At 43.1% G+C, this 60,948-nt stretch overlaps 1 protein-coding gene and 2 long non-coding RNA genes across 17 annotated transcripts in view; 1 reads left to right on the top strand and 2 right to left on the bottom strand.

The window, feature by feature from the left end:
- HNRNPF (heterogeneous nuclear ribonucleoprotein F) overlaps positions 1-15,273 on the bottom strand; it is an 18,589-nt gene extending 3,316 nt beyond the window's left edge. For 2 of the 15 annotated variants that reach the window (XM_061404996.1, XM_061405001.1), the window contains exons 1-3: positions 15,192-15,273; positions 13,145-13,201; positions 1,497-1,556 (exon numbers count right to left, since the gene is read on the bottom strand). The gene's annotated coding sequence lies outside the window, so the exon portion shown is untranslated. Of the gene's footprint in view, positions 1-1,496; positions 1,557-1,734; positions 1,845-1,873; positions 3,180-3,346; positions 3,485-3,526; positions 3,824-3,907; positions 4,472-13,144; positions 13,202-14,140; positions 14,241-14,800; positions 14,869-15,191 lie in introns of those variants that run through there. The other 13 variants (XM_061405007.1, XM_061404999.1, XM_061405010.1 and 10 more) reach the window with 13 other exon arrangements.
- Positions 15,274-33,196: 17,923 nt separating this feature from the next.
- LOC133240361 (uncharacterized) lies at positions 33,197-41,414 on the bottom strand. Its single transcript, XR_009734203.1, has 2 exons — positions 41,062-41,414; positions 33,197-40,725 (listed from the first exon to the last, which is right to left on the bottom strand). It is a non-coding gene; the product is annotated as an uncharacterized LOC133240361 (long non-coding RNA).
- A 77-nt stretch (positions 41,415-41,491) lies between these two features.
- Positions 41,492-60,654, top strand: LOC133240360 (uncharacterized). Its single transcript, XR_009734202.1, has 4 exons — positions 41,492-41,696; positions 47,903-48,022; positions 48,659-48,830; positions 58,023-60,654. It is a non-coding gene; the product is annotated as an uncharacterized LOC133240360 (long non-coding RNA).
- Positions 60,655-60,948: the final 294 nt, after the last annotated feature.

Here is a 60,948-nt window from a genome sequence, read left to right on the forward strand (position 1 = left end):
TTAGGTACTCTGCCTCTTTAAGTCCTTCCCCAAGGTTTAACAATACATAATCACTGGCCCCCTTTTTTCAGGCAACCTTACCTGATCCTTGTATGTCCAGGGCCAATTCTGGGTTCAGGACACACAGGTTCCTAGACTTAGACTCCCCGAGGGCAAGACTGGCCTAGACAAACTCCATTCCACAGGTTACACTGCTTTTTTCTGAAACTCTTCTACAGTACCCTGGGTGCGGCATAAATGGCCTTACCTGTCATCCAAAGGCTCTAGAATGAAACTGAAGCAATCTTTGAACAACGTATAAGCCCTTAAATCTAATGAGCTCATCATTTCTTTGGGGGGGGTGATCCCATTCTCCACCCTAATCCTATTCCTAATCCATGCCTAAATTCTATTCAGCAACTCTTGATTCCAACAAGTATAGAGGTTTCTCATATCTTACTTTGGTCCTTAGACCTGCTTGTCGTTATGATTTGAATATCAAATCATCATCATCATCTTTGTGCATCGCCTTCATCCCTTTCTACTTCCAATACCAACAAGCCCTTTCCAAGACATTCACATCTACAACTTTTCCAATCCTTGCTACCAGCCCAACCTGTAGCTGTTTTAAGAGCAATTTTATGTCACTTGTGTTTCAACACCTCAGTGGCTCCCCACTGTCTGGAACACAAATCATAGGGCCAAGGGGGTGCTCAGGCCTTGAAACTTTGACCTGAAACACACTTGCATTAGAAAGCAAACAAACCTTTATTCCCGTATTTCTCTGTGCCGAAATGTGGCAGGCTCTCTGTTCCACTGGAATTGACACACGTAGTAATTATTTGTCTGAAGATAGCCCACCCAATCTGTCTAGCTAAATCCCACTAATCCTTACGGTCTCAGCTTAAATTTACCAACTTTTCCACAAGACTTTCTCCCCCCCCACAAATTGAATCTATAGTTCTATGATCCCAGAGCATTCTAGGGAAACAATCCATAATTTGTTTAAAACTCTTTGCAACTGCATTGAAAGGCTACTGGCAACAGACTTATCTGTTCTGTAGGTCACTGTAGTCCCACCCCCAGCACAGCAGGCCCAAGATTAGCAAGAGATTAACTGACAGCCACGTGGGGCCAACACCACCTTCTGGTTAGGTTAAAAAAGACAAGCAGAAGGGGTGGGGGGGGGGGGGGGGGAACAGGAAGCATAAAAAAACAAATATGTCATGTAAGAATTAAAGTGCCCAAAACAGAAATTATAAAGCGAAAAAAGCACTTTCCCAAAACACATATGTACTTCTAAAACACAGAGCAATATCCTTTCTGTTGACCTCAGAATCCTCTACATTTGGATTCTTCGCAGACTTTCAGTACATTAACTAAAACTTATGAAAATAAGCTGGCTTTCTGCTCAACGTTAGATTTACAGCTAGTGAAAAAAAGTTTTCACTCAGGAAGTTATCTGTATCAAGAAATCAATTATAAACTGAGAAATTAATTTTCTTAAAATAGCTCACCTTAAAGAACACCGGGGGATGCCCACAGTCAAAGACACTCCAGGTAGGTAACGAATCGTCCTAAAAAAGAGCGACAAGGAAATTTTACCTTAATGTCCCAGCACTCCCGGAGCGAGAAGAGGCAGCAATCCCCTGACTGGGACCGGCTCTGAGCTCCTCTCCGGAGCCGTGGCAAGCACCGGGTTGCCTTAAAGAAAGTACACGCCCGTCCCACCCCAACAGCTTTGGAAAGGTTTACCTTTTTCATAGGGTAATACAGAGAATAACAGCCTGGAACCATCCCACTTGCCCTGAAAGATTTACTCAGAAGGCGCGTTCTGTACAGAAACCCCTAACCGTGGTTAAGAAAATTTAAATACCTACAGTGGGAGGCGCACCTTTTGGGCGGGGCTGGGTCGAGGAGCGGTTCCCGGAAGCAGAAGGCAGGCCGAGCAGGGGGGAGAGGAGTTGCACCGCTGATCGGCACTGGAGACCAGGCCGTATTCACAGAGACGTGCTCCAGGCAAAAGTAGTTTGCTATAAACTGTCCTAACAGTATTTACAATTTGCAAACATCCCTGGAGGTCTGGGTGGAGATATTAAAAAGATTTTCCTTCCCTGTTTTTAATAATTTCATTTCTTGAGACTTGTATTTATATAACATTGCTCTTTTAACTGAGAATGAGGGGAGGTAGTGTTGAAATGTTTTAAAATAGGAAAAACATCAATCTACCATCAACCACAGCCACAGAATAAAGCTGTAGCAGAAAACTTTGGTATGTCCAGCGAATTCGTTTGAGAACTAAAGAACATTCTTAGTTTTAGAACCACAGAATTGAGAAAAGTCAGTTTCTCTGAGCCTGTTGCCATAGACACAGTACCTGTCTTGCCTTATTAGCACCCTCTCTTACATGAGATACTACTTTGGGGAGGAAAATCTACATAAAGTACTACAATTTAAGAAGTTAACAGTTTCAAATTCTCTAGACGAGGGTTTTCAAGAAGCTTCAACTGTCCCTCTCCTCTACCCTCAGAAAAGAGTAGAATCTAAAGGGTAGAGAGCCCAGTCATCTTAGTGGTCCGAATTCTTTGCCTGGGTTTATCACCCTGCTACATGCTCATTCCAGCGTGGTCCGCAGACCAAAAGCCCCTGCTCGGACACGCAAACCCAGGGGCGGTCAGACATGAGGAAACCGATTCCCACGTGGCTGAACTATGGCGCACACATGTTTAAGCGTTAAGGATATACACTGGTCTCCCACCCGGCTCCCCGACAGCCCGTCGACACCACTGGGGCCAAGTGTTACAAAACACTCCTCTTGGGTCCGGCACCTGTAGACTCATTTTGCACAACTCCACCCCCCTGCCCGCAAGTGGTCTATGACGTAAGTGAGCACACGGACCACCCAAGGATCTTGTTAAAAGGCAGATTCTAAAACAATAGATCTGGGCCGGGGCCGAGATTCAACAAATCTAACTGCTCCCAGGAGGTATTCCAGAACGAGTTCGACCTCACTCTACTATACTGGTTAGGCAAGATTTAGTTGAGATCCAGGTAGACCCATCGAGATAAAAAGGGCGCACCTCCAGCGCCCGACTGATTAGGTTTATCTACGAAGTACACAGGGCGGCTCAAACTGCGCCCCCACCGTTTCTATTCAGGGACTGGAACTCAGCAGCTCCCTGGCTTCACCCTGCTTTATTCGCGTCCCAATTTTCGCCCTTACTTGTAAATGAATTTTAACCTACAGCTGGCAGCACGCACAGACTGGTAGGTTGTCTTAATTAATCAGAAAGTTCTACCTCTTAAATCACAGTCCACGGGAGACGCCGCCTCAGGATTACGCAGTTGACTCTGCCCTAAAACTTACCGCTGAAGAGAGCAGGACCGATTTCTATTTTCAACCAGCAAGCGCAGTTTACAGCCAAAGGACCCCCAACTCCACCCGAAGCTTAAAAACGCAGAAGATTCCGCGGAAAGGCCAGGTGCACCTCCTTTTGTTATCAACCTGAAATTGAAACTCAACTGGCTGGGGGCAAACGCTTCGTACCAGGCTTCAAAGTGCGCTCTCAAGCTCGCGGCCGCGGGCCGCCAGGGGCGCGTCTGAGCGATTTCGGCGGGAAGCGCGGTATCAGTCTCGGACGCTAGGCTCCTGGCGGGGGCACTGGGACGTGAAGGGGTTCGCTCGGCCTCCAACCGCCGATCCGACAGCCTTCGGTCGGCAAAGCCCTACAGGAAGGCCCGACGACAGGGGGCCCCATCCACGGGCCTGGGCGGGGTCAGCGGGAGCTTCCGGGGCGGGGCGAACTACGGGTGGGGGAGGGAGAGGCTTCCCGGGCCGCGCGAGCTGGGGGGAGGGGAAGGTCACGAGACGTAGGCTCCCGGGGCCCGAGGTGGGGCGGGGGGGGCTCCCAGGACAGCGGGGACTCACTAGGGTGGCAGAGTTTTCAGGCCGCGGATAGAGGCGAAAGTGTTCGCAGCGAAGTGGGCAAGAGTTCTCAGGCCCGGGTTTCCCGGAGCCGCGGGGGAGGGAAGGCGGAGCTCCCGAATCCCAGGGGCTCCGTGGAGCCGTGAGGAAGAGTTCCCGGTACCCGAGGGGGGCGGGCGGCTCCCGGGGCTGGGGGCGGAGCTCTCGGGTCGGGTCGGGTCGGGGGGACTTCCTGGGGACGCAGGGTAGGTGGGGGAGGGGGAGTTCCTGGGGCAGCGAGAGGGGGCAGAAAGAGTTCCTGGGGGTAGGGGGCGGCTGCGCGGGAGGCGGTAGGGGAGTTCCAGGGACCCACGGGGGCTGGGGGAAGTGCGGGCGGGGGTCGTCCGCTCGCGGCGGCTCACCACGACGGGTCCGGGGCCTGGAGTGCGGAAGGCCGGCGCACGGGGCTGCGTCCCGGAGGCAGAGGCCGCGTGACTGGGAGGGCGGCGAGCCGGACGTGGGTCACGGGGTGTAAAGGAGGAAGTGCCACTGGCGGGCCCGCCAAGATGTCACCAATGGAAACGCGCCCTGCAGGTGCGGCCCGCGCGGTCGGCCAAGGCAGGAAGTGGGAGGAGGGAAGGAAAGCAACGAGGAAGACCGTTCTGAGTGAGCTCTCAGGAGAGGTGCCAGGGTAGAGGAAAGTCCAGAGTACAGGCGGAGAGGAGGGGAGGAGTTAGCCGTCACCACTCTTAAGGAAGGAGAAACCGTAAAATAAAAAAAAACCAACAACAAACAAACTCTTTAAGGCAGGAAAGAATTCCGAATGAAAACTAATGTACAAAAGGCAGAATCCTCTTTGTATATACAGTACCTTGTTTTGTAGGTTTGAGCAGTCATACAACTTTTTTCAGTTTAAAAGGATTAATTTTAAAACTCGCAATTCTTTAACTTTACAACCTAGCAAGCAATTACATTTTATGAACACCTGAATATTAATTCAAATGAACTGGAAAACAATTATAAGGCAATTGCAGTAATGTTAGCAGTGACTTGAATTTATATGAAGAAACTATAAAATTTTAGTTGTAGCTTTGTTGCTGTGTTTAAGTCGTTAGAGATTCGTATGATTATCTAGAATCTGTTTCTAAATAATCTTGAGTGGTGGGAGTCAGTACATGGGCCATGATTCAGTAATTATTGAAGCTGAGGGATGGGTACATGGAGTTTTATACTGTTGTCTTTACTTTTGTGTATGTTTAATACTTTTAGTAATAAAGTTTTTATCTTGAAAAGTCTGTAAGAATCTACTTAATTACAGAATTTATAGGGAAAAGGAACCATACTAAGTGAGAATGTAATAATGCAGTCTGCAAAGACCCTGGGAAACTAGACAAGCACAATAGCCGGTCCTTCAACAAAATAGCTTCAAGGGAGCACTTAATGAATAAAATTAACAAGAATTATCAGGGATTCACGATATATGGGAAATATATGGATCTTGATTCAAACAAATTGGTAAACATTTATAGGACAATTTAGGAAATACCTGAACATCGACTAGAAATTTGATATTAAAGTATTATATTTACTTAAGTAACGGAATTAGTTATCCTAAAACGAAAGGCATTAGCTTTTAGAGATACATTTTTAAATATTTGTGGGTGAAATGGTGTGATGGATGGGATGGGATCTGCCTCAAAAAATGGGGGATGTAAAGAAAAACTGTCCACAACTGGTAGCTATTGAAGCTGGGTGATAGGATTTAAAATGCAGCTATCCCACGGAAATGACAAAGACACTAAAAACTCATACATTCAAGAAAGAATATTCTGAAGAAAAATTAAGCCATGAAATTGGCTTGTTTTGGGAAAGAGTTATCTACAGAAATGAGTACCCTGACTGCTTCCTGAGCATTTATTTCACTTTTCTCACTTCCTAAAAACCTTGTCAAAACATATTCTTGGTAATCTACACGACTGACATCCGTTTCCTCACTTTTTTCAATGTATTTGTTTCAGTTTAGTAACGTTATATATGCTTTCTTGGCTTAACTGGTTGATGACACTGGCTAGCTTAGTGTTAATAATTGATCAGTCACGATAGGGTTCCTGCCCAGTGAAGGAACAACATGTACAGAATACACAGGGGAAAGTATTGGGACAGAAAACACCCAAAAACACCTGCAGCCAGGACTGAGATCAATGAGGGAAGCAGAGCAAGATTCCCCCAAGGCCCTGAAGGCCTGATAACGTATTTTAGACTTTATTTATTCTAAGACCAATGGAAACGAGTTTTGCTTTCCAACAGAACAGTCTAGCTGCTCTCTGGAAGATGAATGATGGGAACAGATGCATGGAAACTAGATGGGAAGAAATAAGTCAAATTCTGGAAGAACTGATGATACTCTGCAACAAAAACATTGTGGTGGAAACTCAAGCGTGTCAAAGGATTTGAGTGATATGCAGCAGGATAAAATTTACTCAATCTCAAGTCATTCATTAACCCAGAAATATTGTGCACTAACAAAATGAAGGTACTGTGCTAAGTCCACAGAACAGTGGACTAGGAATCAATAAAGAATAAACATGTGATGACAAATTCTGAAATAACCCCAAATTAGAAAATGGGGGCTAACTCATATAGGGATTCTGAGGAAGTGACATTTAAACAGATCAGAAGCATGCATGAACAGGGGTGGAAATGTTAAAACGTTTTTACCCTGGTATACAGGTAAGACTTTAAAATGTAGTCATTTGTTAGGATATGCTTTGTAAAAATATTTTTAATTTGTAGTGAATCCTTTTAATCACTATATTTAGTTCTTACTAAATTCAAAAATAAGAAGAAAAATGTTTAAGATACAAACTAATATGAAATAATAAGGTCCTACTGTACAGCACAAGGAAGTACACTCAATATTCTGTAATAAATTATAATGGGAAGGAATATGAAAAGGTATATATAGACAGCTGAATCACTTTTCTATACACCAGAAACACAATATTGTAAATTAACTTCAATTAAAAAAGAGAAAAGCTATAGATGAAGGATTAAAATACATTGACACTTTAAATGTTTGCCATTATATTTTCATATGTCAAAGAAGATATGTCATAATCTGAAAGCAACAGGAAGGCTGTTTTCCATTATCTTTAGACTATTAGGCTCTTTACCTTACTGTAGGCTAAGCCTGGGGGAATAATACACTGTTTTCCCCAGTGTTCATTTCTCAAAAGCTGTGTTAACTAAAAAGCAAAAACTGTAATATACTGTTAGGTAAATAATATCTATAAAGTTTGTGTTGAAATAATCATATCTATAATGTCTGTTTTGAAATGAACACACGGAACAATTTTTTAGCCAACATAAAACAAGAAGTCGTTCCATGATATTGACTGCATTTTGTTGGTGACTCAAGAATTAATGTCTAAAGTTAGAACAGAAAAAATATCAGGTGTGGCAGTTCATAAAATAGAAACACTAGATCTCTAGTGCTAAAATCTGTTCTCAACAGAGGGAAGTATCTGTCACCTGTATTAACAAATGCCCAGTCCATTCAGGAGGCCTGGAACTTCCTCGTGGGACCAGGGGGAGAGCTGACACCTTGTCAGATCACCTGCAGCTGCCATAAGAATGGAGGCAGTTATAGCTCCTGGTGCTCAATGTTCACTGCTCAGGACCACAAGCACACTATGCCAGGGGAGTGGAGAACAGAGCCAAGAGCAGCAAAGGAACAGGACTATGTACTTGAGAGGGGCTCTAGCAACAGTAATACAAGCCGGACAACAGCACACAACAGTTTTCTAGGAAAAAGAAATACTGCACTAAACTTTAGTATATATTTTAACAGACCTGATTACAGAATGAAACATTTTCCAGTGCTAAAAACTGAGTTTTGATTTATAGTTAATAATGAAAGAAAGGTTAGTGGCTTGGAAAACCAAGTAGAAGAAATAAGCTCAAAACAAAGGAGGAAAAAAACAAAAAACAAGGGGGAAGAGATGAAATTCAGAGGACTCATATAATAAGAGACAGGACAGGAGAAACAAGTGAATGGTAGGCATTCGAGAATAAAAAGACAAAACGGAGGCAGGAGAACAGATAAAGAATAGAAGGAAACCTTCCTGGCTTAAGATAAACACTGTTGTGTAGTTCCCCACAGATACTTTAAAAACACAAAAATCAAGCATATGTTGGTAAACTAAATTTAAAGTACAAAGGAAAACTGCTTTGAAAAAAAGAACAGGTTAGGTACAAAGGATAAAAATAGAGTAGCAAAAAAAAAAAAAAAAAAAGAGTAGCCCGTAGAGCTTGAAATGTGCCAAGAACAAATTGAGATGTGCCCCCAAGTGATAAAATTTAGTACATATACAAAGAATTGCAGGGAATTCCCCGGTGGTCCAGTGGTTAGGATCCCACTTGCTTGCTCACTTGCTGAGGGTTCAATCACTAGTTGGAAAATTAAGATCTCAGAAGTCTTGCAGTGCAGCCAAAAAAGAAAAAAATAATAATTAAAATACTTATTACATATTTCTGCAATGTGGGAGACCCGGGTTTGATCCCTGAGTTGAGAAGATTCCCCTGGAGAAGCAAACGGCAATCCACTCCAGTATTCTTGCCTGGAAAATCCCATGGACAGGGGAGCCTGGCAGGCTACAGTCCATGGGGTCACAATGAGTCAGACACGACTGAACAACTTCACTTTCAATTTTTTCATTATGTACTAAAGTAATATTTTGGATGTTTTGAACTAATCACAATATATTAAAATAAACTATTAAAAAATTTCTCAATTCATTCTACAAGACCAGTATTAATTATGTCTGTTATGGGCTGAACATCATGCCCCCAAAATTCTTATGTTAAAGATACCCCCAGTACCTCAGAATGTGACCAGACTTGGATATATTTATAGAGATAGCTAAATTAAAAATGACATAATTAATGTCGTCTGTATTCCAAAATGAAGGGGCAATTTGGACACAGAAAGCAGAGGGAAGACACCCACCTAAAAACCAGAGAGGTCTGGAACATATCCTTCATATATTCCTCAAGCTTCTCAAGAGGGAACCAAACCTGCTGATATCATAATGCAGGACTTCTAGCCTTCAGTATTATGGCACAATAAATTTCTGTTTAAGCCACCAAGTCTGCAGGACTTTCTTATGGCAGCCCTAGCAAATTAATACACTTGTAGATGGCAAAACCAGACAGATATCACAAGATAACCCCTAAGAGCATAAATGCAAAATTCCAACAAAATACTAATAAAATGAATCTAGCAACCTATAAAAAGGGTTATACACCATAATGAACTGGAATTTACTCTAGGAATGTTTCAACATAATATGTACCGGGCCATTTGCTGCCACACAGATAGACCTAGAGACTATCATACTAAGTGAAACCAAAGACAAATATGATACTGCTTATAGGTAGACGCTAAAAACAAAACACACTTACTTACAAAGCAGAAAGAAGGCTCACAGACAGAAAATAAACTTATAGCAAAAGGAGGGGGTGTAAATCAGGAGGTTGGAATTAACATACACATAACATGAAATAGATAAACAAGGACCTAACTACATAGCAGAGGGAACTATACTCAGTATTTTGTAATCACCTTGAAGGAAAAAGAATATACACATGAATAACTGAATCACTGTGCTTACACCTGAAATTAATATATTAGAAATCAACTATACTTTAACCAAACAAAAATATACTGGAATTAGTGGTGATGGCTTTTTACAACTTTGCGAATTAAAAAAACACCCTCTGAATCGTACTCTTTAAAAAGGTGAACTGTATGGTATGTGAATTATATAAAAATGGAAAAAAAAAAGCATTTATATCATAATTCTATTGGACAGCACTATTCTAACCAAATATTTGTAGTAAAGCAGAAAAGACCTCAATTAGGGTGAAGATGAAGACTGGAGATGTGAATTGTGGATCATTCCTGCATGCAGATAAACTTAAAAGGAGAGAATGTGGTAGGAATTTCTAATATTTATATAGTCAGGACTTTTGAAAAGGCATACTGTAAGAGAAACATAATAGTTTAGAATTTTTTCATTCTTGTCATTTTTCTCTTAAATGAATATCGATTTTTGTGTTATTTCAGAAATCTTTCTCTTGGCCCAAGGCCATACGGACAGTTTTTAAACTTAAAGGCTCTGTTGTTTTCATCTACATTTTTAAACATTTTAATCTACAATAAACTTGGAATTGATTTTTTCAAGAGTTTTAGAATTAGTTTATCCAGTTTCACAGGCTAATTTCACTCCAGAACTCACATGAAAAATTCCTACATAAACATAAGACAACCAAATCCAACAATACACAAGGCTACTTAATATGTCATGATCAAGTTGGATTTATTCCAAGAATCCCACTGTAATTCATCATTTCCAAGTTAATCACTGATGATGTCACATTAGCATCTTAATGAAGGTAAAATAGGAGTTAGCTAAGAATTTTCCTATTTCTAAGAAATGCTAAGAAATATCCTAAATTACAAAATTCCTCCACACTGGAAGTAGAGAACATGCCTGATCATGACTCACATATAGGGTTACAAATATACACACATCAAAAAAAAAAAAACAAAAACAAAAACCCAACCTAAACATCTTATGCATGGCTAAAAATAGCATAAGCTATGCAAAAATATCACTGATAAAATGGGAAAGACATCTGCAATTTATTCCCAAGAGTGTTAATATCTTTAAACGTATACAGAGCTTCTAAAAAGAGAAACACAAGTCTAACAGTCCAAAAAAATTTTTAAAGGCTAGATATATTGACAATTGATAGAAAAAGAAATGCCCTTAAACATGAAAAGATGCTCATCACCATGTAAGATAAATTAGAATCGTAAATGAAGCATTGCAGCACTATTTCTAATAGGAAAAGACTAACAACCCAATTGCCCATCACTAGGCAATGGCATCCCACTCCAGTACTCTTGCCTGAAAATTCCATGGACGGAGGAGCCTGGTAGGCTGCAGTCCATGGGGTCTCGAAAAGTCAGACACGACTGAGCGACTTCACTTTCACTTTTCACTTTCATGCATTGGAGAAGGAAATGGCAATCCACTCCAGTGTTCTTGCCTGGAGGATCCCAGGGACGGGGGAGCCTGGTGGGCTGCCGTCTATGGGGTTGCACAGAGTCTGACACGACTGAATCGACTTAGCAGCAGCAGAGGTCCAGTTGAATGAACTTTGATGGATCCACTTAAGAAAGTATTATATCTTAAACTCAATAAGCCAAAGACCATGAAGTTGAGTCAAGAAACTCAGGAACCAATCTTAAGGGCACTCCCATTAGCCAAAAATTGAATAATGTGAGCATCAAAGAGAATAAAAGCTACAATGGATTAAAACACATCCTCTATGATAAAATCCATGACTTCATAATGATACCAGAAAAATTACTGATTTTGGCACATACTAAAGATTCAGTTCATTACACTAGTATTGATAAATATAAACAAGAAATCAAAACCTTAACCTTTTATAAAAGTACATCTTAGAGTAATCAAATAATAAAGAAAATTTCTTCCTTATAGGAGTACCCCTGCTAATAAATGAGGAATACTGAATTAAAATATCACAGATATGGAAATAATTAACAATGCATCTAGAGAACAATCAATAGCTGCTAACATCACAAGGGACACCAACCAGTATGTGCCCCTGGCAGGAGTACAAAACACCTCCAATGCAATATTTTTAAAAATTTCAAGGGAATCAGAACAGCGTATAGAGGTTAACTAACATTTTAAAAGGAAATGCAGAGGACAGAGACTCAAACAACTAACTCCATGGGAATGTAGTCAGAAAAACCCAGAGTGTGGGAAAAGAATTCTACATGAGACACAAAACCTGACTTCTACATAAGAAGAAACTTTAAGAATAGAAAACCTTTAGATCCTCACTAATAAGGGAGCCTCTTTGTCACAATTGAACTGTGGCTGGTGCAAATTGAGATGTGCTATAAAATAAGCACGCACTGGATTCTGAAAGTTTAGTTCAGGAAAAAAGCATGAAAATTTATTACACGATGAAGTGATATTTTGGATCTATTTAAGGTACATATATATCACATTAAACTAAATTACTAAAGTGAACTGTATGTTTCTTTTCATCAGAAAATGTTAAATTATGTGACTTGCATTGTATTTCTATTGGACAGTGCTGTTCTAGCTTAAAATATAACTTAAGAGGGAACTTCCTTAGTGGTCCAGTGGCTAAGACGTGGTGCTACCAATGCAGGGGGACCAGGTTCCATCACTGGTAAGAAAACTAGATCCTGCATGCAGCACCCCAGCACAGCCAAACAATTAAAAAAAAAAAAATAAACTTAAAGGATAGTTATCTAACAAATATATAATGAACTTGTTTGGATTCCAAATCAAACCAACCAGCTATATAAAAATATTACACAATCAGGTACATGTGAACACTGAGTATTAGATGATATCAAAGAATTATTATTTTTTTAGGTGTGGTAATGGTATTGCGGTTATATTTTAAAAGTCTTCAGAAATACAAAGTTATGAATAAAAATCTTACTATGCCCGGGATTTGTTGTAAAATAAGCCAGGCTGGTCTTGGATGAGCCTGGCTCTCCTCTGCCCCGTTTTCTGTCCTCCTCAAGAACCTTTGTGGCAGCTAATTAGGGGCAGGGGCCCTGGTAGAAGACTGAAGCCGTCAGGCAGACCTGCGTCCCAGTCCCACCTATATCCCTTAAAACACATCTCTATGATGACAACACAGTAATACTTTCCTGCAAACTGGTCATGAGCATGCGATTAGAAAATGTGGAAAAACACCTAGCTCTGTGTGTGGATCCAGTTAAGGGTCACTTAATGTGTTTCTACAAAGAATCTGAGAACCAGAACTCAGATTGGAGAGGGCAGGTTGGTGGTAAAGTCAGCTCTGTGGAAGGTGGCCCCCTCCCGTTTCTGTAGTCTCTCCAGGCACCGACTCCAAAGGGCACGCACCCCTTGTCTCCACACTCTCCCTCAGTTTCGGTCACAACAAGGACTAACTCTCCTCAAATCAACTCACATTTTTCAGATATTTTATGTTTAAAGGGAGCTCTGTAACAACAGTACTCAAGTGAAAACCAGTCACTTGCCAGTTAAAGAGAAAAGCAACAAAAAGCAAATAATACAAAAAGAACGTTACTAAAATAAACGATTAAAAAACAGAGACACCGTAAAACGGAAATAAAAAACCGAATCAACTTACAGAGAATGCACACAGGAAGATGAGATCCTCAAGGCAAAGGATGAATCTGCTTAACACCTGTAATAAAACGATCTCTCTCAATATTCATTAAGTGCAGGAATTAAAATGAAAAAAGAAAAATTGCCTAAAAATTAGCACTGAAAACATCACTTTTCACTGATAGGCCCTAACAGGTTTTTATCTGACCGGAGAACCCCAAATTATTTTCATTTTTACTAGAAATTCAGAAACAGTCAACTTTTAAAAACGTGACTGAAATACTGACAATTATAGTAAAATCAATAGTTTCGAAGATGTTTCTAAAAGATTTGCCGCCTTCAACCCTAAGAGTTCCACAAGGGTCGGACCACCCGAGCCCCCCCGGCCTCCCAGCCGGCGGTTTCCGGAAGCCGCCGCGGCCGCACCGCCCCCCTCAGAGTATGGCCGCTCGCGGGCCGCTCTCCCTCCGAACACCCTCCGCAGTGGCAGACAGGCCCTCTCCCCTCAACCTCGAAAACAGTTGTGAAGCATGGTGGTTCGTCTTAGGACATCCAGGGTTAGAAAACTGCCGAGGGCATCCCAAAGGACGCGGGACTCGCTGGTGCCCGGCGAAGTGGGGGTGGGGCGGCTCTCTAGGGCCTGGGGTTATTTGTTGGGAACCTCTGAGAGCCCCTTTAGAGTACATATTCAAGGGGAGAGGCCCACGGCCCCTCCAACCATTCAGGTAAAAGACCGGGGTCCAAGGCCGGTCGGGTCCCCGCGACTCGCAGAGCCCCGCCCCGGGTCGCCCAGCGCCGCCTTCCGTGAGCCACGCGGGAACAGGGAGGTGGAGGCGCAGCGCGAGCTGCGTCCAGAAGTTTCTCGGGCGCAGGCAAGAACGGGCACAAAGTACATTCAAAAGAAAAGTAGTACAGAACAAAAAAAAGAAACGGCCAAATTAAGATAGCTCAGCAGAAGTGTGGTCACCAAGCCAAGACAACGAGAACCAGAGTTTCAACCAAAATACAGGCAGGATACCTCAAGAGCAGGAGACGAATGCAGACGGGGCTTAGGGCACACACGCCGCACGGACAGGAAGAAAAGGCGGCAACGCTCCAAAGTCGAGGCTCGGCGAGCGGGAACGTGGGAGGGGGGAGGAGTCAGGTCCCAACCCGTCTAGTTCAACTCGCGGACGCGTTCAGCCACGTGCAAGTACCGCTTTCATTTTAAAATGACCCTCCTCGAGCGGTTGCCTGGTCTTCCCACCCTACTCCTGCCAGGGGCGCTAGGGCTCTGCTCCCTCTGGAGTCCGCACGAGGCTCTCTACTTCCCCAAGTCCAAACCTCAGCCCCGCGGTCTAGTGCCGGGAATATAAGGCCCCTGACCTCAAATCCACCTCCCCCAAGACCAAATCTCAGTCCCGCGGTCCCCACCCTCAGTGGGCCGGGTCCCCTTTCAGTACCCTGTCGGTCCCCGAATACACGGCCCATTTCCTCCGACTCCAAACCTCAGCCCCGCGGTTCACAACTCCCCCCGTAGGCCCAGACCCCAATCGGTCCCGGGTGTGAGGGCCTTCACCCCAGATCCCGCCTCCGCTGACCCCCAAATCTCAGTTCCTCGGCCCTCAATGCCAAGTGGCCCAGTCCCCAGCCGGTCCCTGGTGTGCGAGCCTCGGACGCTGCCTGTCCCACCCCTCACCTCGGGCTCCGAGTCTCCACGCCCCCGCTTTTCTTCACATCCGGCACCTTGGTCGTCCCTCTAAGTACCTAGAGGAGGGTGGAACGCTAGGGACTTGGCAGTTGTGGCTGAGGCAGTTGAGGCTTGTTTACCATCACCATGGAAACCCCTGGCAGCGCGCCCCGGGAGGGGGCCCCGAGGGGCGGGTTCAGGCACGCGGCAGGCCCGAGTCCACAACCCCCGCCCGTTGTGCGCACTCGGCGCTTCCGGAAGCCCTAAAGCTCTCGGAGTGCCCTACCCCTCCTCGGCCCCACGCCCAAGCTCCCAGGAACAAGAGCCCCAGGAACTCACGCCCCCGCCCCGCTCCCGGCTCCCGGTGTAACCGCTGGCCGGCTTCCCCTCAGAATCCCACCTGCTTCTCCCAACAAGACGCGGCGCTGTCTCACTTCCCAGACAGAGCCGGAAAGACGCAAAGACCGCGGAGGGGCGGGGTCTCCAAGGCGGGCGTCCGGGGGCGGAGCCGCGGGGGCGCCATTGTGACGCTCCCGGAGCGGAGCCAGGGATTGGCTAGCTAGTAGTAGGGCGGGGCAGGGGCGTACGGAGCCGGGGCGCTGCTGGGAGGGGAGCTACGAGCAGGGGGCGAGCTCTCTAGGATGGTTAGTGGGGCCCTTTTGAGCCGCAATAGATACTGACTGGGAGAGTCCCCCAAATATTGAGCCCAAAGGACCCCTGGATTGAAGGCCAGGGCAACAGAAGAAAACAGAGTTATTTCTTGCTGAGAATGAAGAAAGAGGGAACCGAGAACACCGGAAACCTATAAAGGCGGCTCCGAGGGCAGGGTTTAGAGAGGGATTAGCAAGTTGACCTGGGGTTGCTCAACTGATTCTCTCTTAGGCTGAGAAGCCCCAAGATTGCTAAAGGTGGCCCTCAGGACCCCGAGGAAAATTAGTTTTCAGTCAGAGCCCCTGAGCAGACTGGCAAGACGGTAACTGAAATGGCTACCCTGCCTGAGGCAGTGGAGCAGATTCTTTAATGTGTTCTGGGGTTAATCATTACTATTTTATTTTTGGAGCTTCCATAAAGAGGAAGATATGAAGGCACTCATCACTGCTTAAGTAGAAGATTATTTTAAAAACCACCACTTAATAAGGGGGTGCTTGGAATAGGGTCAGATTATGAGTGAAAGTGAAATGTTAGTTGTTCAGTCGTGTCCAACTCTGCGACCCTGTGGACCATAGCCCGCCAGGATCTTCTGTCCCTGGAATTCTCCAGGCAAGAATACTGTAGTGGGTTGTCATTATGAGTAGTTACTATAGAAAAGGAAGGAGCACAATTTGTCACCAGAAGTTGATTCTAAGGGGAAAAGAAAAGTAAAAACAAGAGGACTTGAAAATTAAGAGAAAACTGATGAGGCACAATTACAGAAAACAGGTTCTTCAAAAATCAAATAAGTTATTTGTAAGAAATCCAATGACTCCATCACAGGTCAGGCTATAGAAAAGTCCGACTCCGGAGAGAAAATGCAAATACCTAATCTGAGGCAAATATTCAAATTACACACACACACACATACACACACAAAAGCTTCAGAATTTAGAGACTGAAATCAGGTCCAATAAGACATGTTCCTACAAAGCACTAAGCAGGCCTCTGAGCCGTGGGGGCTTTTTGATCCCCTCATCAAGTTTGACAGTTCTCCAGCATTCATCCATGATGCAGTAATCTTTGAGGCCTTCTGTAAATTAAAGACTGGGGCCTTGGCCTGATGCTGAGCCTCCCCTGCTCCTTGGGAGTCATCGCAGGTGTCCACTACGATATCTTTTGCAGGTGAGCACCAGCACAGTCATGTGTGGATTTTCTTCCACAGAAAGCTCAGACTGGTGCCACAGATCCCAGACCTTTTCAACAGATGTACATCTCATCTCACTAACTGGAAGATGATTGCCCATAGCTAGTCTAACATGGACTGCCTCCTCAGCTGTAGGGCCTTAGAGGTCTCCACCTTTTCTTTTCACGTTTGTGTCCACGAAAGTGTCTCACCCAGGCTCTGAAGTCAAAAGACATCTTTTTTGATTCTTGAGAGTGTCTGCACAAGTGCACCTCTACCATCTGATTTATAAACAGTTGAATTCACCACAAATGAAAATCACCCCAAGATGTATCCTCTTACAGATTGACCTGCCTGTTTACTTCCTGATGTTTATGTAAGTGGATTATTATCACAAATTTAATACTTTTTAATAAGTTTTATTTTGAGTGTTTAAAATAAGCTCATGTCTGGAAACCACTAGCAAATAGTATAGAGTTTTGTCTAGAATGTTCCAGTTGGTACCCCTTGAAAGAACACTTTACCCATTAAGCTTTGACACCTTCTCGCCCCTTCTTTCCCAGGAGAGCATTTGTATAGGCAGGATCAGGGAGATTCGGAGAAGGTTCTTACTCACAATCACATTACCTGTCAAATGGCAGTGGTGATAACAACAGTGGACCTGTATTGCATCTTTGGGCTTCCCACCTGTCAATGGAGTTAGATGCCTGAGACAAGGGTTTGATCCCTGGATCAGGAAGATCACCTGGAGGAGGGCATGGCAACCCACTCCATCACTCTTGCCTGGAGAATCCCATGAACAGAGAAGCCTGGCTGGTGGGCTACAGTCCATAGGATCACAAACAGTCGGACATGACTGAAGAGTCTTTGCAAGCATGTATTGCACCCTTACTGTGCTTTCCACTATTTTGAGTACTTAATCTCATTTAAGCATCATAGCAACTCACCAGGATGTTACTATAACTGCTTAGTAGAAGGAAACTGAGGTATAGAATTGTTAGGTGACTTTCCTAAAATTACTCGGCTTGTAGATAGCAGGTCTGGGCATTGCACTAACGCACTCTGGTTTCAGAGTGCAGCGCTAAGACACTCTGGTTTCAGAGTCTCCACTCTTTTAAGTACTGCACTCTCAAGCCCAGTGAGAGATAGGTCTTTCTGGGTTAGTTCCCAAGTGCCTTCTCTGCCTCCCTTTCCCATGTGAAGGAAGGAAAGAATGAAATAAAGTATTGAACTGCCCAGCTACAGTATAGGTCCAGTCCAAATGGGATGTTTCTCATTGAGGCCAGCTGCTGTAGTAGTCAGAGAAGAAGGATAAGATAACCCAGGTGGGACACCAGCAGGCTCAGCGGTCACAGCCTTGTCTGGTTAATTTTTTTGACCAACATAGAAAAAAATGCATCTTTGAAGCAGCAGTACCACCACAGAAGACTGGATCCCTAGGTTATTTGCAGTTCTTTGGGGATAGTTTACAGTTATCTCAAACAGTACTTTGTGTGAAATAGTAAAATTGGGGTTATGGCACCCCATGAGCTTGATGGTTACTTGCTAGAATTGATTTTTTTTGTCTCATCAGAGACTGCAGTGGGGCTGTGTGGTCCTGGGCAGTGCTGTGTGGCTGCCCTTTGTTTCCACAGCAGGCCTGGCCATCAACAAAGCCTGACTTAAGCTGGGCCTAGTTCTGTCACCATTCTGTGTTGTTCCCCTTTAGCCTCATCATGGTCTTTTCCCCACCCTAAAATATGTACAGTTAGACTCTTTCACTTCTGTGGGGCCTCAGAAGTCAGAAAACTTCATCTTCGTCAAGATGTGCTATTATCTGCCAATTAGATCTCAATATAACTAGAAAAAAAATTTGCTGGATACAGGGCAGCTTGCAGCTTTTCTCTTTCTCTCTCAGTAACCTCCACTTTTTAGAAATTATGGAATATTTAAAACATACAGAAAATTATAGGTATTGTAAAAATGTAAGAGATTTTGACATACTACTTCCTTTCATTGTTTTTTGCACCAAAAATTACAGATAAACCAGTGTCTGAGATGCTTTTCAAAAAGTAATTACTCTAAAAAGCAATTCAGATCAGATCAGATCAGATCAGTCGCTCAGTCGTGTCCGACTCTTTGCGACCCCATGAATCACAGCACGCCAGGCCTCCCTGTTCATCACCAACTCCCCGGAGTTCACTCAGACTCATGTCCATCGAGTCAGTGATGCCATCCAGACATCTCATCCTCTGTCGTCCCCTTCTCCTCCTGCCCCCAATCCCTCCCAGCATCAGAGTCTTTTCCAATGAGTCAGCTCTTCGCGTGAGGTGGCCAAAGTACTGGAGTTTCAGCCTTAGCATCATTCCCTCCAAAGAAATCCCAGGGCTGATCTCCTTCAGAATGGACTGGTTGGATCTCCTTGCAGTCCAAGGGACTCTCAAGAGTCTTCTCCAACACCACAGTTCAAAAGCATCAATTCTTCGGTGCTCAGCCTTCTTCACAGTCCAACTCTCACATCCATACATGACCACTGGAAAAACCATAGCCTTGACTAGACGGACCTTTGTTGGCAAAGTAATGTCTCTGCTTTTGAATATGCTATCTAGGTTGGTCTTAACTTTCCTTCCAAGGAGTAAGCGTCTTTTAATTTTATGGCTGAAGTCACCATCTGTAGTGATTTTGGAGCCCAGAAAAATAAAGTCTGACACTGTTTCCACTGTTTGCCCATCTATTTCCCATAAAGTGGTGGGACCAGATGTCATGATCTTCGTTTTCTGAATGTTGAGCCTTAAGCCAACTTTTTCACTCTCCACTTTCACTTTCATCAAGAGGCTTTTGAGTTCCTCTTCACTTTCTGCCATAAGGGTGGTGTCATCTGCATATCTGAGGTTATTGATATTTCTCCCGGCAATCTTGACTCCAGCTTGTGTTTCTTCCAGTCCAGCATTTCTCATGATGTACTCTGCATATAAGTTAAATAAACAGGGTGACAATATACAGCCTTGACGAACTCCTTTTCCTATTTGGAACCACTAGAATACAATTTTTGGATGATGATATATTTCAAAATTTGAGAAAAAAATTGAAGATAATATGTACATAAAGTCAGTGGGGAATATTAAAGCTTTGAAAGCAGAAAGGTAACAAAATATGTATTCCATTTGCATAACAAAATTTTTTTAAGACTATTGCTTCCTATAATATAGTTTATGTGGGTGTGCATGCTCAGACCTGTTTGACTCTGCGACTCTCTGGACTGTAGCCAGCCAGGCTCCTCTGTCCATTGGATTCTCCAGGCAAGAATACTGGAGTGAATTGCCATTTCCTTCTCCAGGGGATTTTCCCAACCCAGGGATCAAATCCGAGTCTCCTTTTGTCTCCTTCATTGGCAGGCACATTCTTTACCACTGAGCCACCTGGGAAGCCCAGTTTGGGTGGGTAGGTGTGTGCTATCTTGATCCAGTTTTGAGGTCCTAACTAGAAGCTGGTCAGTTTCTCTTCTTTAGATGATTAAGTCCATATCACCAAACACCACTCTTATCAGGCCCTCACACTCTGGAACCAACATATGCTCAGCCTAATTGCCCTGGGGCCAGATATCAAACAACGAGCAACAGTCCCTGTGCCGAAGAACCTGCTGAAATTATTCAAATTAGCCAACCCCACACCCGTTTGCTCTCTTTCACTCCAGCAAAACCACAATAAAAGTGCTTGCCCACACTTCCCTTTGCTCTTCAGTGTGACTGACCTAGTGCTTCCCCTAAGAAGCCCTGGGTGGCATGCTGTGTTCTCCCCCAAGAGGTGTGAGTACAAAACACTGTAAAATTTTTTCCGGTTTTTCTCTGTTGATCTGCATCAGACTTGGTGATACCCAAGCCGAGATAATATGGTTAAAACAATTCCTTCCCACTGCAGCTTCTAGTTCAAAACTATCATGACTGGATAGGTGGAAAAGAGTCTGGCAGTAAGTTCCGTGCATCCATACTAGCTCCATCTTGGGTGCAGACTCCTGTCTCTGGTTCTTCATAGCAGTTTGTGCTCCCCATGGGCCAGTGAGCTAGGAGGCCAGGGTTGGCCAGCGATTTTTGAGCCTCAATTCATATGGCAAAGAAGTGACAAGACAGAAGTGTGGGCCCAGGCCATGTGGGTTGCAGTTCTCCTTTTGAGAGCTCACTACATGCTAAGAATTTTCTTTCTCTTAAAAAAAAAAATAATTATTTACTTGGCTGCCCTTGATCTTAGCTGTGGCATGTGGAATCTAGTTCTCTGACCAGGGATGGAATCTGGGCCCCCTACATTGGGAGTGCAAAACCTTAGCAACTGGACCACCAGGAATGTCCCTAAGCATTTTCATTATCCATGATTTTGTCAGAAGTTCTCTATCTATCACTTGGGATTTATTAAGCAACAATGTGTCCTAACATTTTCATTTTGACCACTTCATTTATAAAAAATAAGTCCCCAGTTTTATCCTGGAAAATTGGAATAAATTTGAGATCTTTATCCTCATAATAGGAGTGCTTAACAATGTTGACTTTGAAAGCTTCTGAACTACAACAGATGAAAAAGGGGGATTAGAGTTTATAAGTTAAGAATCAGTTGGAGTGGTTTAGTGTGTAAATGGTAATGAGAGACAGGGGTGGGGGGGTGAGTGGACACAGAAGGAAAGGATAGGACTTATTCCTCTTAAGTGTAAGGAGAAACCAAAACTTTTCTGCATCACAGACAGCCTCATATCAGGAGTCATTAAAGCTACCTAAACTCTTGCTCTTGTCAGAGCATCCCAAGAGGCAGGCCACGTGGGGTGCTATAAAGAAACCAGGGGGGTGGCTTCATGCTGTAGCAACCTTCTAAGCAAAACATTGCTCAGAATTCCCTTCCCTGAGTCTTTCTGAATGACTAAGGGACTATAAGATTCTTCTGTGAGATCTGGGGGTAGAACCTGCCATAGCTTATCTTCCTTAGTGGGTGGCAGTGGCTGGCCTTGCAGCTGCTCCATTTCCCCTGCATCCTCTTTTTTTTTCTCTCTCTTAATATTTATTTGACTGTGCCAGGTCTTAGTTGTGGACACAGGACCTTCAATCTTCATTGCAGCATGTGGGAATTCTTTTTTTTTTTTAGTTGTGGCTTGCAAGCTCTTAGTTGCAGCAGATAGGATTCAAACCCTGGGATTGAACCCAGGCCTGCTGCGTTGGAAGTGAGGAGTCTTAGCCACTAGACCACCCCCCTACCAGATCTTCCTTAACTTCACTGACTCCTGGGCCAGGTATGAGTTTAGCATGGCAGTAAAGGGTCTTCTACTGAACACCCACAATTCCAAGGCAGGAAACATAAAGAGAACTGAAGTGAATTTCAACTCCAGCTTGGATACGTGACTTCCAGCTTGTTCCTGCTATCCCCCTCTTTACATCCATCTTCCCTTCCTGACAGAGACTGCTTAACCAGCTCCCACAGTGGCATAACTGTCAAATCCCTGTAACAAATTATATATGCACATTTCCTGATGGTTCTGTTCTTCTCTTTGAACCATGACAGATAAAGGAATTTTTAGTTGTACTTGGAGAAGGCAATGGCACCCCACTCCAGTACTCTTGCCTGGAGAGTCCCATGGACAGAGGAGCCTGGTAGGCTGCAGTCCATGGGGTCGCTAAGAGTCGGACATGACTGAGCAACTTCACTTTCACTTTTCACTTTCATGCATTGGAGGAGGAAATGGCAACCCACTCCAGTGTTCTTGCCTGGAGAATCCCAGGGACGGGGGTGCCTGGTGGGCTGCCGTCTATGGGGTCGCACAGAGTTGGACACAACTGAAGCGACTTAGCAGCAGCAGCAGCAGCAGCATACAATATATTGGTACTTAGTGACATGGCTGAGTTCTTAATGTTCCTTCTTATCATACGTGGGAAATATAAATCACCTGATCTGACAGGCAGTTAACTATGCTGTCTTCCTGACAGATACCTTGGATTCTTTTTTTTTTTTTTTAAAGGAGTCCAGTATATACTTTCCTTAAATGATATATTCTGGTGTTGTGATTAAAATATATTTATATACATTAAGAAGTTCTATGAGACTTCCTTGGTGGTCCAGTGGTTAAGAATCCACTTTCCAAGGCATGCTTGTCCCCTGGTTGGGAAACTAAGATCCCACATTCCCCAGTGCACCTAAGCAGCTAGAGAAGCCCTTGTGCCACAATGAAGAACCAGCGCAGCAAAAAAAAAAAATGTTCCAGAAGGATGTAGCTAAAAGTGTTAACAATGGTTTCCTCCACTCTCCCTCTCTTCTGAATATTGGGACAGCTGCCTATTTCTATTATTCTACCCCTTCATCCTTTCTCTAAGGTTTCTCCAAGCTTATGGTGCCTCACTATAGCAAATTCACTTGCAGGCATCTGGCTGCACTCCTGAAACAAGTTATCTCTCTTTGCTCTTACAGGTCTCAACTGTCTAATTTCATTGGCTAAAAACAGAATCTGAGGAGCAATCTCATCAAAGGAAATGTTACATTTTTTTTCTGAAAAACCATTTCATAGGAGAGGGTGTGTGTGGGGAAATGCTAATAAAGACTATAAGTTTACATCTACCTTGTAATCTTTAATGCGTATGACTTACAAATATATCTATACTGACATATATACACTGTGAAAATATTTTAAGGAAACATCTGTAGTTGGGAAGCCACAGAGAGAGAGCTCTCACACACATTACTCATCTCAGTGTGTATAATACAGCAAGAAAAAGGAAGACTTCCTCTCAGCCTTGCAATAGCAAGCTGTAGGTACCTAGCAACAGTAAGCTGCCCTCACCTGTAGCCAGTGCTACCACACTGCCTGCAACCAATGAGAAGCCACCACCACTTTGAACTCTCATTTTCCTCCAATGAACTTTTATTTAAAATAACCCCAACTTCTCCCAGTTCCCTCCTTTCTTCTATAAAAAACACTCTCCTCTTTTGTTCTCCAGACTTGCCTTTGGTTCCCCATAGTTTGATTGTCCTGAATTGTAATTCCTTTGCTATTTCTGACTTAACTTGATTTTGCTGGCTACACTGCTTACCTTTTTCTTTGAAAAAAATTGACATACCATGGTGTCAGAAGTGGGATCTGAAGGTAATGAAACACCCCCAGACCTGTATGTGGTACTCACTTAAGCCCCTTGTGCCCTTCAATTTAATAGGTTATTATCTCCCTTTTGGTTCAGTAAGTCTCCTCTGAGATTCAAGTTCCCTTCTTTTGGTTGAGCTTTCTAACTTTACTTGGGATCTGTTTTCTTAAAGATATCTTCCTTTTGGTGAGCACTCATTGGTTTCCAAGCCTCTGATTTTGATGTATGATGTAATCCCCTAAATTCTCTCAGGAGGGTACTCCTGGGGCCCCTGGCCTGTTTTATGTTAAAAAAAAAAAAAACTACGGTCCCTCCTTCTGCACAATCTTAACTTAATAGATCAAAGATAATTTAGAACTCCAGTGGCCATTAACAGAAATTTCTGACCTCCCCAAACAGGTTTTTCTCAGAACCAAATTAAAAGACTGCAGCTCTAAAATTAAAAAGAGTGGGACTTCTTTGGTGGTCCAGTGCTTAAGACTCTGCACTTTCAATGCAGGGAGCATGGGTTCAATCCCTGGGTAGGGACTTTCTGCATGCTGAGTGCTGTGGCTAAAAAAACTAATTGATTAAATTAAAATTAAACAGATTGATGGATGGGATAACTATTTTAATTGGTACCTGGAGACTTCCAAATGTATCCAAGATTCTAAAATTGCCTCTTTACAAAATACCATTTCTAAATTAACCAAGGAGAAAAAAAAAAAAACACAGAAGACCATAAAAAGCTTCTGGGACTTCTTTTCCCTCTTCCCCACTCTGTCTCTGCAGCCAGCTTCCTCTTTCTCTTCTGCACTGTCCCCATCTCCTCTATTCTCTCAACTTCCTGATTCTCATCCTTTCACTGAATTTTCCTTTTTCTCTGAACCTCTCCATTTCTGCTTCTTTCCTGAATGTATTAAAACCTGTCCGTCTAAGGTTTGTGACATTGTACAGGAGACAGGAAGCAAGACCATCCCCAAGAAAAAGAAATGAAAAAAAGCAAAATGGCTGTCTGAGGAGGGCTTACAAATAGCTGAGAAAAGAAGACAAGCAAAAACCAAAGGAGAAAAAGAAAGATATACCCATTTGAATGCATAGTTCCAAAGAATAGCAAGGAGAGATATAAAAGCCTTCCTCAGTGATCAATGCAAAGAAAATAGAGAAAAACAATAGAATGGGAAAGATTAGAGATCTCTTCAAGAAAATTAGAGATAACAAGGGAACATTTCATGGAAAGATGGGCACAGTATAGGACAGAAATGGTATGGACCTAACAGAAGCAGAAGATATTAAGAAGAGGTGGCAAAAATACACAGAAGAACTGTACAAAAAAGATCTTCATGACCCAGATAATCATGATTGTATGATCTCTCACCTAGAGGCAGACATCCTGAAATGTGAAGTCAAGTGGGCCTTAGGAAACATCACTATGAACAAAACTAGTGGAGGTGATGGAATTCCAGTGGAGCTATTTCAAATCCTGAAAGATGATGCTGTGAAAGTGCTGCACTCAATATGCCAGCAAATTTGGAAAACTCAGCAGTGGCCACAGGACTGGAAAAGGTCAGTTTTCATTCCAATCCCAAAGAAAGGCAATGCCAAAGAATGCTCAAACTACCGCACAATTGCACTCATCTCACACGCTAGTAAAGTAATGCTCAAAATTCTCCAAGCCAAGCTTCAACAATACGTGAACTGTGAAATTCCAGATGTTCAAGCTGGTTTTAGAAAAGGCAGAGGAACCAGAAATCAAATTGCCAACATCCGCTGGATCATTGAAAAAGCGAGAGTTCCAGAAAAACATTTATTTCTGCGTTACTGACTATGCCAAAACCTTTGACATTGTGGATCACAGTGTGGATCACAATAAACTGTGGAAAATTCTTCAAGAGATGGGAATACAAGACCACCTGACCTGCCTTTTGAGAAATCTGTATGCAGGTCAGGAAGCAACAGTTAGAACTGGACATGGAACAACAGACTGGTTCTAAATAGGAAAATGAGTACATCAGGGCTGTATATTGTCACCCTGCTTATTTAACTTATATGCAGAGTACATCATGAGAAACGCTGGGCTGGATGAAGCACAAGCTTGAATCAAGATTGCCGGGAGAAATATCAATAACCTCAGATATGCAGATGACACCACCCTTATGGCAGAAAGCAAAGAACTAAAGAGCCTCTTGATGAAAGTGAAAGTGGAGAGTAAAAAAGTTGTCTTAAAGCTCAACATTCAGAAAACAAAGATCATGGCATCTGGTCCCATCACTTCATGGCAAATAGATGGAGAAACAGTGGCAGACTTTATTTTTGAGGGGCTCCAAAATCTCTGCAGATGGTGACTGCAGCCATGAAATTAAAAGACGCTTACTGCTTGGAAGAAAAGTTATGACCAACCTAGCTGCTGCTGCTGCTGCTAAGTCGCTTCAGTCATGTCCGACTTTGTGCGACCCCATAGATGGCAGCCCACCAGACTCCCCCATCCCTGGGATTCTCCAGGCAAGAACACTGGAGTGGGTTGCCATTTCCTCCTCCAATGCATGAAAGTGAAAAGTGAAAGTGAAGTTGGTCAGTCGTGTCCGACTCTTAGCGACCCCATGGACTGCAGCCTACCAGGCTCCTCCGTCCATGGGATTTTTCAGGCAAGAATACTGGAGTGGGTTGCCATTGCCTTCTCTGACAGCATATTAAAAAGCAGAGACATTACTTTGTCAACGAAGGTCCTTCTAGTCAAGGCTATGGTTTCTCCAGTAGTCATGTATGGATGTGAGAGTTGGACTATAAAGAAAGCTGAGCGCTGAAGAATTGATGCTTTTGAACTGTGGTGTTGGAGAAGACTCTTGAGAGTCCCCTGGACAGCAAGGAGATCCAACCAGTCCATCCTAAAGGAGATCAGTCCTGGGTGTTCATTGGAAGGACTGATGTTGAAGCTGAAACTGCAATACTTGGGCTACCTGATGCGAAGAACTGACTCATTTGAAAAGACCCTGATTCTGGGAAAGATTGAAGGCAGGAGGAGAGGGGATGACAGAGGATGAGATGGTTAGATGGCATCACTGACTCAATGGACATGAGTTTGGGTAAATTCCGGGAGTTGGTGATGGCAGAGAGGCCTGGCGTGATGCAATCCATGGGGTCACAAAGATTTGGACATGACTGATCGACTGAACTGAATCTTGTTAATTTAAGATTTGTGTTGTGGAAGTGGGTCTGGTAAAAGTATATAAGGCCTTGATAAGACTAGCAAGTGGGCCATTCTCCGTCCCACTTCTGATGTCTATGTCAGAAGCTTTCTCAGTCCGTTTTCACTGTAATAAAATTTCTGCCACACAAAAGCTCTGATCAAGTCAGGTGTCTGGTCCTAAATCATCTTCTTCAGAGATCACAAATCCAAAATGGTTCACCATAAGCAATCAATACAAGTCTTTGGAATTACATCCTGGGGATGAAGAAACCCTTGCTGTCTTATTATACACTCAGAGTAATGGAATCACCAAGTAACCCATTTGGCAAACCTAAGGGTTTCTAAAGTCAGTTGATTGGAATAGGATTCATGCCTGTATCCAGAAAACTGATTAGCTCATGCAAGTAGACAGCTCCAAATTGTCTTTACTTGTTTTCTTTTTTTTAGTATGGCATGAGACTTGCGGAATCTTTCTTCCCTGACCAGGGATTGAACCTGGGCCCTTGAAATGAAAGTGCTGAGTCTTAACACTGGACCACTAGGGAATTCCCCCAAATTGTCCTTAAGGAGAATTTTGGTCTTCCTTTGAATGCTGAATCCACTCAAGTTGCCTTTGATCTATGTACATTAACAGGCTGAACTGAGATCTCTCTTCTAGTTAAAAGAATATAATGGAAAATTATGTCCATCTCAACCGTACCCTCGATGATGCAACTAAAATGAAGACCACTAAAATTCCTAATTTTCAACTCCAAAAAAGGAAGCCTTTAAACAAACCTTCCTAGTCTCCATCAAAATTTCTAAAAACTGGAACATTGAAAGGAAAATTCTATAAGCTTAAGTACTCCAAGCACCTTTAGTCCTCTAACTAGCCTTACTAATGTCCTCCTAATGTCCAGGACTCTGAGGAATTACAGAGAATTTCCCCAATCCTTTCTCTTCATCAACTTGAAGAAACTACTCATTAGACTGGAAACAAATCTGTTTTTGTCCTTTTTGTAAGAGCTACACTCTTGGCGCTCAGCCCCACTACCATTAAAAAGCTCTTGCATCAGACTACTAAAATGATTCAAGTGGTGGGATCTCTAGTAAACCTCAACAGATTATCACTAAACCTGTCCCCTTTTGCTTAGGCTCTCTAAGAGATACTTACCCTTTTCTCCTTACTTCCTCCACTTCTACTTATTTATTGAGCCAAAATACATTAGAAAAATAACCACTGGAATTTCTTTCTCCCAAATGGGGGAAATAATTCTGGAACCTGACAGTAGCAACCAAAATCACCAATTAGGTAAATCAAATGGCCCTTCAGCATCTTCTAATTTCTCCATCTCTAATGGCACAAGCGCTAATTCTGAGAACACTGATCATTTGTCTCCATTGGATTAGCTACCACTCTTCCCTGTGGCTCAGATGGTAAAGAATCTGCCTGCAATGCAGGAGACCCGGGGTCAGTCCCTGAGTCAGGAAGATCCCCCAGAGAAGGGAATAGCAACCCACTCCAGTAATCTTGCCTGGAGAGTCCCATGGGCAGAGAAGCCTGACAGGCTACAGTCCAGGGAGTCGCAAAGAGTCAGACATGAATAAGCGACGGACACTTTCACTTTCTCCTTACGGGCAAAATCCTCAACTGATCTCTGAAGTACCCATGTGCACCCCTTATTAAGATCCAAGTATGACTCTCAAAACTTCCCTCAGGATTAATCAATACCCTACAAATAATGCCTTCAAGGCATTAAGCCAATAACAAAGGCCCAGGGCCTCATTATCCTCTGCAGCAGTTAGTGCAACACTCCTATTTTACCTGTGAAGAAACCAAATGGTTGTGGATGGAGACTTGTCCAGGACCTTCAAGCCATAAACAATATTGTCACCCTGTTACCCCAGCCCCTACACTTCATTAGCCTCCATCCCAACTGAAAGCAAGTTTTTTGATGTGAATTAATGTATGTATGTGTGTTTTAGAAGTTCCCAGAATATAAAGCAAGACAATATAGTATCTTTTTGTCTTTACTGGGGAAGGTCAGCAATATTCCTTTATAGTAATGCCCCAGTGAAAGCTCTTCTTTTGTTGTTCAGTTGCTCAGTCATGTCTGACCCCACGGATTGCAGCATGCCAGGCTACTCTGTCCTCTACTATCTCTCAGATTCATGTCCATTAAGTTGGTGATGCTATCTAACTATCTCATCCTCTGCCACCCACTTCTCCTTTTGTTTTCAGTCTTTCCCAGCATCAGGGTCTTTCCCAGTGTGTCAGCTCTTCGTATCAGGTGGCCAAAGTTTTGGAGCTTTAGCTTCAGCATCAGTCCTTCCAATGAGTATTCAGGGTTCACTTTCTTTAGGATTGGTTGGTTTGGTCTCCTTGCAGTCCAAGAGACTCTCAAGAATCTTCTCCAGCATCACAATTCAAACTGTCGATTCTTCAGTGCTCAGCCTTTCTTATGGACCAGCTCTCACATCTGTATATGACTACTAGAAAAACCATAGCTTTGACTATACAGACCTTTGTCCGCAAAGTGATGTATTTTAATACGCTGTGGCTCAGAGGTTAAAGTGTCTGCCTCCAATGCGGGAGACCTGGGTTTGATCCCTGGGTCGGGAAGATCCCCTGGAGAAGGAAATGGTAACCCACTCTAGTATTCTTGCCTGGAGAAGCCCATGGATGGAGAAGCCTGGTAGGCTACAGTCCACGGGTAACAGCTGGACACGACTGAGCGACTTCACTATACTATACTATAGATTTGTCATAGCTTTTCTTCCAAGGAGCAAGCATCTTTTAATTGAATGACTGCAGTCACCTCCACCCTTCTTATTTCTCACAAACTTTATTTATGGCCTCTCGTCTTGTGGCACTTTAGCTCCCTGACCAGGGATTGAACCCATACCCACTGCAGTGGAAGCACAGGGTTCTAATTACTGGGAAACTAGGAAATTCCCCTCATAATCTGATTTAGAAGACATCCAGTTCTCTGGAAGCTCCACCTTGAAAAAATTATTTATTTGATTGCACTGAGTCTTAGTTGTGGCATGTGGGATTTAGTTCCCCGATCAAGGATCAAACCCAGGCCCCCTACATGGGGAGTACAGTCTTAGCCAGTAGACCACCAGGGAAGTCCCTGGAGGCTCCACTTTAATAGAATGTGTGGATGACTTACTTCTCTGCTCTGCTTCCTAGGCCTCCTCACAAGAAGAGAGTCTCCATTTACTCAAACTCCTAGCCAAAAAGGAGCATAAAGTCTTTAAGGAAAAATTGCACTTTGTTCAAACTCAAGTTTGTTTAGCACATCTGTTCTCAGAACAAGGACTGCACCTAGATCAGACAGACTTCACGGCATCTTGAACTTCCCAAAGCCCCAAACCAAATGCAAGCTGCCAAGTTTTCTTGGATTGGCAGGCTATTTTCTCAACCAGATCCCTTAAACTTCCCCAATGGCCCAACCCTTACATTCTTGTTAAAAACTAATAAATCTCTTATCACCTTGGAATATTCAGGTGACATGACTTTTACAATCTTAAAGGAAAGTTTTATAACCACTCCTGCCCTTGAACACCCCAATTATCAATTCCTTTTCTTTTTGTACATGAAAAAGAAGGGAATTCCCTTGGGGTACTCACCCAAGAGTATGTGGATCACGACTGACCCATAGGGTTTTATAGTCAACGAGAACCTGGAGCCTGGGATACAGATATCTTAACCCCTACCTCAAAGCTGTACCTGAAACTGCCCTTCTTGTAAAAATCACTGAAGAATAGTCATGGGATCTTCTTTAACCATTTTGTGCCACATGCTGATGAGGTTCTTAACCCTTATCATACTCAACATCTTGCAGTAAGCCACCTCACTTTCTATGAAATTCTCCTTAACGAACTGCCCCACAAATCACTCTTGCCCAGTGTAATAACTTTAAGCCTGCTACTCTTCTCTCGCAGTTGAAATGTGCCCCTCATGCACCCACCCGCCCACATTGCCATGACTGCTTATAGGAAATGCCCTTAGATAATTGAACTTATACGGTTCACTGATGGTTTTTCTGTGAAAGATGAACATGGTAACTATTGTGCTGGACATGCAATGTCCATTCTTCTTTAAGAAAGTGAAGTGAAAAAAAAAAAAAAAGAAGAAACTGAAGTGACAGTTTTGCCTTGGGCTACTTTGGCCCAATAAGCCAAATATATGTACTCATGTGGGCCTATAGCCTAGTCAAGGGCAAAATGGACAACATTTACAGTGACAGTAGCTTTGTCTTTGGCATGGCTCACAATTTTGGAATGTGATGGAAACAACATGGCTTCCTTACTTCCAGGAGAGATCAAATTAAAAACAGCCTTTTTGTTCAAGAATTATTAAATGCCATATTCTTACTTGCTACTTTGCTATTAAAGTTCTGGGTTATGCTAAGCTCGACTCTTTAGAAGCTAAAAGAAGTTACCTTGTTGACATTTCTACAAAAAAATGCTACCCTTTTGGGACTTCCCTGGCACTCCAGTGGTTAAGACTTTGCACTCCCAATGCAGGGAGCAAAGGTTTGATCCCTGTTCGCAGAACTAAAATCCCACATGCCACACAACACAGGCCCATTCCCCCCTTCCCCCTCCCCCCCACAAACAAAATGCTGCCCTCAAAGGATCATGGTCTAGAGGAACTTGGATACTTCTGATTGTTGGATCGGTCATTAGAAAACCTAATCTGTCTATGACAGCCATGACCCTTTAGCCATCTCTATTGTGACAGCTCAGAGAAGGCAGTGGCACCCCACTCCAGTACTCTTGCCTGGAAAATCCCATGGATGGAGGAGCCTAATGGCCTGCAGTCCATGGGGTCAGGTCGCTGAGGGTCAGACAATCTTGCTCAGTAAAGTCCAGGCCCCTCAGCTGGGGTGGGGTTGGGGATTTCCCATGGATGGCTGATGCATCTTATAGCCGAATGTTTGTCCTGAAGCCCATTCCCAACAGCCCCCCTCCCTTTGAGGACCTCCTGATAATTGATAATTGATCTCCTGCCTCATCCATGCACCACATAAGACACCTCAACATTATATCAAAGAACATTACAATTTCCACACCTTTCCTGAAGACCTTAGAAGTCCCTGTGACCCAGATCCCCATGACTTCCTGTAACCCAGAATGATCCCCAGTGGTTTGACCTCTGCTAAAGCCTGGAGAATCCCATGGACAGAGGAGCCTGGAGGGCTGCAGTCCATGGGGTCACTAAGAGTCAGACACGACTGAGCGACTTCACTCTCACTTTTCACTTTCATGCATTGGAGAAGGAAATGGCAACCCACTCCAGTGTTCTTGCCTGGAGAATCCCAGGGACGGGGGTGCCTGGTGGGCTGCCGTCTATGGGGTCACACAGAGTCGGACACGACTGAAGCGACCTAGCAGCAGCAGCAGTACTGTTACAGCTAGTTGTAGCTGCACCCCTTTGGATATTTATCGAGTCAAACTTCTGCAACCAGATTTTCCTGTACCTTGCTTTGACCTCTCCTGTGTTGTAACTCTTAATCCAGCTAATCATACCTATTCTGCCTATATATTAATAGTTCTTACCAGTAGATTAGGTCTGCTTGTCATGGCAAAAGAACTCCCTTCTGTATGGCCTTTGAGAACAAAGTCCATAGAACAGGATGGTTTCTTCCTAATTGTTCACCAGACACCACTGACCCTTGGCTTGAAAGGGCCAATAGAATAATCCCAATTAATGGCACTAATAATACTCAAACCCAGCAGGAATCTTATGTATACCACCTGTTCTTATATCTGTAATGAATGGGCCTCTTGATGAGTTTATGAATGTTTGTACAGCTGGTGGATTGAAGGCCAGTGCTTACTAGGATTTCTAACTGTCCCCATGGACGTTCACAATAAATCTGAATTCTCCCATTGGTCTTGTCATTTGTCTTCTCCATTAAATCACATTGCCACCTTAAATGGGAATTCCCAGGAGGTAATATACATGACTAGATTTGCTTCCATTGGAAGGGCACTTATTCATGGCAGACTTGCCAATCCTACCATTATGACAATAGCAGCCCAAGAACAACTACTTGACTCACTGGCCAAAGTAATTTTGGATAATTGAGTAGCTCTTGGTTACCTAGCATTTGTATGAATGCAAATGCCACCTACTGTGCATGGATAAATTCCTCTACAGAAGTAGAGACTCCACTGGTATACCTTAGATATATTTTGGGTTGGTTCTCAACAACCACAATAAAATAAATATTATGGTAAAACAAGTTTCATAAATTTTGATTTCCCAGTGCATGTAAAAGTTATGTTTATACCATGCTGTAGTATATTAGCTACACACTGACTGAAAAACCAATGTACATACCTTGATTGAAAAACATTTTATTGTAAAAGAATGCCAACCATCATCTGAGCCTTTGGCAAGTCATAATCCTTTTGCTGGTGGAGAGTTTGAAATATTGTGAGAATTACCAGAATGTGACATAGAGACACAAAGGGAGCAAATGTTGTTAGAAAAATAGTGCCAGCAGACTTGCTCAATTCAGAGTTGCCATAAACCTTCATTTTATAAAAGTGAAAACAAAAAGTACCCCCCAAACCTCAATATCAACAAAGCATAATAAAGTGAAGTGCAATAAAATGAGGTATGCCTATACATAAAATTAGGGAACAAGCATATTGGCTACAACAAATTTCACTGATGAGCCATAGTCCTTTGATCTGCTTTCGGCTTAAACTTTCAACTTTTAGTGGTCTTTTATTGAGATAGTAACATTTAATAATTTGTACAATATTCTAAAAATTATTTTTATCAGTTTCTGATGCTGTGAAAGTGCTGCACTCAATATGCCAGCAAATTTGGAAAACTCAGCAGTGGCCACAGGACTGGAAAAGGTCAGTTTTCATTCCAATCTCAAAGAAAGGCAATGCTAAAGAATGCTCAAACTACTGCACAATTACACTCATCTCACACGCTAGTAAAGTAATGCTCAAAATTCTCCAAGCCAGGCTTCAGCAATATGTGAACCGTGAACTTCCTGATGTTCAAGCTGGTTTTAGAAAAGGCAGAGGAACAAGAGATCAAATTGCCAACATCCACTGGATCATGGAAAAAGCAAGAGAGTTCCAGAAAAACATCTATTTCTGCTTTATTGACTATGCCAAAGCCTTGGACTGTGTGGATCACAATAAACTGCGGAAAATTCTGAGATGGGAATACCAGACCACCTGACCTGCCTCTTGAGAAATCTGTATGCAGGTCAAGAAGCAAGTTAGAACTGGACATGGAACAAAAGACTGGTTCCAAATAGGAAAAGGAGTTCATCAAGGCTGTATATTGTCACCCTGTTTATTTAACTTATATGCAGAGTACATCATGAGAAACGCTGGACTGGAAGAAACACAACCTGGAGTCAAGATTGCCGGGGAAATATAAATAACCTCAGATATGCAGATGACACCACCCTTATGGCAGAAAGTGAAGAGGAACTCAAAAGCCTCTTGAAAGTGAAAGTGGAGAGTGAAAAAGTTGGCTTAAAGCTCAACATTCAGAAAACGAAGATCATGGCATCCGGTCCCATCACTTCATAGGAAATAGATGGGAAAACAGTGGAAAGTGTCAGACTTTATTTTTTGGGCTCCAAAATCACTGCAGATGCTGACTGCAGCCATGAAATTAAAAGACGCTTACTCCTTGGAAGGAAAGTTATGACCAACCTAGATAGCATATTCAAAAGCAGAGACATTACTTTGCCAACAAAGGTCCGTCTAGTCAAGGCTATGGTTTTTCCAGTGGTCATGTATGGATGTGAGAGTTGGACTGTGAAGAAGGCTGAGCACCGAAGAATTGATGCTTTTGAACTGTGGTGTTGGAGAAGACTCTTGAGAGTCCCTTGGACTGCAAGGAGATCCAACCAGTCCATTTTGAAGGAGATCAGCCCTGGGATTTCTTTGGAAGGAATGATGCTAAAGCTGAAACTCCAGTACTTTGGCCACCTCATGTGAAGACTTGACTCATTGGAAAAGACTCTGATGCTGGGAGGGATTGGGGGCAGGAGGAGAAGGGGACAACCAAGGATGAGATGGCTGGATGGCATCACTGACTCACTGGACGTGAGTCTGAGTGAACTCCGGGAGTTGGTGATGGACAGGGAGGCCTGGTTGTATACTGCAGAGATGATTAGAAGACAGATCACAGCTGGAAAAGCCAAAGAGAAGGTCTCATTAACTTTAACTTATCTTAGGGTTCTTGTTCTAACAAATTTTCAGTTTTCATCTAAGAATGTTCGTCTGTTTTTCCTCAATAGAGACCTTTTTTCTTGGTTGAGCTTTCTTTCTTTTGATTTTAACTACATCCCTTTATGACCCCATCACTTTTTCTGGAAATGCTGGAAGAGAATCACAATTATCATTATGACCATTGATGCACAGGCAAAGCCAGTGGCCAGAGCCAGGAAGTGGAGGTCAGAGAGGTGAACAGTGTACCCAACAGTGAGCCAGAGCTCCCCTGTTCCCTGCTGCCAAATCAACATCAGGTGGGTCCTTCACCTGGCAGGTGTATGTCCCATTATCGTCAATCTGCAGTTTCCAAAGGATGGAGACATCACTGATCAGGGCTCCCATCCCATACCACCCAGTCCTTGAAACTCCCACTCATGGGTTTGAAGGGATCCACATAGTAGTAGAAAATAAATAGATCCATCTCAAGACCATAAATTCCAGGTCACTGTTAGAGCATAACCCATAGGGAAGAAGTTAGAGAAAGTATACAGATGATAAAGAGAATTAAATTGTTTGTGCTTGCCTTTAGAGAGCATACCACAAAGCTCAGGGATTTTTATTCTTAAGAATAAAAGTTTAAAAAATTATAAATAAAAATTCTTGGAAATTCCTTGCCAGTCCAGTGGTTAGGACTCTGAACTTTCACTACCGAGGGCCTGTGTTCAGTCCCTCATTGAGGAACTAAGATCCCACAAGCCTCATGGCAAGACCAAGATACAAAGAATAAAAATTCTCAGGAATCACATGTAACTAAAAAGACTATGAGAACTGAAACTTTGAATAAATAACATCATAATAAAATACAAAGATAACTACAAAAACAATACAACTCCCATCACTTGTCTAAAATATATTATCAAGCACCTGTGAGCAATCCTAAATTGTACCAAAAATTGTAAATAAAAGCCAATCACACTTAATCCCAAGAGGGAGAGTTAAGAGCAAACCTTGATGCTGCCCATCCCTCTTTCACCCTGAGATTTTGAATATTTGTGCTTTTCACAAATGAGACAACTTCATAAAAGCTGCTTTTAAATTTTAGACGCTGGCTTAGACTAAGTCCAGTGTGAAAGAATCCACTGTGGGATAAAAGTTCACAGGGTGACCAACGGAGTTAGAAGAAGTCTCTGGTGACTTCCTTCTGAGAGATATCACATCCACAGAGTTACAGTGAATGACTAGCACCCCAGAAAGCTGCATTTCCTTCTGCATACAAGGGAAACTTCCTCAAGGAAACAAGCTTTTCTTCTGAGGTAAGTAGTACTTCCCTGGTGGCTCAAATGGTAAAGAATCTGCCTGAAATGTGGGAGACTCGGGTTCGATCCCTGGGTTGGGAAGATATCCTGGAGAAGGAAATGGCAACCCACTCCAGTATTCTTGCCTGGAGAATCCCATGGACAAAGGAACCTGGAGGGCTACAGTCCATGGGGTTGCAGAGTCAGATACGACTAAGCATTTAACACTAATCACTTTAATTAGTCTGAGTACCATACCTAGGGGCTTCCCTGATATCTCAATTGGTAAAGAATCTGCCTGCAATGAGGGAGACCCAGGTTCAGTCCCTGGGTTGGGAAGATCCCCTGGAGAAGGGAAAGGCTACCCACTCCAGGATTCTGGCCTGGAGAATTCCACGGACGTACAGTCCGTAGGGTCACAGAGAGTCGGATGCAACTGTGCAACTTTCACTTTCACCACACGTAAGGTTTCCCTGGTGGCTCAGATGGCAAAGAATCTGCCTGCCTTGCAGGAGACCTGGGTTTAATCCCTGGGTTAGGAAGATCTCCTGGAGGCAGGGATGGCCACCCACCCCAGTATTCTTGCCTGGGAAATCCCATGGACAGAGAAGCCTGGAGGGCTATGGTCCATAGCTTCACAAAGAGCAGGACACAACTGAAACAACTTAGCACCCTTGCACAGCACACACACCACACCTAAGACTTACGTAACAGTTTATAATCCTCCAGTCCATCCTAAAGGAGATCAGTCCTGGGTGTTCATTGGAAGGACTGATGTTGAAGCTGAAACTGCAATACTTTCGCCACCTGATGCAAAGAACTGACTCCTTTGAAAAGACCCTGATGCTGGGAAAGATTGAGGGCAGGAGGAGAAAGGGATGACAGAGGATGAGGTGGTTGGATGGCATCACCGACTCAATGGACATGCGTTTGGGTGGACTCTGGGAGTTTGTGATGGACAGGGAGGCCTGGTGTGCTGTGGTTCATGGGGTCGCAAAGAGTTGGACACGACTGAGCGACTGAACTGAATCCTCCAGGCTGAGTGAAGAAAGGCAATGACATAGAGCAGAGACTGAGCTGCTAAGCAGGGGGCCAGAAAGGGTCGTGTTTGGGGAGAATACCTTTTTTAGGGCAGAGATTTAGGGGAGTCATTGACTGGTCCAAATCCTAGGACCCAAGAGTACGAGAGGTCTGCGCTAGCCTGTACGGATCAGGTGTGTAGACATGGTTGGGAAAAAGCTCTTGTTACTTTATTTTATATCTTAGCAGCGCTTTCAGAGTGGCACCTGAAGATAGGGATTTCTAGTCCTCTTTATCCTTTGTCTCAAGCTGCTCTGTGTGATAAGGGGGCCATTTAGCCACACAGGCTTGTTGAGCACTTGAAATGTGGTGAATATGACTGAGAACCTTAACTTTGTCAGGTACACAACATAAAGTACATAAAGTTGTGTACCTAACCATTTCTAAGTTAGGTAGTGTTAAGTACATTCAGTTTTGTGCAACCAATCTTCACAGCTCATTTTTATCTTGAAAACTTGAAACTATGTATTAACAACTCCCCATTTTCTGCCTCCTCCCAATCTCTGGAAATATCACCATTCTAATTTCTGGCTCTGTGAACCTACTTTTGATACTTAATGTAAGTGGAATCATACAATATTTGTCTTTTTGTGACTGGCTTATTTCACACTGCTTAATGTCAATGGCACCCCACTCCAGTACTCTTGCCTGGAAAAATCCCATGGACAGAGGAGACTGGAAGGCTGCAGTCCATGGGGTCGCTGAGGGTCGGACACGACTGAATGACTTCACTTTCACTTTTCACTTTCATGCATTGGAGAAGGAAATGGCAACCCGCTCCAGTGTTCTTGCCTGGAGAATCCCAGGGACGGGGGAGCCTGGTGGGCTGCCGTCTATGAGGTAGCACAGAGTCAGACACGACTGAAGCGACTTAGCAGCAGCAGCAGATAGCATATTAAAAATCAGAGACATTACTTTACCAACAAAGTCCATCTAGTCAAGGCTATGGTTTTTCCAGTAGTCATATATGGATGTGAGAGTTGGACTATAAAGAGAGCTGAGTGCCAAAGAATTGATGCTTTTGAACTGTGGTGTTGGAGAAGACTCTTGAGAGTCCCTTGGACAGGAAGGAGATCCAAGCAGTCCACCTAAAGGAAATCAGTCCTGGGTGTTCATTGGAAGGACTGATGTTGAAGCTGAAACTGCAATACTTTAGCCACCTGATGTGAAGAGCTGACTCATTTGAAAAGACCCTGATGCTGGGAAAGATTGAGGGCAGGAGGAGAAAGGGATGACAGAGGATGAGGTGGTTGGATGGCATCACTGACTCACTGACAATGGACATGAGTTTGGGTAAACACTGGGAGTTGGTGATGAACAGGGAGGCCTGGCATGCTGCAGTCCATGGGGTGGCAAAGAGTCGGACACAACTGAGCAACTGAGCTGAACTGAACTGGATAACTAAAGACTTCCCAGGTGGCTCCGAGGTAAAGAATCTGCCTGTCAATGCCAGACATAGGAGACATGGGTTCAATTCCTGGCTCAGGAAGATTTTCTGCAGGAGGAAATGGTAACCCACTCCAGTATACCTGCTGGGATAACCCTATGGACAGAGGAGCCTGGCAGGCTACAGTTCATGGGGTTACAAAAAGTCAGACATGACTGAGGGACTGAGCACATGGAGAACTAAGATTTCCACATACCACAGAATAGCTGAGCTTATGTACCACAACCAGAGAGACCTCTTGCTGGAACTAAGACGAATCATAGCCAAATAAATACTAAAAAAAGAAAAAAAAAGTTGCAAAGTTAGTATAGGGAGTTCCTGTATACCCTGCGTTATGTCTCCTGTATTTAATGTCTATATAACCATGGCATATTTGTCAAAACTAAGAAATTCACACTGATATGATACTCTTAATTAAACTACAGACTTTAATCTGATTTTACCATTTATGTCCTTCCACTGTTTCAGAATCGAAACTACAATCCCATATTGCATTTAGCATACAAGTTTTTTATATACCAAGTTCAGTTCAGTTCAGCTGCTCAGTCCTGTCGGACTCTTTGCGACCCCATGAATTGCAGCATGCCAGGCCTCCCTGTCCATTACCAACTCCCGGAGTCCACCCAATCCCATGTCCATTGAGTCGGTGATGCCATCCAACCATCTCATCCTCTGTCATCCCCTTCTCCTGCCGCCCTCAATCTTTCCCAGCATCAGGGTCTTTTCAAATGAGTCAGCTCTTCCCATCAGGTGGCCAGAGTATTGGAGTTTCAGCTTCAACATCAGTATATACCAAGATCTTGCCTCATTTTACTATTCACAATGTTTTTTTTCCATTTCTCTTCAGAATAAAGGCTCTAAGGTTTTGTATGGTTATATATAATTCATAAATGTAATTATCTATATCCATAAATGTATGGTTATGCATACATAACCATATGTGTCTGACTCTTTGCGACTCCATGGACTGTAGCCTTCCAAGCTTCTCGGTCCATGGGGTTTTCCAGGCAAGAATACTGGAGTGGGGTGCCGTTTCCTTCTCCAGGGGATCTTCCCCACCCAGGGATTGAGCCCAGGTCTCCGGCATTGCAGGCAGATGCTTTACCCCTCTGAGCCACCAGAGAAGCCCGTATATATAATTCATAAATGTAATTATCTATACCCATAAATGTATGGTTATGTATAATTCATAAATGTGATGCCCACAACTACCAAAACACAGTTATGGTCAACAATATAGGACTAACTGTTGTAGCCAGGGAGATCTGACACTATGGGGAACCCTTGGGTATCTTAGGAAGTTAATGTTAAAAGGGGCTTACTGGGACTTACTCAAAGGCCCGTGGTTAGGACTTCACCTTCCAAAGCATGGGGGTGCCAGGTGGATCCTCCCCTCGGGGAGCTAAGAATCCTACACGCTTCTTAGCCAAAAACCGAAAGCATACAACAGTAACAGTAGAGAGTTTTAAAATGGTCCACATAAAAAAAAAATCTTAAAAAAAATAAAAAGGGCTTATTGTAGTGTTTGGGTGTATGTAGGTGATTTGGGGGAGGGCCCAAGGAAATGGTGATTTAATTGTTATCTGAAAAGCAGGAGGAATGGTGCAGGACTAGAGTTGTCACTGGAAAAGCAATAGTCACTCATGTTAGCTAGAGAAGGGATGTTTGGTCTTTTTGTGTTTGCATGTCTGTTTACTGTTCATGCACAGTTAGTCTTAAATTTCTTCACCTTCCGTCTCGTTAGATACCTCATTTGACATCAAAATTCCATGATGTCGCTTATGTTCATCCGGGGATTCAGGCCAGCTACCCACGATGGTTGTCGGGGCTCCTTTACTTTTTAACGCTAAATCTGAGCATAATTAAGATGAAAAACAAAAGGAGATCACTCAGCTGCTTTTGTAACAGAATATGACAACTCTTGGTCCCTGACACTACCTAACCCAAATAACTCGTTACCAAGGGCTGGAAAGGTCAATGTGTCTTGTTTAGAGCAGAAACAGCTGGCCTGGATGTAGCAGGAAACCAAACGACACTGGCCTGGACCGCGTTTCCTCCAGAAGTGAAGGGCTCCGCGGTGACTTCCTCTGCCCCAGGCCTGAGGAAAAAGCCCTGCCCTCTGAAGGAACCAGTTAACAGAGCTAGCCGATGTCACGTGACAGTGCAGAGTACACCCTAGAGAGCACACCTTGCGGCTGCGGTCGCTCGATCCGCCTTCATCGGTCTCCGATGTTCCTGGTTCCCTCCTTCTTTCTCGCCAGGAAATGACTCTCATTTCCTTCTACCACGCTAGTCTTCTGTCTCGACATTGTTTGAGCTCACTGGGAGACCCTCCCAGTCAGTACCACTAAAGCCTCAAACTTGCCACAAAAGGCCTCTTCTCTCCCAAGGGCTCGCCCACGTCCCGCAGCACCCCTCCCTGTAGAGGGTCGCTAAGCATGCCCCGGCCCTGCCCTGCGCCTGGATGGCCAATCCGTGTTCGTCACAATGGCGTCCTGGTGGCCCCGCCCCCGGACGCCCGTCTCGGAGACCCCGCCCCCGTGTTGTCCTTCCGGCTCGCTTTTAGACGTAGGATTGCGCCGTCTTCCGGGAGAAGAAGATGGGGTTTGACAATAATCCGGAAGCGGGGCGGGGGCGCGGGCTTGTGGGCTGTTGTTCCCGGCTGCTCGGGCACACGACCGATAGGGGGCAGGGCACACCGAGAACCGAAGGGCTCGTGAAGGTACCGCGTGTGCCAAGGGCGGCGGGAGTTGTTTGACTCCCGCCCACAGCGCTTCTGACCACGCCCCTCCGTAGCCCGCCCCAGGGATTTTCATGGCGATGGTAAACAAGCCTCCCTTGAGTTAACTAGAACTTCACAGTCCCCGGCGTTTCGTTCTGGCAACCCACTCCAGTACTCTTGCCTGGCAAATCCCATGGGCGGAGGAGCCTGGTAGGCTGCAGTCAATGGGGTCTCGAAGGGTGGGACATGACTGACTTCACTTTCACTTTTCATTTTCATGCATTGGAGAAGGAAATGGCAACCCACTCCAGTATTCTTGCCTGGAGAATCCCAGGGACGGGGGAGCCTGGTGGGCTTCCATCTATGGGGTCGCACAGAGTCGGACACGACTGAAGCGACTTAGCAGCAGCAGCAGCAGGGTGTTCAGGGAACAAGGACGGCCGAGGTGTGGGATGTGAAGAAGAGCGGTAACAGGGAGACTCGGAGCCTTAAGCGAAGGGTGGGGCGGGCGGCCTGTTCGAGACCTGCACACTCGGAGCAGACTGGGACCTGGAACCCCTGGGGTTAGAGACTGTGGAGTATCCTTGGTTCCAATGGAGGAGTCGCCAGCCCATCTAGGGAGACGGAGTCAAGGGGGCCAGAAATGGGTCGTGTTTGGGGAGAATACCTTTTTTAGGGTAGAGATTTAGGGGAGTCGTTGACTGGTCCAAATCCTAGGACCCAAGGGTACGAGAGGTCTGCGCTAGCCTGTAGGGATCAGGTGTGTAGACGTGGTTGGGAAAAAGCTCTTGTTACTTTATTTTATATCTTGCTGCTGCTGCTAAGTCGCTTCAGTCATGTCCGACTCTGTGCGACCCCATAGTCGGAAGCCCACCAGGCTCCCCCGTCCCTGGGATTCTCCAGGCAAGAACACGAAGTGGGTTGTCATTTCCTTCTCCAATGCATGAGAGTGAAAAGTGAAAGTGAAGTCATTCAGTCGTGTCCGACTCCTAGCGACCCCATGGACTGCAGGCTTTGCTACTCAACTTTTCTCCTACCCATTTCCTGTTCCCTGAGAAAATAATTTCAAACTTTTGAATTTTCTTCCCCATTAGTTTTATTCCTTTTGTATCTGCATCTCTTTGTGTATTTCGTTCATCAGCTTCGCTAAATTTGAATACTTAAGTCTGAAATATTTCCTGATTGATTTCCTTTGCCTCCTGGTCACACTTTTCTGCAGCATGTGCAGCATGTGTATAGGCAGCTGTTTGCTTTTCTTTCTTTTTCTAGACGTATCCTTGACTATATTTTGCACTGGTTCCATTTTTGACGGCTCATCTTGGAGTGAGTTTGAATTCAGCAGATTGTGGGAGTGGGTCCAAGGCTCTCATACTTTTCTTTATTATCAAGATTTGCGTGTAGTTTATTTTTTCCCCCACTTTAAAAATATGACATGTAAGAGATCTTTTGTAAAACATACCTCAACGGTATAAAGAATACTACTCAATCCAAATTTTAAGAAATAGAACTCAGCGTGGTTCTCTTTCTCATCAGATCTGAGCACTGGTCTTGGCGGTCATAAAGGTCATAAAGTAGTAGTAATGAGACTCTCCTCACAGTGCTTGGAGTCTGCTGTATGGCCTGTGGGCTTCTTTCAAACAAGGTTAAATTCTTTTAGAACTTGTTTCCTCCTCCCCCGTACAATGGCATAATCTCAGGCTTAAAAGTGAAATTGCCCAGTTATGCCCTACTCTTTGCTATCCCAAGGGGTGTAGCTTACCAGGTCCCTCCATCCAAGGGATTTTCCAGGCAAGGGTACTGGAGTGGGTTGCCATTTTCTTCTCCAGGGGATCTTCCTAACCCAGGGATGGAACCTGGCTCTCCTTTGTTGCAGTCAGGCAGATGCTTTACTGTCTGGGCCACCAGGGAAGCCCAACAGTAGGTGAAGCTTTGTTGTTCAGTTGCTCAGTCGTGTTGTTCTCTTTGTGATCCCATGGACTGCAGCATTCCAGGCTTCTCTGTCCATTGCCATCTCCCATCTCATTTCCATTGAGTCGGTGATGCCATCCAACCATCTCATCTACTGCTGTCCCCTTCTCCTCCTGCCTTCTATCTTTCACAGTATCAGAATGTTTTCTAACAAGTCAGCTCTTCCCATTAGGTGGCCAAAGTACTGGAGCTTCAGTTTCAGCATCAGTCCTTTTAATGAACATTTAGGATCGATTTCCTTTAGGATTGACTGGTTGGATCTCCTTGCAGTCCAAGGAACTCGCAAGAGTCTTCTCCAACACCACAGTTCAAAAGCACCAATTCTTTGGCGCTTAGCCTTCTTTATAGTCCAGCTCTCACATCCAGACGTGTCTACTGGAAAAACCGTAGCTTTGATTACATAGAGCTTTGTTGGCAAAGTAATGTCTCTGCTTTTTAATATGCTCTCTAGATTTGCCGTAGCTTTTATTCCAAGGAGCAAGCGTCTTAATTTTGTGGCTGCAGTTACCATCTGCAGTGATATTTTTAGCCCAAGAAAATAAAGTCTCTCCCTGTTTCCATTGTTTCCCCATCTATTTGCCATGAAGTGATGGGACCAGATGCCATTATCTTAGTTTTCTGACTGTTGAGTTTTAAGCCAGCTTTTCACTCTCTTTCACTTTCATTAAGAGACTCGTTCCTCTTAGCTTTCTGCCATAAGGGTGGTGTCATCTGCATAATTATTGCTATTTCTCCCCGCAATCTAGATTCCAGCTTGTTGATACAGTGATTGCTGATTAATATTTCTGTATTTGGGAGAGATTTCTCATAAGTTCTCTTGCCTCTTGATTGAGAGTGATCCTTTATTCTAAAATATGTTACCAGTAAAAATGTATTTGTCCGTTATTGTGGATATACAGAGGATCTTCTATAGGAAGAGGAGAACTAAGAGATAATAGATTATTTTGTTTTGTTTGCTAATGTTGGTACCTAGCATATCAGTAACCAGTAGAAGATGCCTGGATGTAAAAAAGAAAGAACGAGAACGCCACATTTATCTTAAGACACTTCGTGTGATCCCAGTCTTCCCAGCTCCCCCATCACTATCTTGAATTTTATGTTTGTCAATTGCTTGCTTTTCTTTATAATTTGACTAAAATTGTATCCCATAGAAAAATGTATTTAATAGTTTTGCATGTCTTTGGATTCTATATCTGTTGTTTTCATACTCCATTTTCTTCTATGCCTTTCTTTGGTTAATCGGCCTTGTCTGTTGTCTTCACAGTATTATGAAGACCAAGCATAAAGCTGTAGTATTTTTTGCTGTTTTATAGCGTTCCATTTAGTAAGTGGGCAACAACTTATTTCCCCACTATTCTCTTAAAGGAGTTATAGATTGTTTTCAGTTTTCTGTATTATAAACAGTGATGCTTTGAATTAGTACCTATTTTCTGGTCTGGGGCAATGTTTCCTCCTCTTCCATTTTCTGAGAGAGATTGTTTAAACTTGGTTTTAATTCTTCTCTAAATATCTGATATAGTTTTTCCAGTGAAACCATCTGGTCTGGAGATTTGGGGGAAAGTTTTAAAATTATGAATTCAATTTTTTGATAGTTATAGAACTGTTCAAATTATTTCATACTAGAGGAGCTGTGATAGTAACTTTTTGAGGAATTTGATCTAAGTTGACAAATTTACGTGAGTAGAGTTCTTTATAGTATTCTCATAAAACAACCTTTGAGGTTATTTTGCCAAAATTGAAATATTTTCAGTCATTATTTCTTCGAATACTTTCCAGTCTCACATTCTTTCTCTTTCCCTTCTGAGACTCCCATGATGTGATCATTAGATCTTTTGTTATATTCCCACAGGTTCTGGAGGCATTTTTCATTTTTTGATGCTCTGTTTTCATTCCTTCAGATTGGATAACTTATATTATTCTTTATTCAAGTTTTCTGACTTTCCCCCATCTACTGGGTCCATTCTGCTTTTGAGCCCATCTAGTGAGTTTTTAATTTTGGTAGTTATATTTTTCAGTTCTAGAATTTCTCCCTGGTTCTTTAAATCTTCTGTTTCTTTGCTAAGTTGTACTTTTCCACTTACTTAAAACATGTTCATAATTGCTCACTGAAGCATTTTTGTGATGGCTGCTCTAAATTCCTTGTCAGATATTCCAAATATTGGTGTTTCTGTCTTTTAGTGTTTTTTTTTTGCCACACCATGGGGCTTTTGGGATCTTAGTTCCCTGAGCAGGAATCAGACCAGAGCCCTTGGCAGTGAAAATGTGGAGTCCTAAGCATTGGACCACCAGGGAATTTCTTCTGGTTTTCTTTTCTCATTTAAGTGGGAATTTTCCTGGTATTGGTAAGATGATTATTTTTTTTTAATCCTGGATATTTTCATCATTTTCTTGAGACTGTGGCTCTTACCCAAATCTCTTTTTAGCAGGTTTTCTCTGACACCATACTGGCTAAGGAAAGGGAGATGCTACCTCATTACTGCCAGGTAGGGTGGAAGTCTAGGTTGCCCACTAGGTTTCTGTTGACTAACTGGGGCTGGGGATTGGGAGAGGTACCTCATTCTAGTGGACTGGGTTGGCTGTCCGGTTCCCTACCGGACCTTTAGTGACAGTGGCTTGGCTGCAAGAATGAGATGTATGTGTTGCAGCCTGGTGAGGGGAAGTCTGAGCTTCCTGTTAGGCCTTGACTGATATGGGTGGCGGGGGTGGCACACTTATTTTCTGTGGAGCTTGGCTGAAGTAGGGTGGTTATTGCCTGCAAGTTTTGTCTTGCAAGGCTACCCCTTTCTTTATCCTTTGGCTCAGAAGAGCAAGCTTCTCTTAGTACCCACTGACATTTTCAGATGGCTGGCTTCTCAGACACCCAATGTAGAATATATGAGGCAAAAAGAAAACTCAGGAACCCTATGTCATGTCATTTCTTGAGTCCCAAGATAATTTCCTGGTCTAGTTTCTCTTCACCTTTCAGTTTTGTTAAGTTTATCTCTATAATTTCAGTATGTTTAGCCATATTTAATGGGAGGAATATGAAGATATCTTCTTTATCTTATCCTGAACTGGAAGTTTTGCCTTTATTTTTGAAAGGTATTTTTGCTCTCTTTGAAATTATTTGACAATTTTCTCTTTTAGGACTTTAAAGATGTCATTCCACAGTGTTCTCTTTTGTATTGTCTCCTGTGAGAAATCTGATGTTATCCTTTATATGTTCTTTATTTAACATGTCTTTCTGGCTGATTTAAGACTAAATACACTTGATCTGAGCCAAAAGGCCGAGAAATGATTAAGATTTTTTAAAAAAATCCCTTATTTTGAGCAATTTGATTCTGATGTTATTTGGTGTCATTTCCTTTATGTTTCTTTAGTTTAGGATTCATTGAGTTTCTTGGAACCTTATAGTGTTTTTTTAAGTGTGGAAAGTTTTAGGCCATCATTTTGTTACTGAGCAAAGTTTATGTGTCTTATGGACAGTGAGGCCAAACAAACCAAAATGGTGGTGTTTGGAGTAGAGAAGGGTTTATTGCAGGGCAAAGCAAAGAGAACTTGTTGCTCATGCTCAAAATCCCCTTCCTCCATTGTTTTGGTGGAGAAGTTTTGCTTAAATTTGTTTATTTTTATTTATTAAAATATTTTGCTGCTCTGGGTGTCTGTTGCTGCTCAGGCTTTCTCTGGTTGTGGTGAGCGGTGGCTGCTCTTCGTTGTGTGGGCTTCTTACTGTAGTGGCCTCTCTTGTGGAGCACAGGCTGTAGTTGCGTGTGCTTCAGTAGTTGTGGTGTGTGGGCTCAGTAGTTGTGGCTTGAGGGCTCTAGTGCTCTGGTTCAGTAGTTGCAGTACACAGGCTTAGTTGCTCCATGGCATGCTGCTTCCCAGACCGGGGGTCGAACCCATGTCCCCTCATTGGCAGGTGGATTCTTAACCATTAGAGCACCAGGGAAGCCTGAGAAGTTTTTATAAGCTAAATTTGAGATGAAGGCTTCGGGTGTATGACTTCCTTTTGATAGGTTGATGGTGAGCTAGTGTAACCAAAATTCAGCCCCTGTACACTGGTACAAAATTGCATCTTGGAGGTGGAGTTTTGGGTGAAGTATGAATAGCTATAGGGTTCCCAGGTGGCCCTAGTGTTAAAGAATCCACCTGCCAATGCAGGAGCCACAGGAGATGCAGTTTCAGTCCCTGGGTTAAGAAGATCCCCTGGAGGAGGGCATGGCAACCCACTCCAGTATTCTTGTTTGAAAAATCCCATGTACAGAGGAGCCTGGCAGGCTGTAGTCCAGTGGATCACAAAAAGTTAGACATGACTGAGCACACATACATGCAGCCATGAATAACTATGTTGTTTTGCCAGGCAAAGGGGGCCACAGTAGGCAAATGCCCTTCAAACTATGTCCCAACCTAGAGGAGGTAGTGAGGAGTTTTTATACTAATGATCAGTGTGTGGACATTCTTCTGACTGTTTATTGGTGAGGTAAGTGGAAGTCAGCAACATCAATCTTCTGATTCCAACCAGTCTGGGATCTGCATGCTTGAGTTCAGCATATGGACTCAAACTCAAAAACCCGGCCAAAACCCTGCTTGGGACTCGAACCCATGCAGAACCCATAGTCTTCCAACTGAGATCACAGACTTGGTTTCAGGTCGTAATGAAGCTACGGTTCTTGATGTCTCATCACAGAAAAAATTCAGTGAGAGACACAGTGATAGGTAAGAAGTGGATTTATTCAGAGAAACACACTCCACGGAGTGTGGGTCATTGCAGAGGGTGAGTGCAGTGGCCTTGAAATGTGTGGTTAGCTTTTATGGCCTGGGTAATTTCATAAGCTAGTGAGTGGGAGGATTGTTCCAACTATTTTTGGGACGGGGTGAAGATTTCCAGGAATTGGGCCGCTGCCCAGTTTTTGGTCTTTTGACAGCTGACCTTGGAACTGTCATGGTACCTCTGGGTGTGTCTTTAGCTTCCTGATTGAGGATCATGGTCTAGTCATCCAAGTTGACTTGTCTGCCATCTTGAACTCATTTGATTCTAATCAGTTTATGTTGTATCCTCTAGGCTATGTCATTCTTTCAAAGGTTGTGCCCTGCCCCCTTCCCTCCTGTTTCACAGCTACTGAGCCCACTTGCTGCCAACTGCTGAAGCCCATGTGCCTAGAGCCTGTGCTCTGCAACAAGAGCAGCCACCGCGCACTGCAACTAGAGAATAGCCCCCACTTGCTGCAACTACAGAAAGCCCATATGCAGCAACGAAGACCCACCACAGCCAAAAAACAAATAAATAAGTTAAAAAAAAAGCAATTTAATGAAGCATCAGTAGGCTCGTAGAAGACATATTCTCTTTTTAGGTTTAAGACACTTCTTAATACATGAATGGAGATTGGGATTATCTACCAGGAGTAGAGCCAATACTAGGTAGATCTGTAGCCAGACATGACTAAATAAGTGGTTTTTGACAGATTTATCCCTTAGACCATTTGGCCTTTGTAGACATTTTGATTGTCATGACTAGGGGCAGTACTACTGGTATTCAGTGGACGGAGGACAAGAATCCTGCTAAATGTACATTTTGTAGGATAGTTACCAAACCAAAAAAATTATCTGGTCCCAAATGTCAATTATGCTGCTGTTGAGAAGCTTAAATCCTGTGTTACCTGAAAACGGGGTTTGCCTCTTGAGGGGTGTCGAGCCAAAAGACACATCCAAGCCAAAGATCAGGAGAAGGAGGGATTTATTACTTGCAGCAGGTGTGGAGAACACAGGGAACCTTTCTCAAAGCAGTGTCTCCCTGAACAGCAAAATTGGGGAAGTTTTAAGCTAAGGATACATGAATATTCATGAAGCGATTTGAACAAGTGAATTCAGCATAGAATAGGGGCAGAGGTTGATAGAGTCCAAACTTTGAAGTTGTGAGGGTTAGAAAAGGTCAATATCATCATTCCTTTGGTTCCAGTTGATTTAGAGGTTGAGACCTTGAGGAGGGGTTAAATTATGCAAAACAGTTAAAGAAAGTGCCTCAGGCTAATCTTTATCATTGAAAGAGAACTGGGAGTCTTTACAACTGACTTCCCTGGGTGGCTCAAACAGTATGTAGTCTCCCTGCAATGCAGGAGACCTGGGTTTGATCTCTGTGTCAGGAAGGTCCCTTGGAGAAGGAAATGGCAACCCACTCCAATATTCTTGCCTGAAGAATCCCCATGGACAGAGGAGTCTGGCAGGCTAGTCTATGGGGTCACAAAGAGTCGGACTGAGTGACTAAGAATTTCACTTTACAACTGATTTACTGTCTTTGCTATTGTTATCTCTCTGGCCTGATAACAGTTTGTTCTTTTGTTCCCTTAGGATTATTATTACTGAGACCTGATGAAGGGAGAGCATTGTGACCAGGCTTAGATTCCAAAATGGCTTCGGCCAAAAAACTGCTTGTCTTATGTTAATAAAGTCCTGCCTAGTTCTCTTTCTCCTGAGACTCCCTACCCAATTTGCTTACAACTGGACTAAAAAAAGATCTTGAAATAAAGAGAAGAGTAATTGCTGGCAAGACTTAAGAGAGAGTCAAAGTAGTTCTGGGCTTCCCTGGTGGCTCAGTCGGTAAAGAATCCGCCTGCCATGCGGGAGTCCTGGGTTCAATCCCTGGGTTGGGAAGATCCCCTGGAGAAGGGAATGGCTACCCACTCTAGTATTCTGGCCTGGAGAATTCCATGGACTGTATAGTCTGTGGGGGTCGCAAATAGTGGGACATGACTGAGTGACTTTCACTCCCTAGATCAGATCAGATCAGGTCAGTCACTCAGTTGTGTCCGACTCTTTGCGACCCCACGAATCGCAGCACGCCAGGCCTCCCTGTCCATCACCAACTCCCGGAGTTCACTCAGACTCACGTCCAACGAGTCAGTGATGCCATCCAGGCATCTCATCCTCTGTCGTCCCCTTCTCCTCCTGCCCCCAATCCCTCCCAGCATCAGAGTCTTTTCCAATGAGTCAACTCTTCACATGAGGTGGCCAAAGTACTGGAGTTTCAGCTTTAGCATCATTCCCTCCAAAGAAATCCCAGGGCTGATCTCCTTCAGAATGGACTGGTTGGATCTCCTTGCAGTCCAAGGGGCTCTCAAGAGTCTTCTCCAACACCACAGTTCAAAACCATCAATTCTTCGGCGCTCAGCCTTCTTCACAGTCCAACTCTCACATCCATACATGACCACTGGAAAAACCATAGCCTTGACTAGACGAACCTTTGTTGGCAAAGTAATGTCTCTGCTTTTGAATATGCTATCTAGGTTGGTCTTAATTTTCCTTCCAAGGAGTAAGCGTCTTTTAATTTCATGGCTGCAGTCACCATCTGTAGTGATTTTGGAGCCCAGAAAAATAAAGTCTGACACTGTTTCCACTGTTTCCCCATCTATTTCCCATGAAGTGATGGGACCGGATGCCATGATCTCCGTTTTCTGAATGTTGAGCTTTAAGCCAACTTTTTCACTCTCCACTTTCACTTTCATCAAGAGGGTTTTTAGTTCCTCTTCACTTTCTGCCATAAGGGTGGTGTCATCTGCATATCTGAGGTTATTGATATTTCTCCCAGCAATCTTGACTCCAGCTTGTGTTTCTTCCAGTCCAGCATTTCTCATGATGTACTCTGCATATAAGTTAAATAAGCAGGGTGACAATATACGGCCTTGACGAACTCCTTTTCCTATTTGGAACCAGTCTGTTGTTCCATGTCCAGTTCTAACTGTTGCTTCCTGACCTGCATACAAATTTCTCAAGAGGCAGATCAGGTCGTCTGGTATTCCCATCTCTTGAAGAATTTTCCACAGTTTATTGTGATCCACACAGTCCAAGGCTTTGGCATAGTCAATAAAGCAGAAATAGATGTTTTTCTGGAACTCTCTTGCTTTTTCCATGATCCAGCGGATGTTGGCAATTTGATCTCTGGTTCCTCTGCCTTTTCTAAAACCAGCTTGAACATCAGGAAGTTCATGGTTCACATATTGCTGAAGCCTGGCTTGGAGAATTTTGAGCATTACTTTACTAGCGTGTGAGATGAGTGCAATTGTGTGGTAGTTTGAACATTCTTTGGCATTGCCCTTCTTTGGGATTGGAATGAAAACTGACCTTTCCCAGTCCTGTGGCCACTGCTGAGTTTTCCAAATTTGCTGGCATATTGAGTGCAGCACTTTCACAGCGTCATCTTTCAGGATTTGGAATAGCTCCACTGGAATTCCATCACCTCCACTAGCTTTGTTCGTAGTGATGCTTTCTAAGGCCCACTTGACTTCACATTCCAGGATGTCTGGCTCTAGGTCAGTGATCACACCATCGTGATTATCTGGGTCGTGAAGATCTTTTTTGTACAGTTCTTCTGTGTATTCTTGCCATCTCTTCTTAATATCTTTGCTTCTGTTAGGTCCATACCATTTCTGTCCTTTATTGAGCCCATCTTTGCATGAAATGTTCCTTTGGTATCTCTGATTTTCTTGAAGAGATCTCTAGTCTTTCCCATTCTGTTGTTTTCCTCTATTTCTTTGCATTGATTGCTGAGGAAGGCTTTCTTATCTCTTCTTGCTATTCTTTGGAACTCTGCATTCTAAATCATTTTGCAGGGGGAGTAACTACCATTAGCAATACCCACACCAACACCAAAACAAATACTAAGCTGTTGTGTCAAGAGAAGGATTAAGGTGGTGCTAGTGGTAAAGGGTCCACCTGCCAATGCAGGAGGCACAAGAGATGTGGGTTCAATCTCTGGGTCAGGAAGATCCCCTCGAGGAAGATACGGCAACACATGCTAGTATTCTTCCCTGGAGAATTCTACGGACAGAGGAACCTGGCGGGCTACAGTTCATAGGGTCTCAAAGAATCAGGCACAGCTGAAGTGGCTTAGCGTGCATGCACACACCTTCCACGGCTAAGGAATGTGCAAGTGCTTCATAAGCATTATACACAAGCTATGTATATTAGTGCTAAACATTAGTGCTATATTCAGTGCACTACACAGGGCACCAGCGACCTCCATTTTAAATTACTAAGTCACGTGTTTAATTAATTGTGGAATTTGGCTTTGAGCCCAAATCCTAATCCCATTTTTTATCACTATACTATAAATCATAACAAGAGACAAGAGTGAGAGAAATAATAGCTAAGGCACAAAAGGAGAATAGAAGGGTAATAGAGAAGTAGAAAACAAAATTAAGTTTTTAGCAGACTTGAGATTTGGGACAGTAAGCTAAAAGAAATACTACTGTGAAAAAAGGCAGATGAGCCCAGGGGCAATTGTTGTTAATAAATAACTATTCCCCTGTTTTTTTCTTTTTTGTCACCACACTTGTGGGTTAGTATTCTAGGCCTGGAACTATCTACGGTGGAGATAATACCATTTACTTAAAACAGTTGGCTCGGTGCCTTGCAAATAATAGCTCTTCTCCATTGGAAGGCATCATAGATACTGGCCATGGTTATCAGTTAATGTATTTGTGCTTTAGTTCTATGAGGACTGCTGATGTGATATTTTTATAAACCTTGCAGATAGTTACTTATCAGATGACTAATACTCTCAGTTCAACAGTAAACTCTGTAGCTTTCATTTTTTATATTCCTTGTCTACTGAGAGAGAACAATGTTTTCAGAGAAACTTTGGGTATACTTTAGAATCACCTAGGAAACTTTTTTTTTTTTAATATTTATTATGTACTTAATTAGTTTGTTTGGTCACACCAGATCTTAGTTGTAGCTTTTGGCGTGCTGTATCTTTAGTTGTACGTGGGATCTAGTTCCTTGACTAGGAATTGAACCCAGGCCCCCTGCATTAGGAGTGCACTGGCTTAGCCACTCGGAGAAGGCAATGGCACCCCATTCCAGTACTCTTGCCTGGAAAATCCCATGGACGCAGGAGCCTGATAGGCTGCAGTCCATGGGGTCACTAAGAGTTGGACACGACTGAGCGACTTCACTTTCACTTTTCACTTTCATGCATTGGAGAAGGAAATGGCACCCCACTCCACTGTTCTTGCCTGGAGAATCCCAGGGACGGGGGTGCCTGGTGGGCTGCTGTCTGTGGGATCGCACAGAGCTGGACACGACTGAAGCAACTTAGCAGCAGCAGCAGGCTTAGCCACTGGGCCACCAAGGAAGTCCCTACCTGGGGAACTTTAAAAATGATGATGTTTCTGCTCATCCCAAACCAATTAAAGAGCAACCTTTACAAACAGGACCGAAAGAAGGGGTACTCCAGGTTTCTTACTTCTATTTTTTAATTTTCACATTCATATTTTAAAATTAATATCTAAAATTTTATAAATTTAAAGAATTTTGAAATATCTAATTTCTGGTATTTGTAAATATTGACTTAAAAGATAAAAGTCACCTCACTTCTTTAAATGCGAATAATAAGTTGTAATAACCTTAGTGTAATATGTGATAAACTTCTTATCATTGGGACGTTTCTCATCATTCTTTTCTGTTCTACTCTCCATATAATTTTATCCCACTAATATATATTCATGCTTTAATGTCTTTATCACCCTTTGAGAAGGAAATGGCAGCCCACTCCAGTAGTTTGGCTTGGGAAATTCCATGGATGGAGGAGCCTAGTAGGCTAGAGTCCATGGGATTGCAGAATTGGACATGACTGAGCAACTTCATTTTGTACTTTGTACTTTATAATTCTCTGGAGCAAAAATATGTATATAAATTTGGATTAAACTTTTAAGATTTCCTCTGTCCACAGGCTTTAAGTACTTAAAATTTCTGGATTGTGGGATCTTTATAGTACTTGTTAAAACACAGTTAATACAAGCAGTGTACATATATTAAAGCTTTAAGCCCACAAAACCTAAATTTCCATCAATAGGTGAGACGATAAACTAAATATGGTATGTTTATACAATGGAATGCACATCAATAAAAAAGAAGTACTTATGAACTTCAAAAGCATCATCCTGATTGAAAGAAGCCAGACATAAAAGAGTATATACTCTATGATTCTGTTTATTTAAAAATCCTAGAAAATGCAAACCAACTCTCTGGTGACAAAAAGCAGGCTGATAGTTGCTTGGGACTAGCAGTGGAGGGAGGCATGGACTGCAAAGGAATGGGACATAGACTTCACTGGTGTTCCAGTGGTTAAGACTCCAAGCTTCCAATGCAGGGGGTATGGGTTCGATTCCTGGTTGGAGAATTAAGATCCCACATGCTGTACAGTGTGGCCAAAAAAAAAGAGGGTGGGTGCTTACAGGATGATGGAAATGTTCTGGAACTTGAGTGTAGTAGTGAGGTCACAGGTGTCATCATTTATCAAAATTCATTGAATTGTACAGTTTAAATTATACATCAATAAGGTCGACAAGAATATATTCCAAGTTTTTATAAGTAGTGAAATGTACAGCTTTATTGGGAATATGCAGAAGAATAAGTTCAGTTGCTCAGTTGTGTCTGACTCTTTGCAACCCCATGGTCTACAGCAGCCAGGCTTCCCTGTCCATCACCAACTCCTGGAGCTTGCTCAAACTCCTGTCTATCGAGTTGGTGATGCCATCCAATTGTCTCATCCTCTGTCGTCCCCTTCTCCTCCTGCCTTCAATCTTTCCCAGCATCAGGGTCTTTGCCAATGAGTCAGTTCTTCATATCAGATGGCCAAAGTATTGCAGTTTCAGCTTCAGCATCAGTCCTTCCAATGAATATTCAGGACTGATTTCCTTTAGGATTGATCGGTTGGATCTCCTTGCAATCCATGGGACTCTCAAGAGTCTTCTCCAATATTACAGTTCAAAAGCATCAATTCTTCAGTGTTTAGCTTTCTTTATAGTCCAACTCTCACATCCATACATGACTACTGGAAAAACTGTGGCTTTGACTAGATGGAGTTTTGTTGGCAAAGTAATGTCTCTCTGCTTTTTAATATACTGTCTAGGTTGGACTTCCCTGGTGGCTTAGATGGTAAAGCATCTGCCTACAACTTGGGAGACCCAGGTTCAATCCCTGGGTTGGGAAGATCCCCTGGAAAAGAAAATGGCAACCCACTCCAGTGTTCTTGCCTGGAGAATCCCATGGATGGAGGAGCCTGGTGGGCTACAGTCCATGGGGTCGCAGAGTCAGACACGACTGAGCGACTTCACTCACTCACTAGGTTGGTCATAGCTTTTCTTACAAAGAGCAAGTATCTTTTAATTTCATGGCTGCAGTCACCATCTGCAGTGATTTTGGAGCCCCCAAAAATAAAGTCTGTCACTGTTTCCACTGTTTCCCCATCTATTTGCCATGAAGTGATGGGACTGGATGCCATGATCTTTGTTTTTTGAGTGTTGAGTTTTAAGCCAGCTTTTCACTCTCCTCTTTCATTTTCATCAAGAGGCTCTTTAGATTCTCTTCACTTTTTGCCATTAGGGTGGTGTTATCTGCATATCTGAGGTTATTGATATTTCTCTGGGAATTCTTGATTTCAGCTTGCACTTCATCTAAGCTAGCATTTTACACGATGTACTCTGAATATATGTTAAATAAGCAGGGTGACAATATACAACCTTGACATACTCCTTTCCCAATTTGGAACCAGTTTGTTGTTCCATGTCCAGTTCTACTGTTGCTTCTTGACCTGCATACAGATTTCTCAGGAGTCAGGTCCGGTGGTCTGGTATTCCCATCTCTTGAAGAATTTTCCACAGTTTGTTGTAGTCTATGCAGTCAAAGACTTTGGCATAGCCAATAAAGCAGAAGTAGATATTTTTGTGGAATTCTCTTGCTTTTTATATAATCCAACATATGTTGGCAATTTGATCTCTGGTTCCTCTGCCTTTTCTAAATCCAGCTTGAACATATGGAAGTTCATGGTTCACGTACTGTTGAAGCCTTGCTTGGAGAATTTTGAGCATTACTTTGCTAGTGTGTGAGATGAGTGCAATTGTGCGGTAGTTTGAACATTCTTTGGCATTGCCCTTCTTTGGGATTGGAATGAAAACTGACCTTTTCCAGTCCTGTGGCCACTGCTGAGTTTTCCAAATTTGCTGGCATATTGAGTGCAGCACTTTCACAGCATTATCTTTTAGGATTTGAAATAGCTCAACTGGAATTCCATCACCTCCACTAGCTTTGTTTGTAGTGATGCTTCCTAAGTCCCACCTGACTTCACATTCCAGAATGTCTGGCTCTAGGTCAGTGATCACACCATCGTGGTTATCTGGGTCCTGAAGATCTTTTTTGTATAGTTCCTCTGTGTTTTCTTGCCCCCTTTTAATATCTTCTGCTTCTGTTAGGTCCATACCATTTCTGTCTTTTATTGAGCCCATCTTTGCATGAAATCTTCCCTTGCTATCTTTGATTTTCTTAAAGAGATCTCTAGTCTTTTCCATTCTGTTATTTTCCTCTATTTCTTTGCATTGATCACTGAAGGCTTTTATATCTCTCCTTGCTGTTCTTTGGAACTCTGCGTTCAAATGGGTATATCATTCCCAGAGGAATAAATCCCTTCTCAAAGTAGTAAAAGTCTCTTATTTTTTGAACCAAAGTTAATAGGCTACTTTTAATAGGTAGATTCACCTCTTCTCCTCCCCCATTTCATTTTCTGATCTCATTTCCTATTGTACTCAACTCTTCTCATTTTACTCATGTTGCACCCATCAGGCAATATGTCTACTTCTGGAGCATGCTTCTCTTCTCTGAGTCTTTTCTCAAATGTCATCTCTTCAATGATACCCATCCTGAACACCTTCTAAACTGGCAGTTTCCATCCCCACACTCCCATCTCTTTTATCGCTTTTTATTTTTCTTTATTCTGTAGACATTAACTCCTTTGAAAAACTATATAATTTACTCATTATGTTTAGTATTTATTGCCATATAAACTCCAGGAAGGCAGCAGTCTTTCTTTTGTTTTCTGTTGTACCTAGAGTTGTGCCTGGCTCTTGCTCAGTCCCCCAAAAGTGTTGAATAAAAGAATGAATTAAAGTAGACTTAAAACTGAAGACTGGGGACTTGCCTGGTAGTCCAGTGGTTAAGACTCCGTGCTTGCAATGCAGGGGGCACTGGTTCGATCTCTGGTTGGGAAACTAAGATCCTATATGCCATGAGGCCAAAAAAAGCACCTCTGTAAAAAAAGCACGTCTGTGCTTGTGGTGATAGGCAACTCTGCCAGTATACCAAAAATCATTGAATTGCACAAGAATAGTAAGTGAATTGTATGCTATGTAAATTATAACACAAAAAGAAAAAAGATTAAGAACTAGAAAAGAAATTATAAAACTGAAGGCTTTCAAATTAGTATATATTTGGGTCAATAGAATCCCTGCTTATAAACATTTTAAACCCTTATTGGGGTTTCTATGAGGGTACCCTGTCTGAAACAAACAAACAAAAAACCCGAACAACCTTCAGTTCAAAGAGGTCAACTCGGTGCTTTTGAGATAAAACAAGCAGGTTATAAATACCGTGGAATTCAGGAGTACTAGGTGTATTTTTTTAATATATTTTTGTTTTGTTTTGTTTTTTAGGAGTACTCAGTATAAACATCTGATGAACCAATACAGGGTCTTGGATATGAAGTGGAATTCCCTAAAACTCAGCACTGACTCTTCTTCCTCACAATGAGAGTACCAGACTTAGGAGGAAAAGTAAATTTGAGGGAAAATAAGTTTAGGATGGTTGAATACATATGTTGAGTTGCCCAACCTGAAGTAAAATGCCATTATCTGGGGGAACAAAATTCCCAGAAGCTCTAAATAGATGGTTCTTCATATAAACCGAAAGAGCAGGGACTTCCCTGGGGGTCCAGTGATGAAGAGTCCAGGCTTCTAATGCAAGGGGCATGGGTCTGATCCCTGATCAGAGAACTAAGATCCTACGTGCTGTGCCAAAAAAATGAAACAAAACAAAACAACAACCAACTGAAAGAGCAGACCAGGTGTGAAGCAGAATAGGGGACATCTCTGCAGTAGAAGGGGTGGGGCCAAGGATATTGAACTTCCTGTGGGGCTTCTGTCACATTCCAGCTCCTTCCTTGTATAACACGAGAGCTTTGTGCTTTCAGTCAAGATACTGAAACCTACTTTCTCAGAGCCTTTATTAATTTCCCAAACCAAAGAAACCTCCACCTTTGACACAAAAGTGTCATAGCTTAGGTAGATTTATAGACTACATGTGCTAAGCACTGAAGCCCTATAAATGGACATGATGTCAATAATGGGTCGGGAGAAACTGTCCCAGCTATGGGGTTATTGTCAGCATTTAAAGGGCCTAGTGAACTCTGGAATAGATCAAGTAGACAATAGTCTCTAGGAAGTCAAACCCAATAGCTCAATTAAGGGTGGGGTGCAGGTGAAATATACAGTATTCTGAGGCAATGGAGATAGCAGGCAATACTCAGAGACAGGTAGACGCAACAGTAATGCCACAGGAAGCCATTTCCTAGATATTGAGGGCAAAGACTGGGCAGTGTGTCAAGAAGGGTGGAGTGATAGCAAGGACTCCCAGTTCCAGCAGCAGCTATCAAGACACTCTGATGGAATATTACTCAGCCATAAAAAGGACTGAAATTGGGTCATTGTGGAGATGTGGGTGGACCTTGAATCTGTCATACAGAGTGAAGTAAGTCAGAAAGAGAAACAGATATTGCATATTAACACATAAATATGGACTCTAGAAAAATAGTACAGAGAAGCCCATTTCAAGGGCAGGAATGAGAACAAGATGTAGAGAACAGAGTTGTGTACACCATCAGGGGAGGCGGGAAGGGGAGAGTGGGACAAACTGGAAGAGTAGGGTTGACATAACTACACTACCATGTGTAGAACGGAACGCTAGTGGGAACCTGATGTGTAGCACAGGGAGCTCAGCTTGGTGCTCTTTCATGACCTAGAGGAGTGGGGTGGGCAGTAGGGAGAGGTGGGAGAGAGGTCCAAGAAGGAGGGGATATGTGTACAGATACAGCTGATTTACTTCATTGTATAGCAGAAACTTAACACAATACTGTAAAGCAGTTGCCCCTCCATGTCCTCCCCTCCCCCCCAAAAAAAGACACTGTAGTTGCAGGGGCTGTCTTGGAGCCCTCCAATATGTAGGGAAAATTCTGAGAGCACTGGGGTGGCCACTGAGTGTTCATATTTTCAGATCATTTACTTTTAAAATTAGATAGTATGGGGAGATTTGAATTCAAGATGGATTTCATTTAGGGTCAGAAGTCTAACTTTTACAACAATATTGAGAGTCATCATGGCATTGTGAGACTAGCACTTACCTTATAGTCTTATTTGAAGATTAAATTAGTTATAAAGCATTTAGAACAGTACTTTACATCGTGAGTGCTACTTATCAGACATAGTGTCTTATAATAGAATTTTTGAAAATGCAATGCCTATGTTCTCATTTAGTATTTAATATTATATTTTCCTGAATAAAATATAAATTTAGCAAGTTCAGATGGTGAATAATCTGCCTGCAATTCAGGAGACACAGGTTTGATTCCTAGGTCAGGTAGATCCCCTGGAGAAGGGAATGGCTACCCACTCCAGTATTCTTGCCTGAAGAATTCCATGAACAGAGGAGCCTGGCGGGCTACAGTCCATGGGGTCGAAAAGAGTTGGACACAACTGAGCACTAACTTTTTAACTGTGGTTGAGTCCAGGAATATTGATGGTTTTGAAAAATATTACAAGAAATTTCCTGGCAGTCCAGTGGTTAGGACTGCACACTTTCCTTACTGCTGAGGGCAAAGGTTTGATCCCTGGTCAAGGAACTAAGATCTTGAAAGCCACAAGGCATGGCCAAACAGAAATAAATAAATTGAAAAATATTATAGAGCTGATGAAGAGAATGATGAATAGTAGTATGAGAAAAATGTATACATGTTACATATGTATTCACACTTCTATTTTATCTGAATCACATCTAAGGATAGTGAAAGAAATTGTATCTAAAGGTAACAAAAGGCTTTTTTTAAGTCAAAAACAAATGGCAAAAGACAACTAATGATAAAATAGCCTTCAAGAAAAGAAGATAATTGACAATAATGAAGCTACAATACTCATGTTATATACATGAACTACAGTATATATAATACATAGAAGTGTATAAATGATCATTTAAGGGAGTATCTATCTCATGGGTTCACTGAGAAAAAAACTGTCGCCATCTAAATTATTGTTGTTTAGTCATTGTGTTTGACTCTTGCGACCCCATGGACTGTAGCCCGCCAGGCTCCTCTCCATGGGATTTTCCAGGCAAGAATACTGGATTGAGTTGCTATGTACTTCTCCAGGGGATCTTCCGAATCCAGGGATCAAATCATCATTTTCCTGCATAGCAGATGGTCTCCTGCATTGCAGGCGGACTCTACCACTGAGCCACCAGGGAAGCCCCACCATCTAAATAGAAGTAGGCAAAACATCCTTTGGCCATAAACTGGTAAACCAATTGTTTTGT

This window comes from Bos javanicus, chromosome 28 (genome assembly GCF_032452875.1).
Source record: "Bos javanicus breed banteng chromosome 28, ARS-OSU_banteng_1.0, whole genome shotgun sequence".
NCBI lineage: Eukaryota > Metazoa > Chordata > Mammalia > Artiodactyla > Bovidae > Bos > Bos javanicus.